This window comes from Oncorhynchus keta, chromosome 30 (genome assembly GCF_023373465.1).
Source record: "Oncorhynchus keta strain PuntledgeMale-10-30-2019 chromosome 30, Oket_V2, whole genome shotgun sequence".
NCBI lineage: Eukaryota > Metazoa > Chordata > Actinopteri > Salmoniformes > Salmonidae > Oncorhynchus > Oncorhynchus keta.
Window position 1 is genome coordinate 39,602,959 of NC_068450.1, and position 72,089 is coordinate 39,675,047.

General features: G+C 40.5%; 3 protein-coding genes across 7 annotated transcripts in view; all 3 read left to right on the forward strand.

Annotated features, from left to right (window-relative positions):
• The first annotated feature begins 8,690 nt into the window (after positions 1–8,690).
• On the forward strand, positions 8,691–26,809 carry LOC118363562 (T-cell leukemia homeobox protein 1-like). Of its 4 annotated transcripts, none has more exons than XM_035744534.2 (5): positions 8,691–9,785; positions 15,849–16,067; positions 16,566–16,800; positions 24,435–24,615; positions 24,982–26,805. In XM_035744534.2, the coding sequence occupies exons 1-5, from the start codon at positions 9,293–9,295 to the stop codon at positions 25,048–25,050; spliced, it is 1,197 nt and encodes a 398-aa protein (XP_035600427.1). In that variant the 5' UTR covers positions 8,691–9,292; the 3' UTR covers positions 25,051–26,805. The 4 variants fall into 4 exon arrangements, with proteins under 4 accessions (XP_035600427.1, XP_035600429.1, XP_035600426.1 ...); XM_035744533.2 differs by having other exon boundaries at positions 8,693–9,785; positions 16,563–16,800; positions 24,982–26,802; XM_035744535.2 differs by having other exon boundaries at positions 8,694–9,785; positions 16,563–16,800; positions 25,127–26,800.
• Positions 26,810–28,551: 1,742 nt separating this feature from the next.
• Positions 28,552–49,369, forward strand: LOC118363563 (nucleophosmin-like). The gene is made up of 11 exons (XM_035744538.2): positions 28,552–28,636; positions 28,950–29,029; positions 29,883–30,002; positions 31,068–31,161; positions 31,299–31,393; positions 32,622–32,683; positions 32,800–32,884; positions 34,560–34,658; positions 43,663–43,773; positions 47,274–47,348; positions 48,589–49,369. Exons 1-11 carry the CDS (start codon positions 28,585–28,587, stop codon positions 48,640–48,642), a joined length of 927 nt encoding a protein of 308 aa, XP_035600431.1. The 5' UTR covers positions 28,552–28,584; the 3' UTR covers positions 48,643–49,369.
• A 12,722-nt stretch (positions 49,370–62,091) lies between these two features.
• LOC118363564 (fibroblast growth factor 18-like) overlaps positions 62,092–72,089 on the forward strand; it is a 17,370-nt gene continuing 7,372 nt past the window's right edge. Inside the window, exons 1-2 of one of the 2 annotated variants that reach the window (XM_035744540.2) lie at positions 62,092–67,808; positions 67,981–68,017. In XM_035744540.2, the coding sequence (XP_035600433.1) occupies positions 67,777–67,808; positions 67,981–68,017 (69 nt within the window). In that variant the 5' untranslated portion in view covers positions 62,092–67,776. The remainder of the gene's footprint in view (positions 67,809–67,980; positions 68,018–72,089) is intronic. The other variant, XM_035744539.2, reaches the window with a different exon arrangement.

Sequence of the window (72,089 nt, forward strand, 5' to 3'; positions counted from 1 at the left end):
CGACAAAAAAACCCCTGGTTGAATCAACGTTGTTTCCACATCATTTCAACAACAAAAACTTCAATGTGAGGACATTGAATCAATGTGGAAAACTGTTTAAATTTGTAATAAGTCCTCAACGTAAGGGAATTTTGTATTTTTTTTTCACCCAACTTTTATCCTAAATCTAATGACATGGTGACCTTTCTTGTTGACGACACGTTGAATTCACGTTAGTTGACGACTCAACCAAATGTCAATCAAAACCAGACGTTGAAATGACGTCTGTGCCCTAGTGGATTAATGTCGATTTTTTTTTTTTAATGCAACCCCAGTTGCTTCAGTGGTGAAACTTAACATACTCAACAATGACATTCTGTGTGTGTTTTTTTTAATCTTCGTGAAGGGAAATACTTATGTTGAGATGTGTTAGTTGCCCACAGATGATTTGAATGAATGAGAAAAACAGTGGAGCTGTCCATAAGAGAGTTCCACTGCCTTAAAGATGTTTTTCTCCCCTCTACTGAAAGTGCAATCATTTCTTCATTAGTCCTTTATTTGTTTCCAAGTGTTCGTCTTCAGGGCTAACATCTAGTTTATTTGGATACTCTTAATTACAAATGGGAGAATGGGTTCCCCCCTTCGAAAACGAATCTCTATTGCCAACTCCTAAAGGGCAAAAATAACTTAGGGGTGGACAGCGGGCAATTGTATTTCCAAGATTGATGAAGTTAGTAAAAGACTGACCAGATCAATTTGACCCAATTTCATAGTGTTGTGATGAAGTTATTATATTGGATCTTTTTGTTGAACCACAGAAAAGGAAGATGATGAGTTAATGTTCTTCACCTGTTTGGTAGTTTTGGGATTTATTAAAGAAAGCCTGAGGTGGTAGACTGAACCACAATAAATTACATTTATGGCAGTGTCTCTCCGGATAACAACATTTGGTAGCACAGTTTCCTTAAGGATCTTTTCATTTTTCTCTGTGTTATTAAACCCAAAGATGAAACTCACAGAGGTCTGCCAAGACATTCCTTCCAACCTCAGTCTCTTGTCTGTCACTCAAGGTTCTACCAAGGGGTCAGACCTAACGACACAAGCTATAGTTATCCATCATCACCTCAAGACACAGCTTGTCTCAAGTCACAACAGAGTCACAGCATTGGGTTGGCATCAAATCACAGAGCATGGCCCTACACATCAACTCCTCCCCAATTAACTACAACCAAAGGTGACATCATGATTCATGCATTGTTTTATGTTACGTCATCACCTCAGAGACACCTGCCAAAACATCTCCCTGAAGAAACAAATGTGAATGAATGCTAAAAGGGGCAACTCATCCACAATTGATTGTAGACATGGAACACAGAGCACAGAGCACATTAATTTGACGGAGCACAGAGCACATTCATTTGGTTTAAAAGCCATTATTAAAAGAAGAAGAAAATTATGCTGGAGCTTGCAAATAGCAAACTACGACTGTCAGAGGCATGATGCAGGATGGGTTATTACATTGCCTTCATTATGATTAATAACATCGGAAGGATCCTCCACTCTTCTCGTCGAGATGGAAAACGTAATTAGCCCGACCGGTTGGCGCTAAGGAAGGGACTCGTCTTGGCTGAGCTCTCACATTAAAACACCCAGGCAGCTATAGAAGAGAACATGGAGGCAGCATCCACCGTATAAAGTGTACCGGTAATGCATTCTGTTTCCTGACAGCGAAATCCTATTTATTTCAGATTTCCTCTCCCGCCTGAGGTTTTATTAAAAGCTCTATTGAGCAAATAAATATTGTTGTGCAACAGAGGTCCTTTCGCTTTTTATGAATGACGACGGCGGAAAAAGGCCCTTTCCTGGTGACAGAGAGGGCATTGAGGTTGGGAGGTAGAGAGAGACTGAGAGAAAAGGGAGGCAGAGTGCGTTCTCATCGGTCTGTTGGTGCACCTGCGTCAGGCACCTGTGAAATGGATATTACTAATGATAAATGTCGTATAGGCAATATCCTCACAGCAGCAATGGTCACACTGAGTGACCCCTTTTTCCCCTTGTTTTCCCAGCCAAACATACTGTTATCATTGATCCAGCCTCACAGTTGAAGGTTCTTCGTGAAAAATGACCGCTCGCTGCTGTACGATCCAACTAAACTTAAAAAGGCGAGGGAGGGTCAGCCAACAGTGTTTTGGGTACACCATGTTTTGTCACAGACTCACTGTACATCAATGTTTTGACTTGATTTGGTCTACCTGGCATTCCACCTTTTAGTGACACATTTCAGGAAAAATGCTTTCGTGGGCGACATGTTATTTTTATATTTACCTTACAACACTGCTTAGGTTAGTGCTTCCTTGGTTTTCCTTCTGGTTCTGTATAGTGAAAGTACAAGAGTGAGGCTTGGGAAATGGCACCTTCAATGTAGCTTATTTTACAAGCAGTAAACATTTCATTTTCAGAAAGCATTTAGGACGAATAACCGCGCCAAATACAAAGACATTGCTCTCACCACATGACCAACATGCTTACTTATCATTAGAAGTACACAAATGACCTAAATCCAGCTATTAGCTGGTGGGTAATACTTTTAGCACTCATCAATCACTCTCCGTGCTCATCATCCCGGACAGGCTAAGGAAAACACAAACAAGCAATCAATTGTTTGACTTGAGTCTGGTTACAGACCAAACACATTTATCGAAACTCGGTGGAGGTAGCTGAGGTAATTCTTACATTTGTGAGACATTATGTTAAAAAATCATGCCTGCTACATGACTCATTCCCACAGTCGAAATTACATTCTCATCTTTCCAATTCTGTTGTTTTGGCCTGGTGGCAGTAAATACTTTTATTTTGAAGTAGGGACTTCTTTATATGGAGCCATACAACGTTTCCTTTGGTCCACAATAGCCTCTTCCTTTGCACAGAGAGAGAGAGAGAGAGAGAGAGAGAGAGAGAGAGAGAGAGAGAGAGAGAGAGAGAGAGAGAGAGAGAGAGAGAGAGAGAGAGAGAGAGAGAGAGAGAGAGAGAGGGGCCATGCAGGTTTTGTAATAATGATGTGCCCTCAGGCCTCTGTGGCTGTGCTGTCTATCACTCTGCTCCATCCCGCCCACTTCCCTTCTCCCTCCCTCCCTCTCTCTCTCTCTTTGAAACGAGAAATGCACACAGACTGTAAATTGAGGAAATTTGACCAGATTTCTGAAGGTTTTAAGCAATTGAATTTCCCAAACCACTAGCTCACCACAATGCCACAGAGGTCATTGTTGCATTCCGCCACCCCTCATCTTAAAGAGATATTCTACCTCTAACTTGGTTGAAATCCTATTACATCTTTCATGTTCTTCCGATCTGTATAGGCCTATGAACGTTGGTCCAGTATGTTCTCAAGACATGGATGAGTTCCCTCCTTTAATGGGTTTTCATACGGTTTGGGGTATTGGGTATCATTGCCAACAGTGGCTAACAGAAGGTCCCTCTCTACATCATGCCTCCAGGCCACACTACTGCGACAGAGCCCGGGGTGGCGAGCTGACAGACGGCTGGCTGGTGGCTCCTCAATGCGTCGGAGGAAATTAAATTACTGCTCGTGCTGCTCAGTTTGTAAACAACACAAAGACAATGATACGCCCAATTACACTTCAATGCAATGCATGTAAACAACCATGGAGTGTCCTGAACCCCAAAAGGCAACCACAGCCATACACACAGAAAAAGTTTGGGATAAAATTAACGAAAAAATGATATGTCAACGTGCTCTAACAACTCACGTGTTCTGACAAATGATGGGTGCCGGTATTGTGGAACTATTTTCTGATATACAACATGTTATGTTGTTGTTTTTTCTCTCACAAAACAAGGTTTAATAGCCCACTTGTTATTATATGTTATTGAGCCGCAACATACATTTTCACCACGTCCTGGTTGTAAGTGCTTGTAACAGAACGAAACCTAAAAACTATCTGCAATTCATTTATGATCTGTATTGCGTCATTATTACAAGGCCCATTTGGTTACTGTAAAGCGGATGATTCGTTTCTAATACTTTTCTGTCTTCTTATTTGTTTATGTTTAAACCAGCAGAAATGTTTGACAAACATCTTGTTCAATAATATTTTACATCGAAATCATAGAATTCTTCTTTGGGGTAATTTTATTTTAGTTGAAGTCATAACCTTAATAATTTGATCACGTCGAAATTATTTTAATTGCTTAACACCAGTCAGACAGTAAGGATTTGGGGTGGAGAATATTTACCATGTATCTGCACACTTGTTTGTAAATTACCCAGCTCCAACTTCTTTGACAATAATATATTTGACGAACACCAGAGGAGAATGATTAAATAAAAAAATGATTGATTATATCATGGGTAAATTACATTCATCAAATTGTCATGGGAACTAGAAGTAGCCGATTCTCGAGAATTCACTTTGAAACGAAAAAGTTGGGGTTGGAAGTGAAACTGATATCTAATCGATATTGGAGGACAATATTTTAGACACAATGCTGAAATGCTGAAACTGGTAATTTCATGTATTTTGTAAATTGGATAATGGTTCCAGTTTTCAGAACAAAACACTTCAATTTAAATTTCAAGTTGTCAGCGTGAAAAAGTCAGCTATATAAACCGACGTGATTGATTGAGTAGGCTACCAGCCTCTGCAATTACTTTCAGAAGACATTTATTTGATTTGACAAAGATGATTAACAACCCAACGTAAACACTTTTCAGAAACACAGTCATGGAAAATGCAAACGTGGGACATTGTTTACTTTATAATGATTAAATGTTCTGATGAGGCAGAACAGTGCAAAACAGTATTGCTGTATAGCTGTATTAGAAAACATCAGTAGCAATAATGATGATATTAATAATATCATATGAATAATAGCTTATTAACACTAATAATAGCACGTCTGATAATAACAATAATACATTGCCTCCATAATCATCTAATTATTTTTTAATTAAAGCAAGACATGTTAAAGCCAATATAATCACTATAGAGACCCTACAGCAGTCTTCGTGCAATTTGATGAGTGAATATCATTTGCACAAAAAAACTCTTACATCCCAATATTGCTATGGCGACAATAACAGAAGGGCATAATATATATTCTACAAATTAGTAAAGCAACAGTCACCTTTTCCAGTGCCTTGTCAATTTACGTTATTCAAGATGCTATTCTTGAGCGATGCTGCTTCTGTACGGTTCATCCTCCATACAAGATGACGTCTCTCAATACTCCTGAATAGCCTGCATCTCAGCGTTTTTCTTTTTTCCCCCGAGTGGTCGGTCGACTCAGTCCAGTTACAGTCGTCTGATCTGGGCAGGAGGCGCCAGGTTATCCCCGGGGAGCTGGAGAGTCAAGGACTGTAGCTCGAAATGCAGAATAATGTAATTCTATCTGGTCTGAATTCAACCTAATTACAGCAGAAAGCAAAACAGGCAGAGAGGCTAGAGACTGCAAATGGGTCGGGATGACAGGCCCATCAGCTTAATGCCCAACATCCTCGAGTGGAGAGCTTTGGAAAAGACTCACCAAAGTGCGCGAGCCTGCCTGAGTGACGGGAGTCAATGCATCTCAGAAAACACATTCTCTTTCTTGTGATTATCGAAAATAAAGGCTCCTTTCGGCCTATAAAAACACAAATAGACATAACAGCAAAATGATAATAAGAATTCGCCTACAACAACGTCATAATTATAAATACTGAGTGATAGGCTATTAGGCTGCATTATTAGTAGTATTATTGTTGTTGTTGTTTTTATGCAGTTTGTGCAGGCTGCTATTTACATATTATTATTTTCACAGAACCTTGAGAGAAACCTTTGTACTAATTATGAATTCAGTGCTGTCTGCCTTTTGATGATAGTCACGAATTCAATCAGTTAAGGTGGATAACCAACATCATCATAGAATTTCAACTGCATATACGGCATCAGTAACTGCACAGCACAGAATATAGGCCTATAGCTTAAAACGAGCCAACAGGTGCCTGTGCCCTACAATGATCACAAACAGCCTGTTTTTGTTACAATTTGACGGTTTGTTTCACATGTCACAGCCCATCGCCGTTAACTGCAGCATTGAATTGTTAATTTGACAAATTCTTTAGAGGACTGATCTTTAAATGGCTCCTAACTATTGCAGTTGTTTGCAAACCTCTTGAAGCCTTCTGCCGAAACGTTGCACTGGGGGGTGGGGGGTCACTATAATATTTCGGGGATCCAACTGTGACAAATTCCTTTTGTCTGTGCTTTGCCGCTACTTTATTACCCAGACGCGCAACACTGCCTGGAGACAACAATTCATCACCGGCTGCATGGAAGTCACCATAGACACCGCCTCCGGGCAACCAGCTAAAGGCTTTCATATTTACATTTGAGAAGGGGATTGGGGGGGGGGTTGATTTAAATTGGCTTAAATCCTAATATGGATGAAATCGTTGTCAAAGTTGGACAGAAAAATCTATGATTTTCTGATGGCAAATGTTTAATGTCAAATCCACTCCATAGTTTCACATGTATTAATGTGCCCGGTTCATAATTAACTTACGGTTTAGGCTCTATTGCTTAGGCCTATATATGTTGTCTTGGAGTTTTATTGGATTTGATGCTATTGGTGGCTTATCATATTCAATTGTGTTAAAAAAAGATATATATGGTGCATCAAAATAGTTTTTAACTGTTTGTACCTGGCTGATTAATTTCATTTCAGAATGAGGCGTTAAAAACAGGTTGTGAAATGAAACACGAGTTAGGTAGGTTCAAGTTGTCAGGTTCCATAATGAGTGATTCTTACTGTTCAAAAATAAACGAATTAAAGCTAACCTTTTGCCTCTTCTTCGAATTGGTTTTGAGTTTAGCATAAGTCTATATGTGTTGGTGAAAGTAACTCGCAGGCCTATAGGCAATGATGTATCCCATACCCATAACATATGCTTTGGTCAATTAAACTCGCTGCCAAGCGATAGGACTATATGGTATAGGCCTATACATGACTCTCATTCGGCTAATTCACAATGTGCTCCATGAGTATCTTAAATAACTCTCAACTGCGCCCACACCTTGCGTATGACCTAAGAGCGCGCGCAGATACACCGAGACATATTTTGCGCTCGAGGCTTCGTTGTGAAGAACCAAAGAGATAGCCTCTCCGATAACCATTATGTCACCAATTGGAGATGATGTGTGATACATCATGGTCGTTTTGCACATTCATAAAGCCATAATGACGCATTCATCGTCCAAACGTCCAGTGGCATAGCCTGTCATCCCCAACGTGACATCAATAGGTAGGCTAGGCAGTTTAACAGCAATTGAGTTACATTTTACGCGCTTCCCAGGATGGCTCTCCAACATATTCGTTGCCTCTTTATTTTATTCGATCATGTTTAAAAACAAACACATCTTAGGTTTACAGTACCCCCATTCTCGTCGCCTCACGTATCAACGTCCATTATTGATATAGCTTTAAATTCATACAATTGATTTTTATGCTTCCCTATAGCCAGTTTGAGCAGTTGAGAGATATCTTTATTCACACGGAAGCTGAAATAAGCCTGGCCTGAATAAGTGCGTAATAAAACGAAGATATATTAAATCCGTTTTCCCCGTGTTGCAGTTTTATTATGAGTCATTTTTCATTTTTATTAAATTTAGACCGGGAAATCCGCACTCTTGCTTCAGGCAGAGAAAGGTTAAATAATTTGTGCCAATCAACACTGTGTTTTGCATTGTCAGGGGTAAGCCATGATTCTCTTATGGACTTTATTGGCATAGTCATAGGCTGGTCTAATAATCTGTATTTATCCAAAAATAATAGTTTTAAACATATGCTGAGGCGATATAGTGTTAACAAACAAGCTTCTATTTTGTGTATAGTGTTAACAAACAAGCTTATAAAACAAGCTTATATTTTGGGTTCTGTCCCCTCGGCAGTTGAACTAAGCTCATGAGGCAATTTAAGTCATATTTTTGAAGAATCAATGGGTACATGTCATTAATTTATAAGTCAAAAAATTGATGTTGCAACCGCAGATTGCCGCTTTAATTTATTTTATGAAACCTTATTTTGTGTAGGCCTATCGGAGAGTGTGTTTATGTCTTTCTGAGTTGTTAATGCACAAGTGTTGTTGGACAAGTGCAACATTCACAGTTTGCTTTGCAACATATTTGTTGTCTTCTTGAGTGATGTTACTAATTGAAGACCATCTTGTCATAATCATGATTATAGGCAATATAGCCTGCCCTATATTCCCACTCCTCGCTAACCGCTATCTTCTTGCATATCAAATGTTATTGGTGCGTAAAAAGGACCACATAGGCTTAATTGTAAATTAGTTGAAATTATCGTGGCTCGATTGTCTAGTTAGGCTATTTGGCTGCTATCGGGCTTTACAATGAAAGGGCAATAAACAGGGATGTGTAATATGAAATAAAACCCATAGTTACATAACAATTAAACCATAGTTTCATGCATGATAGTCCATATCTATTAGCTAGTTGTTCATGTCTTATCGTTTTATAGTGGGATTAAAGTTGGTGATAGCCTATGTGCTTAAACTCAGTTCTATTCTGATATACACCGCATGTCATATTATACAGCACAATAAAACAGAGGCTGCGGGTTCTTTAAGAGAAGGGAGCAGGCTGCAAAACATTGAAATGCGTGGGCCAATGGATGACCGAATGGCAAGAGTTAGGCAGGAGGGGTGTCTCGACAGCTGCTAAAATCACTTCAGATTCACTGGAACGGAGCTATCTTTTCCAATTAATATTCATGTTTAGCACAGTCAACACTTCATTTTGTTACATATTTTGATACGATGAGGATGAGTCGGCAATGGCCTCTGCCTTTGTAGATGTTGCAATATCAATGCCAAAGAAAAGAGCCGGTATCCGCTTCACAGGAACTTCGGAACTCCTCAAATTGAAGATTTGGCTGTAAGTAGTCTGGCTAACTATTTTTACATTACCAATAGGCTACTCATCTCTTTCGATTAATGTGCAAGTAGATATGTTAAAGATCATGCTACAAGGTGATGGATATGCATTGTAAGACTCCCCCAGAACCTATCCCGATGGATTATTAACAGTGCATTTTAGTACACTCCAGTTCTATGTCTTCTGGACAGATAATGGAAACGCTTCGGACGGTGTTGGTCGCGCACTGCTCAAGGAAGTATCTTTAGGCTAAAATATCTTAACACAAACCGGGGGCATCATTTCTGCATCCGATACTGCGACAATAAGGGAAACAAATAGCATACTTTTCATCAACATATGAGACGTTTTGAGACGCTAATATGAATACAACAATGGAGCACACTGGAATTGAAGAGGTAAACCAGACACACCAGCAGCACGAGCCCATCAGCTTTGGAATAGACCAGATTCTGAACAGCACGGACCAGTCCAGCAGCTGCATGCTGCCCAACCGAACCAGCGACACGGATTACACGCTTGCCCCAAACGTTTACACCAATGGCTATAACAGCGTCTATAACCCGGCCTGCTCTATGGCAGCTGGACTCGCAGGTTCCTATAACGTGAACATGAACATGAATGTCAGCATGAACATGAACGTTAACGTGAATGGTGGGAACGCCGGTGGTGTTATCAGGGTGCCAGCTCACAGACCCATGCCACCGAATCCACATCAGCCCCCGCCTACCCATCCACCTGGCTTCGCGGGTGGCATCAACTCAGTGACTTCAATGCCAAGTATGGGAAATGCAGCAAACTTTACCTTCCCGTGGATGGAGAGCAGTCGAAGGTTCGCAAAGGACAGACTCACTGGTAAGATTCATCTAAACTTCTGAAAATGTATGTTTCTGTAGACAAAAAAAAAAACATGTCACAAAATGGGAACATTGCTTCGTGGATTTCCCCCGTAGGCCTGTCATACATTATATATCATTTTCAGTTGAAAAGAGGTTCAAACTTCAATATAATTAGTTTGAAAGTTCACATTTATTTGTTGTTTTTCAGTTTAACCCACATCCTTGCAAGCAGGGCGTATGCCTAAGCAAAACATTTTAGCATCTTGACGCTGTCAATTAAGAAGGCATGGTAGGCAATTCTGTGACAGACTCATTTATCAAATCATATGGTCGACTGGGCATATGGCCTGATGTGCGACTGGGCATATGGCATGAGGAATTCGATTTTACATCAAGGTCTGTCTATATGTATCATATTAGTTCATTTAAAAGGCAAATAAATACTTGCAGGTATTGTTAAGAATATATGTTGTGTACATTTGTATAATTATATGGTATAATGTCAGCCGTTAAGATTGGCTTTCCGTTTAATAGGAGGGAATACATGTGATAAATCACTGGCACCCTAATCAAAATGATAGCTCTCCATAGCCTACAAAATGTACGACATGATTTGAAGAGATTTCTCCCTTTCAAAATGCAATTAGAACAGATATATTTCTGAAAATAAAATTCACCGTCCAACACCATCCGAAGAATCTTAATAATAACAACATCAATATCGATATACCTATAATACAATTAATAGGTTAACGCCAATAATTCTAACAATCATAATAATATCCTAATAATAATAGAATAGAGTATTGCTGTTATTAGGCTATTATTATTGTTAGTAGTAGTAGGTATAGTAGTATTGCTTATTGTAGCAGCCTAATAATAATATGACAATTTGCTATAATAACAACAATAAAAAACAACAGTTTTCTAGCTTATTATTATCATTATCAGGCCTATGATACATTTACTTTTAGAGGCATATAGTAGCTAAGTTTTGCAGTTGTGGAAAATAGGCCTACTCTAGCTCCTTCCAATACAAAATGGGCCCTAAACTAGCGAGTCAGTTTAAGACAAGGTAGGCATTGATGATGCCCGCCTGCAGGTGTGTTACGTAAATAACTCGTACCCTGATGAAGACAGCTTGACTGTCGAAACGTTGGTAATTACATTTTTGCATCTGAGCTCCTAGAGTGTGCGGCTCTCTTTTATTTTCACGTACATAATTTGTGTCTGGGCTCTACTGGCCCATTTTGGCCTATAGTTGTGTATACAGACGACGATTAGAGAAGATAGCAACACTGTCACTATCAAATGACACACTTGTTAGGCGGTTTTCACATTTCCCTTTCCACGTTGAACGTCACGACAGTAAATACAAATAATCTATTCGTGTAGGTCTTGAATAAATGCTGTCTTATTTGAATAGAACCGTCTTCAACACACTGTTGAACAACTATCCAGTTACGTTCAAACCTAATTGAACCATTGAAATAAAATAAAAAGGGAACATAACTGTGACAAATTCGATACATACTTTGAAGCATGGCATTTAAACATGTAGCGTACGGCCCGACGTGTTTATTTCATCCATAAACCTTTGAATGTACGTTTCTCTTCACCATTGGGGTGTCAAGGTAAATGAGATGACATTGCGAACGCTTCAGGTTTCGCCAGATGTATTGGCCTATATATGTGACATTGGCAGGTGTAATGCATTATCTATCTACTATCATTCACATAAACAAATGCTTTTTGCTGTAGGCCTAAGCACAAATGTAATGGCATAATTTATCTCACTCAAGTTCAGATTTCTCTTATCTTCACGCGCTTTTAGTTTAAACTATCAGAAGACCCTATTAGTGCGTATAATAGGCCTGTACAATTCAGGCGTTTAATCTGTAGAATAATTAATAAATGAAATGATTGTGTGTGTGTTATTGTGAACAGGATTTAGGCCGTACTGTATATCAATGCCTGCAGGTCCTGAATCATTTGACCAACGCCTTTCTCGCATTTTGGGGAATTGGAAAGTGGCATTTGGTTCAAAATCATTTTTCACGTCGGCTCTAGGTGTCTGGTGTTTTCGATTAGCATAGAAAAGGGCACAACACAAAGGGTTGCATGGGCCATGATAGGCCGATAGGCCTAATGTTTCATATTTTCTAATTCGAGGAACATTTATTTTAACGATTAAAGAAAGAGAAGAACGTGGTAAATTAAATCCTAATTCGATGGCCAGCTCGTTCGCCACATATTACAATGACCATAACCTCAGCTCCCACTCGGCCGAGGTATGAGTTTTTATGGCATGACGTCACCACAATAAAGACGAAAATTAGGATCATCATGTATTAGCCCTCATTAAATATTAACAATGCTATAGCTCTGTGCTTCCCTCATTAATTATTTAAACCAGAACAGATATGTGAACTATAAAATATATGGTGTAAATATGCGTACCTATTGTATTCATAGTCACAAAGGGCCTCTCGTTTAATTTGGTTTATCTTTGGTGTTGGTTATGTAGCCTCATTATTACCCACCAACAAACCTTTATTTTAAGTGAGCACTTTTTGTTATCATTTGTGATCAACATTTGAGAAAAAGGCCTATCTTGAAAGTGCTTGAGGTATTTACGGTGTAGCCATTTGTCAACATTGTTTGAGACATTTATTTTTGAAATCACACATCGTAGGCTAATATTCGGATGTTTTTTGCCATCATTTGAGTTTAATATCATAGGGGCCTAATTGTATTTCCACCTTTAAAAATAATCACAAATAAATTCCTTTCGAGAACCCTGATAGGTCTACTAGGCTACAAATGATAGGACAATAGATTTAGTTGCTGGATGGACTTAGTTCAGCATTCAGCGCCAGTCTTTTTGGTTGACCTATCTTAACAGAATATCTCAAATCGTAATGCGTTTCTCTGGATACTTGAAATAGACCTCTCCTTTTTTAAATAAATGATTCCCTTTTATATTGAATTGCAGCGCTGCATTTCACCGCAAGCGTCAAAGCAAGTGAAACAGCGAACAGGCCTAGAATTGGAGATGCGATATTCACAACAGACCGGACAGATTGGGAGGCGCTGAAAGGGAATAACACATGTTTTTATGTTAATTGACTTGACAGTTTGCAAAGTTTGAAAAAGCAGAGAAGTGCATAAACAGATGTGTCCCATCAAAACAACAAACAAAGTTGATCTTGTGGCTTTATTGGTTCTGTGGAAATTGTAGGCCCTTGGTCTGTTGTTAGTTTCATAGCAACATATTCTTACCACCAAAATCATTTAAACTTTTACAATATCTGCTTGTATTACCACAAAAAAATATATCCATACTGTAATACACTATAGTCTTGAAGTGAGGTAACAAATAATACCAATCTATATCCCTATAATCAATGTCTTTTGATGAGATTTCAGCATTAGCTAGAGTTGATAAGTGGTTATCACTCTTTAGAGAACTATAAATACCTTAAAATAACGTGATGACATATAATTACAGAAACCACGAACAGATATAACAGTTGTAATTACTATGTAATGTGTACTGCGATTACATGATGGCCAGTGAATTTAGAGCATGCCTTATGTTAATGCATAGAGTAAATCCAATTGTATTCCTGTAGTAGTGTTCTATCTTAGTTAAAAAGAATGACCTTCCTCACAAAGATATAAATGTAATGACGGCTCCAGTAATTGGATATTAATGGGAAAAGCCGTACTGTTTTCTCTGGAAGTTGCTTCTATTCTCAGCCAGTGTGGCAGGGGCAAGTGGCTCTGTTTTGTCTCACAGTGTAATAAATAGCAATATATGTTCATGTTATATTTCAATACCCCGGTAAGAATCCTTTACGGACATATTTATTAGATTGCTATGCATGTAATATCCGTAGTGGGGAAGAGAGGCGCTCTCTCAGAAAGGTGTTATTAAGTATATTTGGCTTTATTATTTCTCCACGGTAGCATTTTATTTTTTGATATCCTTATGCTAAATCATATTACCCAGGCATCAGATTTAGTATTCTCCACCATTTCCTTAGTCATCCGTTGTAAAAAAATAAATTAAAAAAAAACATTCTCACAGAACAATTCTTGCAATGTTTTCTTGAAAACAAGATTACCCACCTTTCAAATAAAAATGAAATAAGATCATTGAAAGAAATAAAAATGTATAACATTTGACCCTTTTGACCACATTACATTTTCTCTCATTTATGAAATACATTGATCTTGGGAATTGAATGGTGATGTGGTAGTCAAGTGAAATGTCCTATAGCCTCTGTGGCCATATTTGGTCTTTCTCAGTTATGGGAAACCGTATTTTCTTCAATGAATACAATTATTGTGCTAAGTGTTTGCGTGTAAACACTCTGACAACTTCTTGCAATATGGGCTGTAATTAAAAGCAATCACATCAAATTATAAAGCCTGTCACTGTAAAGAGGCTGAGGGCTAAATTTAACTAACTGCCTCGTTCCATAAATGTCTGCAGGTTTTGATAACAGACAGGTGTGTTCTGTGCTCTTGGCACACTGCTGCATTTTGTGGAATACTACGACACACTTGGCTCTTTATTTTGGAAGCTGGTCAAAACTAGCAACATCACAGACAAAGTCAAATTAAAACCTATTTTACAACGTCTAGACCTTTTGTCTTTTGTTCTATTTCCACATTAAATTAGTCAATCATCATCAATATGAATATTGTTATGTTTCAACCGTTTATTTGGAACACCTTATGTCAGAATTAAAGTTAGGTTGAAGGGAACCTTTAGCATGTTCGACTGGATGACAGTCTGTTTGCGTGTTACTCTTGGGTTGCATATGAACGTGCTTGTACTGTATGTGCCTGGTCCATTAGCTGGTCCACAGATGGCCTGAAATAGAAGTCTAATGTGGTATTATCTGTACCCAGACCTGCATGTTGAGCCTGGAGCAGACCTGCTTGCTCCAAATGTGTGACCTATTAATCGAAACTCCTCAGGCAATGAAGGGTTGAACCATCTATAGATTATAAATATTGTTTTAAACACTTTTTCAACACTCAAAACTTTGAGTCACTGCAAATGTACCCAATTGACATTTTTTTAAGTATTGAAAAAAAATCATGTGTATTTATTTATTTATTCTGCCATTTAGGTTTATAATCAATCAGAGAGGTTGGGAGTGATTCAAAATGATTGTTGAGTGCATTATGTGGCTTATGTTTCATTTGTGTTTTACCTCATCTCCAGAGTGCCTCTGTGGAAAATACATTTTGATTGCTCACACTGAATTCCTGGTTACTAAATTCTCAACACAGTAACATTGGTCCCCCCAGGACACATATGGAGATGTTTTCATATGCATTTTGGCTCCTGGTGAGCTCTCTGACAGAACTAGACACATAAACATACCGTAAGACAACAGCTTGTGAGGAACAGGGAAGCCTGCTTCCGATCCCTTCGACAGAAACATCTGTTTTTACACAGATTCTGAAACTGCATTTTTGTCCCAATGCAATTTCTATCATTGAAAAGTGATACAAAACTCCACTTCTAAAACCAAAGTTGCGCTGCTGCCTGACGAATAGACAACATGCACAGATAATTTACCTTGGCAAAGTGCTTGAGATTGGTACTTTTCCTTTGTATCATGTTTTAATTGGTTAAAAAGTTAACAAATGTAGCGTGTACATATCGCCTAAGTTACTATGTTTGGCTGGATAGCCTAAAAAGCTAACTGTAATGATTCAGCATCAAACCAAATGTGATACTTTTGGCCTAACCAATCAGTTTAATGGTCCTGACTGGTTCAGTTGGTAAAGCATGGGATTAGCAATGCCAGGGTGTGGGTTCAATTCACAGGGCCACCCAAATGTGAAATCTATTCTCACATGACTGTAAGTTGCTTTGGATAAAGCATCTGCTAAATGGCATATATTATATATAGTTATTGTACTAAATGACAAAAAAAGACAAATGTAACAGATCCCCATCTTGACAAAATAGCAACAAGAGGTACTTCCAGAGTACCCCCACCCGACCCCCGCAGCTCCATGTGGGTCCCTGACTGTGTCTCCCTTTCTTTAGCGGAGCAGGCAGAGGACAGACAAGCAGGAGACCCCAGTGGGAGGCCAGGAGCCCCCCCGGCCCTGCCAGGCCTCTGCCCTCTCCCCAAGGGGGACATTGGCAGGGTCCCTACCTGGAGCTCTATGGAGACATTAGCCAAACACTATTACCCCGAACTCGCTCACCTGCGAGACACCGGCCCATTTGCAGACTATCCCTTTCGAAAGGGTACTTGTCCAGGTGAGTCACTTCCCTGGTCTTCTTTTACATGTGTCCTTTATCTTGCCCTGGTTTGTCTTCTCATGGTTTCCATCAGGGGTGTTAAAATACCAAAATGCATAGCTAGGTCCATAGGACAACACTGTATGTACTGAAAAACTATGCATTTGTTACGAGAAAGGACTGTTTTCACCTTGTAATCATATTACAAAGGTCAATAGCCAGAGATGAATCGTTAAATGTTGGCCAATTTCTAGTAAAAATAAATAAAAACATAGTTGATGAAATGTTGAATTGAGTTAGGGATGGACAACATAATCACAATTATAATATGAGTGATCATGCAAGCTAAATACATGGCAAAGAATGGTACATGTCAGAGAAGGTTCTCACTTGACCAAGGTTCATCTCTGGAAAAACAAACTCTGTCTCTCTCTCTCTCTCTCTCTCTCTCTCTCTCTCTCTCTCTCTCTCTCTCTCTCTCTCTCTCTCTCTCGCTCTCTTGCTCTCTCTCAGCAGCCCTTTCTCCCTTCTCGGTGACCCGGCGCATCGGCCATCCCTATCAGAACAGGACGCCACCCAAAAGAAAAAAGCCCCGCACCTCATTCAGCCGTGTGCAGATCTGCGAACTTGAGAAACGCTTTCACCGACAGAAGTATCTGGCATCGGCAGAGCGCGCCACCCTGGCCAAGGCCCTGAAGATGACAGATGCACAGGTCAAAACTTGGTTCCAGAACAGGAGGACAAAATGGCGGTAGGGGCCCATTACAGCAACGCATTACAGCAACACACTTCTAGACATTCTTTAACACTGTCTGTATCAACACTCTCAGTGTTGTTGTTTTTTATTGTTGCTTTTGGACATTTTTATTTCAAGTTTTTTCCCCAAAACTGCTTTCCATTGTTCGTGCCTTATGTTTTATGCATTTTGATACATCAGATTGATACAGGAAGTGTCACAAAGTAACAACTAGGCAGCTGTTTAAATTAGAGTATGGTATACTATGTGAATTGCTTTGCTTGAGGTGAGCAAGCGTTTGGGATGTTTTAAAGGAATATTCTATGCGCCCAAGGCATTTTGTTGTGACAGGGAAACACCTCAGCTTAGCTCCTACTTGTTTTTTGGAGGCCAATTCCCTTGACCAAGCACAATTAGCCCAGTTCTTAAAAGGTTCTCTGGAAAGATGCTGTCCAAAGCAATACTGACATGCTAGTCTGAATAATTGACTCACACGGTTGTTTATGGTCATTGTTTATGGTCATTTGAAATTAATGAGTGGACATCCAAATTATAATGCCTTACTTTTATTTAACCTTTGATGACAAACAAGGAACTAAAGGAAATGCATATACTGTGGTAGTCATTCCTGTACATCTGAGTCATCTTGAATCATAGACTCTGTGATCAGATAGTGGTCATTCACTGAGATCCAACTGATCTGGCTGACCTTCACCTGATGTGGACAAGGATGTATTGTTGTTATCCATATTGTGAACAGCACATGGGGTCCGTAGGTCATTAAATGCCGTACGAAATCCAATAGCAATAATTGGATTCGTGATGTGACTCACCTTTGACAAGCTGGCAAATTATGCATTTCAATACCAGGTGGAAAAGTAAAGCCTGGGATCTTATTTCAATAGGTATTTTATGTGCCAGGCGTCAACACAGGCCATGTTTTCTACAGAAACATGAAAAAAAGAATGGCTAAATGGCATATCATGAATAACCAGGGAATTGGCTAACTCACTTTCCTAATTTCCAAGCTAGTTTTGGTGTGATTTTTTTATATTTCCCCATAGTGTGTTGATAGGATGTGCATGAAAGATGTATTTGTGTCACAGCTACGCTAGTAACAAGCAAATGATCAAATGAACAGCAGCGCAATCAGATTACGATAATGTAGTTAACAATAACGTGTGGCTAATGGAAGGAGGATGGTGTGTATAAAACAATATTTTAGAGGTGTTTTTCTGACTGTGCTGCACATGCAGACCTAACCATCACATGGACATTATATATACAAAAGTATGTGGACACTCCTTCAAATGAGTGGAATCGTATATTTCAGCCACACTCGTTGCTGACAGGTGTATAAAATCTAGCACGCAGCCATGCAATCTCCATAGACAAACATTGGCAGTAGAATGACCTTACTGAAGAGATCAATGACTTTCCATGTGGCACCGTCATAGGATTCCAGTTTGTCAAATTTCACATTTCTGCTCTGCTAGTGCTGTCCCGGTCAATTTTAAGTGCTGGGATCATGAAGAGGAAACGTCAGCGAAGTGGTAGGCCACACAAGCTCACAGAACAGGACCGAGGTGTATAAAAATCGTCTGTCCTCGGTTGCAACACTCACTACCGAGTTCCAAACTGCCTTTGGAAGCAACGTCAGCACAATAACTGTTAGTCGGGAGCTTTATTAAATGGGTTTCCATGGCCGAGCAGCCTAAGATTACAATGTGCAATGCCAAGCTGTGGCTGGAGTGGTGTAAAGCTCGCCGCCATTGGAATCTGGAGCAACTGTAAAGTATGTTGGAGGAGGAATAATGGTCTGGGGCTGTTTTTCATGGTTCTGGCTAGGCCCCAAATCCAGTGAAGTGAAATCTTAACATTCAGCATACAATGACATTCTAGATGATTCTGTGCTTCCAACTTTGTGGCAACAGTTTGGGGGAGGCCCTTTCCTGCTTCAGCATGACAATGCCCTCAAAGCGAGGTCCATACAGAAATGGTTTGTTGAGATTGGTGTGGAAGAACTTGACTGGCCTGCACAGAGCCTGGACCTCAACCCCATCGAACATCTTTGGGATGAATTGGAACACCGACTGCGAGCCATGCCTAATCGCCCAACATCCGTGCCCGACCTCACTAATGCTCTTGTGGCTGAATGGAAGCAAGTCCCCGCAGCAGTGTTCCATCATCTAGTGGAAAGCCTTCCCAGAAGAGTGGAGGCTGTTATAGCAGCAAAGGGGAGACCAACTCCATATTAATGCCCATGATTTTGGAATGAGATGTTCGACGAGCAGGTGTCCATCCACATGCTTTTGGTCATGTAGTGTACATACAGCATAATATCCACGTAAGAATGACATACATCCAGGGCCATAACCAGAGTCTGAGTTGTAGTGAGGTCCTAAAATGATATTTAGAGAACAAGCAAAAATGACCCCAGCCATTATCACATTGGTTGCTGTAGCTTCATTCACCTCAGTCGATCTACAAACACGTAAAGCTGTGTTCGAATACTCACACTAACCACACAATTTTTTTTTTAAATGTAAGTTTTTTTTTAACCTTTATTTAACCAGGCAAGTCAGTTAAGAACACATTCTTATTTTCAATGACGGCCTGGGAACAGTGGGTTAACTGCCTGTTCAGGGGCAGAACGACAGATTTGTACCTTGTCAGCTCAGGGGTTTGAACTCGCAACTTTCCAGTTACTAGTCCAACGCTCTAACCACTAGGCTACCCTGTGATGTAAACTGAGTATGTAATATGCTTATTGTTCATAGTATGGATAGAGGTAGTATGCCATAAGTTCCCGGATGTCATACTACATTCGTAAAAATATGAAGTGTACAAGCAGTGGACACTATTTCCGTGATTTTCGGGCCCGTAATGCAATTTTTCAGAAAATGGGCTTGGCATCACATTGTTTTCAGGTTTGAAGAAAATGGCGGAAACTATGCAGCCGAAGTCCGACGAGAACGGATACAAATTCATTGCTTTAACTAATTATGAAAAATCTTAAGAAAATGTTGAGCAATGTAATAAAGTAATGACTTTTCTAATAAGTTACGCTACACGTTATGTTGGCTGACAATTTGTTGGTTACACTATCCTTTTGAATTGCAGGGCATATCATTACAGCATTAGCTACCGGTATGTTAGCTAGCTACCTAACGTTAGTTGGCTACTAATACATTGAATTTGCCAGTATATTAACTATATGCTATCTAACCAACTACCCAACGTTTATTGACTTGATTATTTGTGTCATTCTTAGCTAGGTGGTATAGTCGTTGTGTGTTCTCAATGGACATGAGTTCACTCTGGCTATTTACTACGATTTCAGAGCACTCTCCCAAAGTGCAGAATAACTGATGAATTTCCGAATGCTCAACACCTGTTGAATATGGCCGGTGTCAGTAACCAGTTAGCAAGAGGGGACGTAGCAACATCATCAACTTCCGATAGGCAGGCGTAGCGCTAGTATGTACAACTGAAAGGATACCGTTCATTTACAGTATACTAAAATTAACTAATTGTATATAGTATGTAGTATATACTCATTAAGTATGTAGTATGCAGTAGGTTAGTATGGATATTCGAACACAGCTATAGCCTATTAGCTATACAATTAGCCGCTACATATTAACTGACAAAAATTCAGCACCGGGATTAAAAAGTATAATTTAATATGTACAGATGGATCTGTTAACAGAAAAATTATTTAATAATAACAAAAAGTAAACAAATGAGTTTGTTTTACAGATTTTTTGTTGTTGTTGCAATTTAAAGCTATTTTCCTGCAATCCTATTCATTTTGCCATTCCTTCAGGAAGTATTCATACGCCTTGACTTGTTCCAAATTTAGTTGTGTTACAGCCTGAATTAAAAATGGATTCAAAAAAGACAATTCCACTTATCTACACACAATACCTCATAATGACAAAGTGAAAACATGTTTTGAGAAATTTCATTTACATAAGTATTTACACCCCTGAGTCAATACTTTGTAGAAGCACCTTTGGCAGCAATTATAGCTGTGAGTCTTTCTGGGAAAGTTTCCAACATTTGTCCATTATTATTTTCAAAATTCTTCAAGCTCTGTCAAATTGGTTGTTGATCGTTGATAGGTTATAGTCCTGCTGAAAGGTGAATTAATCTTCCAGTGTTTGATGGAAAGCAGACTGAACCAGGTTTTCCTCCAACATTTTTCCTTTGCTTAGCTCCATTCCATACATTTTTTTTATCTTGAAAAACTTCCCAGTCCTTAACGACTACAAATATATCCATAACATGATGCAGCCATCTATATCCTTGAAAATATGGAGAGTGGTACTCAGTAATGTGTTGTATTGGATTTGCCCCAAATGTAACACTTTGTATTCAGGACAAAACTGCTTTGACACATTTACTAGTTTAGTGCCTTTTTGCAAATAGGATGCATGTTTTGGAACATTTTTAATTTTGTACAGGCTTCCTTCTTTTCACTCTATCAATTAGGTTAGTATTGTGGGGTAACCACAATGTTGTTGATCCATCCTCAGTTCTCTCCTATTACAGGTATTAATATCTGTAACTGATTGAAAGTCACCATTGGCCTCATGGTGAAATCCCTGAGCGGGTTCCTTCCTCTCTGACAACTGAGTTAGGAAGGACGCCTGCATCTTTGTAGTGACTGGGTGTATTGATACACCATCCAAGTGTAATTAATAGCTTCACCATGCTCAAAGAGATATTCAATGTCGGTTATTTGTTTTACCAGTAGGTGCAACCTGGTCTCAGAGCATTTCGTATTATTCTGTATGTAAATCCGCGAAACTCCTTTAGTCTTATATGTAATGTTTCGAATGGAATGTATTAATTTACCCCATAATGACAAAGCAAAAACATGTTTTAGGAATTTGATGATGATCACATTTACATAAGTATTCACATTTACATAAGTATTCAGACCCTTTACTCAGTACCTTGAACCACATTTGGCAGTGATTACAGAATTGAGTACACCTGGATTTGGGGAGTTTATCCCATTCTTTTCTGCACATCCTCTCAAATTCTGTCAGGTTTGATAGGGAGCATTGCTGCACAACTATTTTCAGGTCTCTCCAGAGATGTTCAATAGGGTTCAAATCCAGGTTCTGGCTAGGCCACTCCAGGACATTGAGAGACTTGTCCTGAAGCCACTCCTGCGGTGTCTTGATTGTGTGCTTAGGGTCATTGTCCTGTTGGAAGGTAAACCTTTTTCCCAGTCTGAGGTCCTGAACGCTCTGGAGCAGATTTTCATCAAGGACCTCTGTAATTTTCTCTGTTCATCTTTCCCCGATTCTGACTAGTCTCCGAGTCCCTGACGCTGAAAAACATCCCCACAGCATAATGCTGCCACCTCCCTTCACTGTAGGGATGGTGCCAGGTTTCCTCCAGACATGAAGCTTGGCATTCAGACCAAAAAGTTCAATCTTGGTTTCATCAGACTCAAGAATCTTGTTTCTCATGGTCTGAAAGTCTTTAGGTGCCTTTTCGCCAACTCCAAGCGGGCTGTCACGTGCCTTTTACTGAGGAGTGGCTTCTGTCTGGCCACTTCACCATAAAGGCCCGATTGGTTGATGGTTGTCCTTCTGGAAGGTTCTCCCATCTCCACAGAGGAACTCTGGAGCTCTGTCAGAGTGACCATTGGATTCTTGGTCACCTCCCTGACCAAGGCCCTTCTTCCCCGATTTTGCTCAGTTTGGCCAGGCAGCCAGCCCTACGAAGAATTTTGGTAGTTCCAAACGTCTTCCACTTAGGAATAATGGAGACCACTGTATTTTTGGGGACCTTAAAGGCTGCATACATTTTTGGTATCTTCCACAGATCTGTTGCCTCAACACATTCCTGTCTCGGGGCTCTACGGACAATTCCTTCGACCTCATGGCTTGGTTTTTGCTCTGACATGCACTGTCAACTGTGGGACATTAGAGAGACAGGTGTGTGCCTTTGAAAATCATATCCAATCAATTGAATTTACAAATCAGGTGGACTCCAATCAAGTTGTAGAAACATGTCAAGGATGATCAATGGAAACAGGATGCACATGAACTCAGTTTTGAGTCTCATAGCAAAAGGTCTGAATACTTATGTAAATAAGGTATTTATGTTTTTTATGTTTAATACATTTGCTAAAATTTCAAAAACCTGTTTTCATTTTTGTCATCATAGTGTATTGTGTGTAGATCGATGGGGGAAAATTGTAATTTAATACATTTTAGAATAAGGCTGTAATGTAACAAAATGTGGAAAAAGTCAAGATTACTTTCCGAATGCACTGTATGTTAAAAATTCTAACTAGGTGGCTAACGTTAGCTAGGCTAGGTGTTAGGGGTTAGGGTTAAGTTTAGGAGTTATGTTAAAGGTTTAAGTTTAGGGTTAGGGGAAGCGTTAGCTAGACACATTAAGGTTAGGGCTTGGGGAAGGGTTACCTGAAAGGGTTAAGATTAGGTTTAGGATTAGGCTGAAGGGTTAAGTAGTTGCAAAGTAGTTAAAAAGTAGTACGTAGTTGTATAGTTACTAATTAGCTAAAATGCTAAAGTTGTCAGTGATGAGATTCAAACTGACAACCTAAGTAGTTGCAAAGTAGCTAAAAAGTAGTTAAAAAGTTGCTAATGAGTTAAAATGCTAAAGTTGTCCGTGATGAGATGCGAACTCGCAACCTTTAGGTTGCTAGAGGTTCACATTATCTGTATTATGTAGCCATACCAAACTTAACATATCATACTAATTTGAGTGTCCCAGGTTTTCTTTTACTATGTTACGTCTAATCTATGAGACCAGGCTTATAGGTGCCCTTCTTGGTGTGTCATTGGAACACCTCCCTGATTTTGTGGTTGAATCTGTGTTTGAAATGCATTGCTCGATTGAGGGACCTTACAGATAATTGTATGAGTGGGGTACGGAGATGAGATAGTCATTCAAAAATCATGTAGTCCATGCAACTCATTATGTAACTTGTGAAGCAAATGTTTACTCCGGAACTTATTTAGGCTTGCCATAACAAAGGGGTTGAATACTTATTGACTCAAAACATTTCAGCTTACATTTTTAATGAATTTACAAAAATCAATTGGGGCCCCCTGGAGGTCAGGGCCCCTGGGCATGTGCCCTGCATGCCCGGTTGGTAATTCAGCCATGATTATTATCTTAGACCGCTGGCTAGACTAACTAGATAAATGTACCAATTTTATTTTATTTTATTGACATGGGCTAAATCAGTGACTGTCAGTGAGTGACATATAACAAGAGGAAAACTGCTGATGCACAACAAAGTTTTGAAATAGCACCTTGTGTATTCTAACTTTTAACAGTAAGTTGAGACCCCAACTGAGTCCCCTTGGTGCCCTCATATGTAGTGACGACATACATCAATTGTAAAATCATAATTAATTAATGGTAATCTAAAATAATTAAGGGTTCAAATTAAATGATTAAGTAATATAATCATGTTTATATATAGTAGTTATTATAAAGTAGTTATTTTGATCAATGTCACTTTTTGAGGGCATTTAACACATATTTCTGGCTTTTTGCTTTTGAAAGTAGGATTTATGATGACATGAATATGAATATTTAGGCACTGTTTTGACAAAAAAAAAAAAATCTTCTTCCCACTGTGGAACCAGGAGACAGACAGCCGAGGAGCGCGAAGCAGAGAGACAGCAGGCCAACCGTCTGATGCTGCAGCTCCAACAGGAGGCCTTTCAGAAGACCCTGAGCCAGCCCCTGCAGCAGGACCCATTGTGCCTGCACAACTCCTCCTTGTATGCCCTACAGAACCTACAGCCCTGGGCGGAGGACAACAAGGTGACCTCCGTCACCTCCCTGGCATCTGTGGTCTGACTGACCGTGTGTGCGTGCGTGCATGTGTGTGTGTGTGTCGGGGGGAATGGTGTGTATGCATATGTGTAATTCATAATAAGAATATAATAGTAATGTTGAGGATTTTTCTAAATGTGGGTGGTCCATTTGTTGGGGAGGGACCACATATCTACAGTAGACATATGCACATAAAATAGCATTTTATGCAGACTTTTGCATTGTGGAATTGTACAGTAATATGTTTTGTTATTTAACGTGCATAACAACTGACAATAAGGACAAGGAGGAAACCTATAGTATATGAAGTTTTCTCTATGTATTTCTTTATAAACCACATATTCTCTTTTATAGATCATATGTGGACTTCTTGGCGTGGACAGACATACATTTAGTTCCACTGAAATGGACAATGATCAATGAGTCTTCTAAGTTTTTTCAGACCTGATTCTGTCAAGTAATTTTCCTACCTTACACTAGATTTTCACTCTTCCTTCAGCTGTCGGTCTAAACAGAGGACGGAGCTAAATCCTACCTGAAATCTAACGGATACATCAGTAGATGCCTACCATCAAGACTGTCCTGTTGCCAACAGGGAAGCACTGACTCTCAGCCATATGGCAACAAAACTGGATCTGATTCCTTTAACTGGAATGGATTCCTCTAACTGGATCTGATTCCTTTAACTGGAATGGATTTCTCTAACTGGATCTGATTCCTTTGCGTTTGGCTTTGTACAATGTAGTAATGCATGTTTCCGATATTTCTGTGTGCACTTGGAATTGCCGTTGAAGTCACCAGCTTTCCAGGTGGATCCCTTCCCTGACTGCAGTTTGCAAGTGGTATTGTGGAATATCTCTTCGAGAATTCCTCATAACTTACTACATTTAAAGGTGTTTTATATTAAATGATATTGTGACTTTTTGAAAAGATTATCAAAATTGAAAGCCTCTTTTGTTGTTGTGTCTTGTGGTTTCTTTCACCAGAAAAGACAACTGCATAATTTCACAAAATCACACCTCCTAAACTAAGAGTGTCCTTTACTCTAACAACCTAATGTTGTTGATTATTACACACTTATTTGCATCTTTCAGTGTTACTCTTTCATTTCAATATTTCATCCTTTATGACAACTTCCTCTCCATAGCCAAACCAGCAGGGTATGTTTCATATAACACCAGAAAAGGCTGTATAAAGTTTTAAACAGCATGCTTTTATCAGTAAAGTGAGTGTTACTACAGTATATACAATTTAGTGCAACAATGGTTTTTGTGAGATTTCTTGGATGCTATCGATGTAATGATTAGCCTAACTCAACACATTTTCTGGGAAATGAGGCCCAGGTGGGAGGTTTTCTGAACAGTTTGTTCTAAAACGCTAGACCTTGTGGGTAGAACAGTGTTGGTGATGTCTGTGAACCATGTCCACCCATAAACTGAACAGTCGTCAACATCCAATATCATCCATGTCAAGTCAAAACAAAAAGGTCCTATCTGAAGGCACAAAACACTGCTAATCTAGATAGATATCTAGGGTGGGGCATATATAACTGCATTTCTCTTGTAAAGGAGCTTCACTCTCTTTACTTCACATAGATCACAGATGGTTGCCCAAACCAGGAAGTAGTACTTTTCCATTGTTCAGTGTTCCCATGTTGTACTGTTTACAAAAAGTCCATACAACGCATCAGTCATTGATATCAAGATAATCTGGAGAACCTTCCTAGTTGAAAACAACTGTCAGCCACCCTTACTGCGCAGAGATGGCATGTTTTTTCAGCTTCGAGGGCGTCTCACCTGGTTGAGATCCTGTCAACTGCAGGCAGTTGTCCAGGTGACGCCTACTCAACCCCCATTTCCTCTGCCCAGACCTTGGGCCTCTTTCATCCTGATGTCTCCAATGCCATGAAGACGTGACTTGGCCCATTTTACAAAAATTCCTCAGCCTTACTGTTTTCTAAACCATGCACTGTGTTTTGCTACAGGTGCTTAAAGAGCCTGAGTGTTTTTTTTGTTTTTTTTACCTCTCCGCCAAATATAGCCTTATCAGTTTCCAATAAAATGTCTCCACACAAAAACACGTTTTGGAACAGGGCACCAAAATATACATCACATGTTATTAGTTTCACTCTACCATTTTATATTCATTCATTTTCCAGTTTCGTAAAGTGTATTGAAAGCAAAAAACGACATGGTCAGTTGTGATTTTGGATCCATTTACAGAATAAAAGGCCTATATAAAAAAACTTGTTTTGGATACCATACCAGCATTCACCCAACCTCTTTAGCTGCCTTTGTGTAAATGAAACCTGTTAATAGACAAACACATAAACAAGTGGTTCACACTGAGAGAAGTATCGAAGACCTCGTTTCATTTTTGAATTTGTTCCAACACTCAATCTGCTGAGCGTGTGACGAAACCCCAAACCTTATGTTACGGTTAAGTTTCTTTGTCCTCTGCCTCAACCCTCAATGGGATCCGGCGTCTTTAGTAGAATGTATGAATTGAAAATACTTATGAATGACTCACAAATGTTTTGCATTGAAGATTTGCTTCGGTGGGAAGAAGTCAACACACATCAAAGATAAACCAATCCGTAGGTCTCACAGGAGATTGGGATCTTTATTGTTTTCTTTTCAACAGATATCATTTGTGAAAAATGTTTTAGGCTTTTACTTTGTCCCGAACTAAAGTATTAAGAATAGGATCACAATAATATTAAATCCAAATGGATTTATGTTTATCAAACTAAATGGATTTATTCAAGTATTACAAGTTGGGGCTCTCCTGAAGGTATATGTAGCTATCTACTAAGGGCATGTGTACAGTGAGCATGTTGTCACCAACCCAGAGAAATAAGTAGCATTGGCTTTCAGTGTTTTTTTTAAACACACAAAGACAAGCTAGCCTACTGTATCATGATATTTTACGTAAAATGGAATCTGACATGTGGGAAGGAGGAGTCACCTTGAGGTAGTGACAGTAGTTTTTGTGGCATCAGTCCAGAGTTACCTGATCGTGCTGACACAAGTACTCTTATGATTCAGAGGGCGCCTGGAAGAAAAACTGTTGATTGAGTGCAGGGGCCATGTATCACCTGTATAAAGGGCTCTTGAGACAAGCCAGAGCAGACTTTGCTGCACAAACACGACTTCAAACCACATGCATGAAAAGCCGCCATTCCTTGATACGGGTCAGTCACCTTAATGACTGCTCTGTTCGTATGTAGTCTTAACAAAATACTTGAACCGGCATAAGGTTGCAACACTAATTATCACCATCACCATCACTTTTCAAAGAGAAGGACAGGTGACAAACCAACAATAATATTTAATTGATGTAGAATAAACAAAAATGTCAAATCCTTAATAGGAATGAAGAATACATTAATGTGAACCCTTAAAAGTGGTCCTGTTCTTTTGACCCACAGCAACACATTACATTAAGTCTTGTACCTAGTAGTGACATTGTTATTTTTACACAACAACACTGAATCAACATGTTGAAGATAGTATTTTTTATTTTTTTTGCTTAGCAATGGCGTTGAGTGATTTCTGTAATTAGAGAAATATGCACAGGTCCTTATTGCAAACACGACTTCATTACTGTGCAATAACAGAAGTAGTAATGCTATTGTAGTAGATAGTGTTACAACACAAGTATAAACGCAATTGTATGTCATGTAAAGTGTTACACACCATTACAAAACAGCAGCATCATACTACAGTAATGTTCCAATCTCTGCAAGTATCACACATACAGACTTATTTTTTAAAGTTATTTGCAATGTCTCCATCTAGCGGACGTAAACCAAAGTGTATGTTTCCCCCTTTTTGTCCCACCCCAGTCTTTGATTCGATTGGACGTTTGATTTCCACTACTACCTTTTCAGCTATCCCATTGGCTTACTGAATGTCACTTGCTTTTACGGAACAGAACAATAACATCCAGGGGAAAATGGCTGACGATAGCGTTCCAGATATAACCAGATTTCAAATGTATTTATTTGGTGAGCACGTCTGCACTGCCAAGTTTAATTTTAGTGAACTGTTAGTAATAACAGACATGAGTCTTTCGTTGTGTAGCTAGCTATAGCTGTCCCAAACACACCATATGTATCTAGCTAGTTCAATTTAAGCTAGGTAACAGTAATGTGCTTCTCGCGCCAATTAAACAAACCACTCTTGGTTTGCGTTTTAGCAAGCTAACAGGCTAACTAGATGAATTTGTTGTCAATGATAATGTTATATTTCCGTTTTCAATTGTAGTACGCCAACAGCTATTTGCTTTGAGTTTGCTAACCCATGTGTTGTCAACTTAAGGTTGTACACTCAAATCGGACAGAAAGGAGTTCAAAGTTGAGGAGGAGGATGATGCGGATCATCAGCTGTCACTCAAAGCAGTAAGATCATCACTATGCCAATTTTGAGCCCGAACTTGTTAGACGAGAGCAGCATTTCCCAAACTCGGTGCACGTTTTTGCCCTAGCACTACACAGCTGATTCAAATGATCAATGCTTAATGGTTAGTTGATTATTTGAATCAGCTGTGTAGTGCTAGGACAAAAAAAAGACGAGTTTGAGGAACCCTGGACTAGAGAATATCATAACGCTGTACTTGGCCAAAGGTTAATTATTTAGTTTTTAAAAAAATAATAAAATGTCCTGACAAACGATACATGCATTAAAAAGGTCCATCGGGATTAGGTCTTGACAACTGACACGTTTCAATTAAACTACACTGTGAGAGTTTCTGTAATTGGAATGTTTTTATATATTCTTCATCGATTCCTTTTATTTGTACACTTTCTGCAGTATATTTATCTTTGCACCTGTGCAAAAATGTGCAACTGTTAGAGAAGAATGTAAGACATACATTGCTTATGCATACATTGCATGTACCAAGTTCACCTTTGTCAATATTATAAATGTCATAAAACGTGACTAATAATACAATGAATACAATATCTAGTCATAGTTCTTTGATGTGTATTTAAAGGAATAACATTTTAATCAACAATGTGTTTTCTTATACTTAGCTAACCTTTTCCTACCATTGCAAATGACTCAGTCCCTGTCCTCAAAATGGATATCATCATAGTAATGTTCTTTCAGTCACTCTCCCTTTTTGCCACCAAGCAGAGGTGATAGCTGACAGAGAAATGTGGGAGACTGTAGGTTGCTGGCGTGTTCCAACGTGGTCGAAACATACAGTATCATATCTGTGAAACAGCTGTGTGTGTGTTGGTGTTGCAGGTGTGCCTGGGTGCTGAGGCAGAGGATAAGTTTCACACGGTGGAGATCGAGGGCGTCACATACGACGGAAAGACCACCAAAATTCCACTGGCTGTGCTGAAGCCGTCTGTGCTGCCCTCTGTGAGTGTTTTAGAATGATGAATCGCCATAGTTCTGTGCTGTTACTTACCTGAAGCTTCTTTTAGCCCTGTCCGTTATTCCACTTTTATAATAGTGAAAAGCACTCAACTCCATTACCATGCAATTACTAAGCAATTACTAAAATAACGTGTTGTTACTGTAGTAATTACAGTGTTACTACGACATAGGTCTACAAAGATGCTACAGGTATGTTTGGCCATGATACAAGCCACAACACTGCTGGATGCAATGAACCACACAACCCATTTCCAAGGTTTTCACATGATTTTGCACACACTACATTGGTGGCTCTAGAGACAGCTACTTACGCTTGTTAATGACTCTGAAGCAGACCATGAGCGGCTATGTCTCCATTATGTCAGGCTTGTTGCTCCTAAAGTAATCCAGTTTCCACCTATTAAATGGAAAATATGACTGCTGCCCTGATCCAGAGAACACTGTCACCATTGCTTGATCTTTGGGGATTTAGGCTGGGTATCAGTATAAGCAATTTTGTGACAACTGCTGATGTAAAAAGGGCTTTATAAAATACATTTGATTGATTGTCTCTGTTTATGACCTCCATTGTTTAAACATGCTTGGCTTGTTGCCTTCTGCATAGCTCGGGCCAATGTTACAAGCTAGTGTGTATTTTGGTTCTGGTTCAGGGCTTGAAAAACACTAGCTGTGAGAGGATAATTATGTTATTTATGGAAGTTATAACTACCTGACCACTTTTACAGTAGTTATTCACATACATCTGTGTTTTGTTTGGTTGCTATCGCAACCAGAACAATGGCCTGGCAGTTTGGAATTCACATTCACAACTGTCTGGCAGCACCCACTTCTTTAATGTTTAGCAAGCAGATACATCTGAATAGATGTTTTGATAAGATAATGTAGTAATAGATCATTTGATAAGACACCTTTGCTTGCAGGTGTGTGGGATCCTCCCTCCCTTCCTCAAGTTGAATGTACATTCTGTAATAAATGTAGTTTGTGACGTTGAACATCTATGGATTTTTTGTTGAATCGACTTCCTTATTTTATTCCTAATTTTGGCAGATGAGTTTAGGAGGGTTTGGGATCACCCCTCCAGTAACCTTCCGCCTCCAGTCTGGCTGTGGACCAGTGTACATCAGTGGACAGCATTTTATCAGTGAGTGACTTAATTTGCACTCTGCTGATTTAGTTGTTTCTATACTCTCTTTGGGCTAGATATAAGGTGACATTTTTGACAGTACAAGACAGCAGCAGCAGCATTGAGATTAGGTGTAAGATAATCTCAATTTGTAGATGTGAAGGACTCTGATGACGAAGAAGAGGAAAACAGCTCGTCACCTGTGAAGAAGAGGCCATCAAGCTTGACCTCAGGGAAGCGTCCAGCTCCGGTATGTTCCTCCTGATGTTTACTTAGCTCATTATTGGATGGGATTCAACTGCATGCATTTAGGTCCAAAATGATTGGCACCCTTGATAAAGCCAAAACAGACTCAAAAATAAATAATACAAATACTGAGCTATACAAATACTGTATTCTTAAAAATAACAATGGTAAATTATGTTATTTTATTCTAATTCTCTGAGAAAGACAACAAATAATAATAGATAAATAAAATTATAGGGGTCAAAATTATTGGCACCCTTATTTTCAATACCTTTCACTACTTCACATTGCGAGGATAATGTCACTGAGGCTTTTTGTCAAATGTTTTATGAGATAATGGAGAACATATTGGGAAAAACCGTAGAGCATTCCTCCACACAGAATCTTTCCAGATCCTTGATCAAGTTCATGATGCCGTTAACCTTAACAAGGGCCCCAGGACCATTGGAAGCAAAATAGCCCCATAACATCAAAGATCCACCACCATATTTTACAGTAGGTATGGGGTTCTTTTCTGCATATGCATCGTTCTTTCAATGCCAAATCCACCAATGATCTGTTGTCATGTTGTCTGACCATAGCACTGGTTCTAATCCAAGTGTCAATGCCATTTAGCAAACTCCAGACATTTACATCAAATCAATAAACTTTTTCGCATACACATGTTTAGCAGATGTTATTGTGGGTGTCGCAAAATGCTTGTGTTCCTATCTAACGATACACAACAATACACACAAATCTAAAAGTAAAACAATGGAATTAAGACATTAAAAAAAATATTAGGACGAGCAATGTCTGAGTCCTGAGTATAAATATATACAGTATATATGTGATGGGATGTATAGACTTTATGGACAGTGTGGATACGATATATAGTATATCAGTGTTCCATGATTAAAGTGACCAGTGCAGTTATCCTTGCAAGGTGAGGTATTGAAAGATATAGAAAACAGGGGTGCCGATCATTTTGAATACTATCTTTTTGAGAGAAAAAATATTACTTTTTGAACCAAATCTCTTTCACTGAGCAATTGTATAAAAAATATATAATTTCCCAATTTTTTTGGAGCGTACAATAATAGCTCAGTATTTGTATTCTTTATTTTGTAGTCTTTTTTTGCTAATCTTTATCAAGGGTGCCAATAATTTTTGTCCTGAATACATACTGTACCATATTCCTCAGCAGGTCTTTTTTATTACCAAAAGTTAGAAAATATTGTATCCCTTTGCAGAAGAAACTGAAAATGGAGTCAAATGATGATGATGATAGCGATGAAGATGACGACGATGATGAGTATGAATCTTCTTTTTTGTATTTTAGGTTTGTTGGTGTGTGTCTTGCGTCATGTATCTTTGTTGGACTACCATTAGATAAGGTGACATACATTTTCGTGTTCTATTCTTTTGTAGTGACGATGACAACGACGATGATAGTGATGAAGATGAGAGTGACGTGAAAGTACAGAAGGTCCCAGTCAAACCAACCATAAAGAAAGTAAGCCCTTTTATTCTGTTCTACTAAAAACATGACACTGGGCATAGATGATGTATCTTATGTGTCCACTAGGTGTCATGCTAGACAAGGACTTGTCCATGTAGCAGAGCATGCCAATAGACCACGTTCACATAGGCAGCCCATTTCTGATATTCTTCCCACTAAATTGGTCTTAAACCAATCACATCAGGTCTTTTCATATCAGATCTTTTTCAGGGCTAATCCGATTGGTCAAAAGACAAATTAGTGTGTGTGTGGGGGGGGGGGCTGAATTGGGCTGCCTGTCTAAACACAGCCTTAGATCCAAAAAGTACTGTTATGTTGATATTTTGCAGACGAGAGCATACATTTTTTTGCTGGTCCCCCATGGGAATCGAACCCACAACCCTGGTGTTGTAAGCGCCATGCTCTACCAGCTGAGCCACACGGGACCTTCTTAGAAAGTTAGGATTGTGACATATTGTAGGCATATTATATTTGATATATTTTTTGTTGTTTAACATCATGTCTTATTTGTGTAGTGCATATTGGTGTCAAATACAATTTTGTAAATGTTTCATAGTTATTGCATGTTCTGTAAACTAGACATGTTTTTAGCTCTTTCATTTCTGCACCCGTTGACCTGCGGCCATTTTGCTCGAGACGGAGCGGAGGAAACTTTTTCATCTTGTTCCCTCTTGTACCCATCTGTTTTTTCGAGACTAAAGCACAGGGTCCGCCGGGTATAATGATGGGATTTCTCCTCTGTAATCTACCTGAGCACTCTACCAGCACTGTGCAGAGTGAGACACATACTATCGCAGTAAAGACAACTCGACAAACACAGCCTACAAGTCTAGGCATTGGGAGTTCCTATTTCCCCCACCCCGCCCCCCCCACCCCCTCTCCTCGATAAGGCACCCAGAACTCCATGTCCTGTCCCTCAGTCCTCCCACCTTTCTCTTTCGTTGCTCTGTTTATCCTCTCTTTCTCTGATACCCCCTTCTCTTGTTCAACAGTCCGTCATTGCACCTGGCCTTTGTCTTTGAACAGTGTGCGTGTTCGCGTGTGCCTGTGTGTGTGTGTGTGTGTGTATCATTGTGTGGGTGTGTCTGTTTGTGATTTTAAAGGCAGCGTCCAAGTCTTAACTGTGCCAGACCGCGAGAGATCAAAGCAGGGCAGATGCACATACCTGCGACATGAGCACTGATTCTAGCCCCAGAGCCAGACGACAGCTGAGCATTTCGGTCACCTGTTGATTTATTCTGCTACACACACAGCTCCTCTCGTTCATTAATTATTTATTTGTCTTTTCTTCTACTTCCTCTTCTTTTCTTTGCTCTCTGTCTCTTTGTCATGCTCATACTGTATTATAATGATGAGCAGTGGCAGCATGGATATTAATATGCTTCCTGGGTTGAAACACAGAGGACAGAGAGCATACTAATTGCCCTCCTTTACTCCCCAACGACCTCCTTTACTGATCTGACTGAAGTAGTGTACAGACAGACGGACAGTGAGATAAATGCTGTTCAAACTGAAAAGTATTAAAAGTGCTATGGTCTATTCTGACAAAAGCAACACTTTTTTTTGCAGTGTCAACATGTCCTCCCAAATGAAACGATTACTGTAATTGGATTTTCGATTGTGTATAGTGCTTCCCGCATCTCTCCCAACTAATGCTGTTGTCTCTCAGAGCCCGGAGCCTTTGGGGCAGAAGCCTAAAAGTGTGACATTGGCGCAGAATGGCTCATCAGGGAATCAAGGGGGACCATTGGCTAAACCTCAAACCAAGGTAGGTAGACTTTTATACCTGTTTAGGCCTCTTTAGGCCATGATGCCAGAGTAATTACGCACATCCAAATGAAGCACTGTTGGCTGCTCCCAAAAGTGGTATTTTCATTTGCCAGATAAATTGTAGAGTTTTCAATCTATGGGAAAAGGTAATGTGATTCCAAAACAGTCCTAGAGCTGAGGAGGCAATGAGAGTTTCCAAGGAGTTGTTTGTGGTTAGGCAATCCCAAAGCAGACAGTTTAAGGGGGCATTTGTGGTCTGGGCTTCAAAACAAACTCCTGGAAAACACATGTTCTCTGCCAGCTAGTTTAGAAAGAAGATTCTTAAGGTCGGCATTATGCTGCTGAACATGAAAAATTGTAGACATCTTTCGCCATATAGGAGTTGTGATGTGTAGCGAACAGACGCATCAGCTGTTTCCTTCCATGAAATTGTTCATGCGGAACAATATAGAAAATCCTGCGGGCTCTAGAGACATTTCTGTTGCCAGTCTTGTCACAAGAGACGAGATTAAATTTTTAAATGTAAATAAAAAAAATGAAAACCTGTACATTTTCATAGTAGTTACATTTGAATGTTCATGTCAAGACAAATATTTATAAGACTTGTCTGCTTATAAGACCACTGTCCCAGAGGTACTTGCCAGACTCTCAGCAAGCTGCATGGAATCAAAGCACAGCAAAGAATGTGATGAATCCAAGTAGCAATTAGCTCTAGACTGGTACTTCATTTCTCAGGTGGAATGTCTTGGACGACAGCCTTACAAACCCAAGGATTGAACTCTCTCTGTGTTAAACAAACACATCTGACCCCTGAACACGTTTCCCAGGACGGGGTTTAAGACCACGACCCCTCGGCCTGACCTACCGTTTTGGGTTGAAGACCACTTTGATGCTAAAATGTCCCTCCCCCCACCTCCCACCTTTGCAACCTTCTCATTTTCCACCCGTCCTTAAGAATGCCCTAATCAGCCCCCACCCCCGTAGCCCCCCAAATGACTCCAGCTTGATTTTAAACATTACCAGTGACCTGTCATTTCTCTCTTGTATTGACATAACATATGCTAGACTTTGATGAGCATTAATCAAGATAGAAATTAACCATGTGAGAATCTCTTATTTCGTTTTTTCAAAACTTGATAGCAGTGTCTCAAAAAGTCAAAATGTCCTTTTCTCTCAAACAATATGTAAGGTAAAACGCATAAAACACTTCCTGTCATGACAAGAAATGATCAAAATCCTCCTAGAACATTGTTTCGGACAGAAAACTGTACCCTTTGTCTGTGATGTCAGACGCTAATGCACAATAAGGTGAGACTTGCTATGCTAATCACCCGGGGCATTGCGTAGCCCTCAGGGAAGCGTGCAGTGTGTGGTAGAGCGCGCTGACTAATCTATTTAATTCTGTAATGGCCGCTGTTCAGCACGTTACGACAGCCGTTGTTAAAGTGCTAGCGTGGATTAACCAGCAGGCTAACCTCTGAAACCTGCCAGTTTAACTCCCCAGTCCCACCCTACCTAATCCTAACCCCGACCCCCCCAGCCCTCAGCCACCCCTCCCTCCCTCTCTCCCTCTCAAACAGCCTCCTAACACCCCTCGCTTCCTGTACACACCTTCTCCCAATTGCTCTCATTACGGGTGTTTGATGCCTGGGGCAGCAGGCAGGTTGCTCCCAGATGCCCCTGAGGTTGGAGGAAGCAGGCGTTTTCTTTGTGCAGGTGACTGGTCATTAGGGTGGCTCGTCAGATCCTTTGCCAGTGCCTCTCACCATACTTCTAAACTCTTTGCCTCGTCATCTACTGTTTTTGGTGGAGCGAAGTGGGTCGATATGACTGCCGTTCAAGTTTGTCGGTCTGAATTTTATAGTCGGTAGTGTCTTAGTACTTTTTGATTGATGGAAGTGGAAGCAGGCTGCCTGTTCTGTGGTGATGCCTCCGAGCATGCGCCACGGTCGTAAAGCTGTAAGATGCTCTGCCTGGGATCTTCCTTGGAAGACATAAATCTTCACTATTGGCAAATGTTTTATTTTATGTTTTCACAAAAACAATTATCACAGTGCAGTTAGCACAAAACCTATAATATTATGTGTTATAGCCTAACTAGACAATAGGCTATAAAGGCCTGGGGAAAGTTGTGTAAAGTTAGCCGGCAAGTGAGGCTGAACATCTCCGCTGTTTTGGTGCCCTGGCTACCACTCTGAACAGCATGAAGCGAACCCATGCACATGCACCCATACTGTGTGTGACTGTGTGAGAGTCTCAAGTGTTGCATCTCACTCATCTCATAAGTATCCTATCCTATTCATTGATAGTAGGCCCTGCTTTACTGAAATTGTGAGACATTACAAGCCAAGAAATTGCGAGATATACAGTTGAATTCGGAAGTTTACATACATTTAGGTTGGAGTCATTAAAAGTTGTTTTTCAACCACTCCACAAATTTCTTGTAAACAAACTATAGTTTTGGCAAGTCGGTTAGGACTTCTACTTTGTGCATATCACAAGTAATTGTTACAACAATTGTTTGGAGACAGATTATTTAACTTATAATTCACTCTATCACAGTTCCAGTGGGTCAGAAGTTTACATACACTAATTTGACTGTGCCTTTAAACAGCTTGGAAAATTCCAGAAAATGATGTCATGGCTTTAGAAGCTTCTGATAGGCTAATTGACATAATTTGAGTCATTTTGAGGTGTACCTGTGGATGTATTTCAAGGCCTACCTTCAAGCTCAGTGCCTCTTTGCTTGACATCATGGGAAAATCAAAAGAAATCAGCCAAGACCTCAGAAAAAAATTGTAGACCTCCACAAGTCTGGTTCATCCTTGGGAACAATTTCCAAATGCCTGAAGGTACCATGTTCATCTGTACAAACAATAGTACGCAAGTATAAACACCATGAGACCACGCAGCTGTCATACCGCTCAGGAAGGAGATGCGTTCTGTCTCCTGGAAATGAACGTACTTTGGTGCGAAAAGTGTAAATGTCCTCAGAAATGTCCTCTGGTCTGATGAAACAAAAATAGAACTGTTTGGCCATAATGACCATCGTTATGTTTGGAGGAAAAAAAGGGACGCTTGCAAGCCGAAGAACACCATCCCAACCGTGAAGCACGGGGGTGGCAGCATCATGTTTTGGGGGGTGCTTTACTGCAGGAGGGACTGGTGCACTTCACAAAATCCGTCAGGAAGCTGAAGCTTGGTCGCAAGTGGGTTTCTTAATTGACAATGACCCAAAGTGTATTCCCAAAGTTGTGGAGGCCTACAAACCTGACTTAGTTACACCAGCTCTGTCAGGAGGAACGGGCCAAAATTCATTGTGGGAAGCTTGTGGAAGGCTACCCGAAATGTTTGAACATTTTACTAGGATTTAATGTCAGGAATTGTGAAAAACCGAGTTTAAATGTATTTGGCTAAAGTGTATGTAAACTTCTGACTTCAACTGTAGCATTCCATTGCGAGATACATCTTTTGATTGCCTATAAACTGTTACAGACCTATATCCATCCTGCCCTGCCTTTCTAAAATCTTCGAAAGCCAAGTTAACAAACAGATCACCGACCATTTTGAATCCCACCGTACCTTTTCCACTATGCAATCTGGTTTCCGAGTTGGTCATGGGTGCACCTCAGCCACACTCAAGGTCCTAAACGATATCATAACCGCCATCGTTAAAGACAGTACTGTGCAGCTGTCTTCATCAACCTGGCCAAGGCTTTCGACTGTCAATCACCACATTCTTATCGGCAGACTCAATAGCCTTGGGTTCTCAAATGACTGCCTCGCCTGGTTCACCAGCTACTTCTCAGATAGAGTTCAGTGTGTCAAATCGGAGGGCCTGTTGTCCGGACATCTGGCAGTCTCTATGTAGCCTCCAACTGCTTTTAAATGCTAGTAAAACTAAATGCATGCTCTTCAACCGATTGTTGCCCGCACCCGCCCGACTAGCATCACTACTCTGGACGGTTCTGACTTAGAATATGTGGACAACTACAAATACCTAGGTGTCTGGTTAGTCTGTAAACTCTCCTTTTAGAATAGTTATTATATTTTCATGATTACTACACCAAAGTGTGTTGCTCTAAATTGCAATTGCAACATTTGTAGGAAAGGCAGAAACGTATGAGTCAGAACCGTGCACTAGGCCTATCTTTTTTTATTTAGTTTTATTTCATTTGTATTTCACATTTATTTCACCAGGTAGGCCAGTTGAGAACAAGTTCTCATTTACAAGAGGGTGCCTTGTCCTGTTTCTGAAATCGACTTTCATCCCAGTCACCAGCAGCAGAGCATTTGCGTTGGTGCATGTCTGACATCAATGTGTGCGCAATTACAATGATAATTTAATGTGTAATGGTGTAATGGAATGTTTTGCCTTGTGGTAGGTTTTGTGGGTTTTGACACTCTTATGTAGGTGTCATAACCAGCCATAAAAGAACTACCATGGTAGGTTTTGTGGGTTTTTACACTCCTATGGAGGTATCATAACCAGCTATAAAATGATGTCACAACAGGTCTAAATATATGTGTCATGACAGTGTTATGACCATATGATAACAGGTTATGACAAGTTATGTTTGTTGTTATGACATATAATGACATGATTATGATTGTGTCATAGCGTGTTATGACACTGGGTGTCAACAAAAGTGTTACCAAGTAAACAATAAAAATGGACGTTACACACGGCATATCACATTTAACAAACTAAACATTGAAATGCAGTCGAGGAATCAATTATTTTTGAGTCGACTCTCAATCACTACTTCATTGTCGTTAACAGTTGGGAAAATGGCAGGGAAAGGCAAGCAACCGCAGTGAAGTCCTGTATGACAATACTTTGAGAAGGAAATGCTAACTTTGTGAGGGGGAATTGAGGTACAGTAATGGTAGTACAGGTGCAATGTTTAACAATCTGAAAGGGACGCACCATGAGACCCAAACCGTTGCTGGCAGCAGCATTGTGAATTCACATGGAATTTTAAGATAAAAAAAAAATGTTTTTACTGAAAATCAAAGAAAAAAAATGTGTTGTTTGAACATTGTCCATTTCACACATCCCTAATGTGCACCTGTGTCTTACCCACCTGATCACGATTGTTTTTATCCCATCGCAAATTTGCCCAATTTTTCAATGGTTCTGCATTGTTCTATTTTAATTAAGTTGAGCTCTATTGTTTTATCAATAAAAACAGGACTTTTTTTGTCCTGGTCTTGAGAGTGGAAGTTTCTCAGCGAAATGTCTTTTGTCTCCTTACCTGGCCCCAAAGCCCTCCTACAAGACACCAAAGGAACAATTACTACCTCAGACAGTCTGACTTAGCCGGCAGAAGTGTCATCATGACCATGTATTTGTAGCGAAGACGAGCGAATCGGAGACAAGCGATTACATCAAATGATAGTGTGCAAGTGATTAAGTCACATGACCCGTGGCATCTGTAATAAGTGTCTGGCGCAGATTAAACAGCTTGCTCTGCTCTGTCTGTTTATCAGCTGTTTCAGTTCCACAGCTGTCCTTTGGAAGTAGAGAGCCGCCCCCCAAATAATAAATACGCCGGCCATTTCTTGGCCAGGAGCCAGTGGCATGTGGGTTTTTTCAAGTCGAAGGTGTGAGGGTGTGTGTGCATGTGTGTGTGCGTTTTTGCCCTCATATTTGATACCTTTCATCTGTGCGATGGAGGCCAAAAAAAGAGGTTCCTTTGTCCATCCCACAATCAAGATATGTGGTCTGTTAATATTTTGGGTAATGATCAGTTTACACAACTTTTAATATGTTCCAAATACAATGGAACACATCTACTTTCAATATGTTTCAAATGCAATGGTTTGAATTAGCGACATGCCTATTATATTCTCACTGTCCGGGTCCACACGCTTGTTGTGGAAGCACACCGCCTGATGTTTCCGTGGTGATTCTGAGTGACATGCCATTTGAATGTGCCAACTTTGAATATACTATCCTCATTTGCTCCCATCACCTCTTTAGCGTAGATTCTGCTATCTTTAAATCAGTTATTGTATGCTGAAATTTAACATTCAAAATAGCAAAGATTGTCTAAAAACCTTTTGACGTCACGTCAAAACACTAATACGCACAATCGGAGAGTCAATATGATACTTTTCACAAATGTTGCACAGAAGTATTTTTGACAGGTGCTGGTACGGGTAAAAAAAAATAAGGCAAGTGTCAAGTGTTCGCTAGGAGCAAAAATATCACTCCTTGGTCATAAAAAACAGAATGCTTTCTTATTGTTAGTTCCTCAGTCGCATGACAGAAAGTCTCTCCAAGAAGGTCCCTCTCCCCTAGTTTTAACACAGCTCCGTCCATCAATGAAACCCTGCAATCACAGTGGATTCCAGCCGGGCCTGCATGTAGCAACAGGCTCCCTGCTTGTATAACGCGAAGCCACGGTGTATGGCGTGTCAAATTGTATCACACTCACACACTCCTAATTGATGACTTCTGGGGCCTTGTCCGCCCAGCTCTGGACACACCTGTAGCCCTGTTAACGCCATGTTCACAGAGGACTCTCTGAGGCTCACACACACTGTATGCATGCCTGCATGCACACACATACACGCACAGACAAACAAACAAAGGGCCTCTTTGTGTTGTAAAGGAAAACAATGACGATGGAACTCAAAACGTTGTCAGTTTACATAACTGCTATGAGGGGGGAAAGTCTCTCACCACTTTATAGAGCCTCTGGGTTCATAATATTACTCAATATTACTTCTCAAAGTGTTCGTTGGTAGCTTTTCACTCTTAGCTGTAGCGCAAAACGTTTAGGGAAATGTGAGCAAGCGGCCGCTGCGTTTCCCATTGTAGAATGACCCCTTTCACAGTGTCAGTCTAGGGGAGTTAACTAATATTTTAGTTTTTCTCTGTTGCTCAACGCTAAAGTTTGGGTTTGCCCTCTTCTGCTTGGAAGCAATAAAAGGATCATTTTTACCCCCCATATTTGTCAAAAGGTGCTGTAATTAGGGTAGAATTTTGTGTCCGTTTGCTTTAATCCCCTTCCAGCTGGCTGCTCAAGCTGTCCCTAATGGAGGAACCTCTCTCAGTTACACTAAATCGGTCAGGATAGGGGCTGTAGCCAGCATACTAAGCACAGGCTGGTCTTGGGCTCACAAGGCCAGTTCACTAGCTACCACCAATCGCATTGTTATGGGACAGTTGAAAATGGGCGAATGGCATAGATGCCCCTCATAGATACATTGATTGGATGTACATGAAGTGTTTTGGCCAGTAGAGAATGATTTTCTTATGTTGTCATGGTGGGAAGAGGAACACACTAAAGACCTACAGTACCAGTCAAAAGTTTGAACACACCTACTCATTCAAGGATTTTTCTTTATTTTATATATTTTCTACATTGTAGAATAATGAAAGACATCAAAACAATGTCATAATATATATGGAATCATGTAGTAACCAAAAAAGTCTAAATATATTTTATATTCTTCAAATAGCCACCCTTTGCCTTGATGACAGCTTTGCACACTCTTGGCATTCTCTCAACCATCATCACCTGTAATGCTTTTCCAACAGTCTTGAAGGAGTTCCCACTGCACATGTTGGCTGCTTTTCCTTCACTCTGCGGTCCAACTCATCCCAAACCATCTCAATTGGGTTGAGGTCAAGTGATCGTTGATGCCAGGTAATCTGATGCAACAGTCCATCACACTCCTTCTTGGTCAAATAGCCCTTTCACATCCTGGTGGTGTGTTGGGTCATTGTCCTTTTGAAAAACAAATGATAGTCCCACTAAGCGCAAACCAGATGGGATAGCATAGCGCTGAAAAATGCTGTGGTAGCCATGCTGGTAAGTGTGCCTTGAATGCAAAATAAATCACATACCGTGTCACCAGCAAAGCACCCACACACCATCACACCTCCTCCGCCATGCTTTACGTTGGGAACTACTCATGCGGAGATCATCCGTTCCCCTACTCTGCATCTCACAAAGACACGGCTATTGGAACCAAAATGTTCCAATTTGGACTCATCAGACCAAAGGACAGATTTACACCGGTCTAATGTCCATGGCTCGTGTTTCTTGGCCCAAGCAAGTCTCTTCTTATTATTGGTGTCCTTTAGTCGTGGTTTCTTTGCAGCAAATCGACCATGAAGGCCTGATTCACGCAGTCTCCTCTGAACAGTTGATGTTGAGATGTGTCTATTACTTGAACTCTGTGAAGCATTTATTTGGGCTGTAATTTCTGAGTCTGGTAACTCTAATGAACTTATCCTCTGCAGTAGATGTAACTCTGGGTCTTCCTTTCCTGTGGCGGTCGTCATGATAGCCAGTTTCATCATAGTGCTTGATGGTTTTTGCGACTGCACTTGAAGAAACTTTCACAGTTCTTGAGATTTTCCAGATTGATTGACCTTGTCTTAAAGTAATGATGGACTGTCGTTTCTCTGCTTATTTGAGCTGTTCTTGCCATAATATGGACTTGGTATTTTACGAAATAGCGCTATCTTCTGTATACCACCCCTACCTTTTCACAACACAACTGATTGGCTCAAACGCATTAAGGAAGAAATTCCACAAATTAACAAGCCACACCTGTTAATTGAAATGCATTCCAGGTGACTACCTCATGAAGCTGGTTGAGAGAATGCCAAGAATATGCAAAGCTGTCATCAAGGGAAAGGGTGGCTGCTTTGAAGAATTTAAAATATATTTTGATTTGTTTAAAACTTTTTGGCTTACTACATGATTCCATGTGTTATTTCATAGTTTTGATGTCTTCACCATTATACAACCATTATACAATCCATACAATGGAGAAAATAGTAAAAATACAGAAAAATCCTTTAATGAGTAGGTGTGTTCAAACTTTTGACTGGTACTGTATGTAGCCTACGTAGAAACAAGTGAATATTGACACCAATCTAAGCCTAAGTTTCAACTTTTCAGTTAGGCTAGTTAGTTACTGGAACAAGCACACCACTGAATGATACTTTGAATGATGTTGATCTTGATGACTTGCAGACACCAGTGGGAGGAAAAGACAAGAGTCAGAAGGAAAAGTCTGGAGCTGGCCCATCCAATGTTCTCACCGTGCCTGAAATCAAGAGCAAGCTAGCGTCGTTAGCCAAAGAGGTAACACGTTCATTTTAGGGTTATGCGGTATAATGTATTTTACTATAGACCGGTATTGATGCACGGAACTGTTTTTTTTTTTACCTTACCTTCTATAACTGTATTTCAATGTTTGGTTTGTTAAATGTAAAACATCACTCTGTTTGTATAGTTTATTCCTCTACTTGAATGGTCTTTCTCTCTCTCTCTCTCTCTCTCTCTCTCTCTCTCAACAACCCCCCCCCCCCTCCCCAAGTGACCTCGACCACAAGGTCACTTGGCGACCGTTCACTCTTCAGTGTGCATGGTCAATGCAACAATATGTTGATGACCACAATGTTGCTTTCTACTTTGTTTCTTAACCCTATCAGTCCCCGAGACCCCAGGAAACATCTGCTTTTCATTTTTCTGACATTCATTTATCTACATGTCCAGCCCTTATATTTAGCCTCACAATGAAGTGTTTTACCATTTTCTTTTCAGGACAACCAGGGCTACAGGTAGAACACAAAACAATTTGACATAAATGTCAATAAAAATATAAGGTCAGCCAAAGCATAAACCCGATAAAAAGGAATGTATATGAATGCTGTAAGTACAGAATAGTATTTATTTTTTATTACTTTTTTTGCCCACTGGGAAATTAATATCCAACGAGTCAGTGACAACTGTGTGGAGTTTGTGAAAGGAACTATGTGAGCTTATTACAGTATTATAGACCCTGGCCTTCTAATGACTCTTGTGTGTCTTGTGAGCGAAACAGAGCAAAACATTTGTGGGTTCGTGACAGTCTCAGCTTTTCATAAATAGTAATAATAATTCTTTAATAGTTTGTAGCTCAAACCATTCGGACTCTACAGACGTTTTTGTACAAAAGACCCAGCCCAGGCCCCTTCGGGGTCCACCCTTGTCTCACAAACACCACTCTAGCTCAGCCCCCGTTAATCACACAGACAAATTGTTAGTATCTATGGATGCAAAAGAAATCGTCGAATACAATGGTACAACTCGGAAGTCTTTAGCTCAAACACACTATGTTTAAAAGGGGTTAGAAGTCCAAAACGTGCCAGCCATACGGTGGGCCTCATTGAGTTAATATAAATCTGTTTTATATAAAGAGTTGTATATATTTACACTATTAGTTTGTGTATCTTACTGTCTACAAACCGCCAGTTTGTCTTTTCTGAGCAGGTTGTGGCTAAAATAAATTGTGTCAGCTGCTAATGCTAATCGCTAGTTAGCTGGCTAGCTAGCTAATTAATAAATGTACTCAGAGCAAACGTAGCTCGCTAATGCAGCCTAATACCAGTGCTGGAGTAGGCGTAAATTAGCATGTTGTTTGTGCATCAGTATCTTCTAAAATCAGAGAACTATGTTAGCTATGAAGTAAGAGAAAACATGTAATGTAGCCAAAGACTATAGGGTCCCACTCTCCTGGGAAACACTGACCAACACTTTTGTTCCTACCCTGTCACAATAACGCCTCCATAGAGATCCTATTACTATTCTAATTCCTAATTCTATGAACACCTCCCTGGCTTTTTCATTCGTTGTCATGTCAAACACTGTATTCAAAGTGCCCACATTACATTCTAACAATAGAATTAGAATAATCATTCTATTTTCAAGAGTTTACACAAGTGTTTAGATCTGAATCGCAAGTCAAATCGCAATAGCAATTTCTGGAGAAAAAAATATATATATTTTGCCCATATTGTGCAGCCAAAAGTAGCAGTGTGGAAATTATCTCAAATGAGAGCAACTTTTGGTTGAAGTTTGATTGAACAGTATAAAACATACAGAATGGAAAAAGCCCCATTGAAATCAGTTAGAATGTATGTGTTGACATCCTAGGGTCATGCACAACTCATAAAGTCAATTTAGAACGTATTATTGAAAAACAAAAATGTGAAAAATACGGTGGCTTGTGAAAGTATTCACCCCCCTTGGTATTTTTCCTATTTTCACCCCCCTTGGTATTTTTCCTATTTTCACCCCCCTTGGCATTTTTCCTATTTTCACCCCCCTTGGCATTTTTCCTATTTTCACCCCCCTTGGCATTACAACCTGGAATGAAAATAGATTTTGGGGGGTTTATCATTTGATTTACACAACATGCCTACCACTTTGAAAATGCTAAATATTTTTTATTGTGAAACAAACAAGAAATATGACAAACATACGTGGGATGTTCAAAGTTTTGGATATTTTTTTAGAACCCAACCCTGATCTGTACTTCTCCACAACTTTGTCCCTGACCTGTTTGGAGAGCTCCTTGGTCTTCATGGTGCCGCTTGCTTGGTGGTGCCCCTTTGCTTAGTGGTGTTGCAGACTCTGGGGCCTTTCAGGACAGGTGTATATTTACTGAGATCATGTGACAGATCATGTGACACTTATATTGCACACAGGTGGACTTTATTGAACTAATTATGAGACTTCTGAAGGTATTAGGTTGCAACAGATCTTATTTAGGAGCTTCATAGCAAAGGTGCATGCACCACTTTTCAGTTTTTTTGTTTTACATTTACATTTAAGTCATTTAGCAGACGCTCTTATCCAGAGCGACTTACAAATTGGTGCATTCACCTTATGACATCCAGTGGAACAGCCACTTTACAATAGTGCATCTAAATCTTTTAAGGGGGGGTGAGAAGGATTACTTTATCCTATCCTAGGTATTCCTTAAAGAGGTGGGGTTTCAGGTGTCTCCGGAAGGTGGTGATTGACTCATTTCATGAGTTTTATGAAACAAGTCATTTTTTAAATTTCACTTCACCAATTTGGACTATTTTGTGTATTTCCATGACAGGAAATCCAAATAAAAATCAATTTAAATGACAGGTTGTAATGCAACAAAATAGGAAAAATGCCAAGGGGGATGAATACTTTTGCAAGGCACTGTATTGTGATATCATATGTTGGTCTTATCGACCAGCCATAAGTAATTTTCATGCTTCACAGTTAAAGCTTAGAGCGCCAAGTCTTTAGCAAAAGTCCACAGGTTATCTTGTGGTGTTCTCTCCCTCTGCATGCTTCCATACATAACATGCCATAAACGCCAATGTCTGCTTGGCATCAAAGGTGTTCTCTGAAGATAATTCACATTGATGTCTTGTTTTTCCCACTGATTCCGTTCAAAAAGGGCTGCAGCAAAGCCTCAGTGGAACACATGAAACACATCCTCCATAGTTGTGTGGGAATAACCTCTGACCTCGCCAATTGTCACCAGGCCTGAGGTGGTGGGTGACTGACCACTGGCGCACACACAGCCATGTCATCATAGAGAGGGATTAGCTTCTCTCTTCCTCTTCCTCTCTTACAGTAACCTCTTCCAACTGTATTGGCAGAATCGGCTGTACAAGGCCCACCTCATATTTGCCTTGTGAATAAAACAGAATTGTAGGTTATACATGTTATTACACTGTAATAATGTTGTTTTTCCCTCTAGTGTGATTAAACATTAGTTTGATTAAATGTCTCACCCAGATTAAAAACATATTTACTGGCTCTTTTCCAATCAGGGAAAACCTCTTCCGAAGACCGAGGCAAAGTTTGAAAATTTTGCCAAAAGTTCTTTAAGGATGTCAGATAAAAAAGTAAGTATTCTTGTTGCCTTGATAGTGAAAGCATCTGCTGTAGCATCAGCATCGTATGTAGTTATAATAGACTGTTGACATGAATTGCTGAATAAAAAATCTGAAACATTGAAATGTATAACACACAACTTAGAAACTGTCCCAGTTATTTCAGATAGTTTTGTTGCAAAGTGTGTGTAGTGAAATATGTTCATCTTGGGTCTGCGCTCTCTTTTTGGGATGGAATGGGAGTAGACCTGCCAAGGCAAAGTCTTCCCCATTGATTTAATGTCGTAGTTCTCTCACAAGTGTGTCTTTTGTAGCCCTAATTAAGGGACTTGAGGTTTGTGAATGGTACCAGACTCTGTCATGTTCAAGGTCTTTGACCAACTGAAGGAATATTCCTCTAGATGAATCTAGGGCTACTGTACGTAATGCAGTAATGCAGGGACTTTATGTACACTGAAGATTGTTTTTACTCATGTCGATGCAGCACCCTAGCAGTATTTTACTTGGAGTATGTAAGTAGAGTCCTTTTATCTTGACCACATGGGGTCAAGATGGTGATGACACTGCATTCACTAATCACCATTTTATTCCAGTTTAGTTTCTGGGAAACTATTACAACTGGAATTGGAATGTTTTTGTCAAACAAGAACAAGCCCTCTTAAATGGTTGGGTGTGTGCTTGACTTGAGAGTGGGTGTGCGTGCACGCATGCTTTTGCGGTTGTATTTGCAAATGTGAACATTCAAATGTGTGTGTGTGCGTGTGTGTGTGCGTGTGCAAGATTGTGTGTGTGCACTAGGATGGGTCAGGTCACAGACCAGGCTGTCTTTTTATTGATGAGGAATCCTTTGAGATGAATCCAACAGCCTGACATATTAAGGCCTCCATTAAGAACATGCTGTCATCATCAGCAGTTGTTGTGCAGGTGAAAAGTCTTCAGACTGCAAGGTGCGGTCAGGGGAGGCTTGATCCCAATGTGTAGAAAACATCTGTGGAAGTGATTTGGTTCCGAAGCCAAAGACTCTGGGATGTGTCAGACTCGAGCACCTAGTCATTCTTTCTCCTATGTACTATAGCCCCCCACCTAACCCCTTGTACCCCTACATGCTGTCTCAATTCATTGTTCCCCAGGCATGGCATGGCAAGGCGCACAAAATACATTCTTTAGTAAAAAATCATAGCTCTCTGCTATGCAGCATGTAATTTGCATGCATTATAATTAGTTTCTCTCTATCTCTCTCTGTCTCATACAGGTGGTTAAAGACCTCTGGAACTTTGTACAAACATTGAAAACAGAGAAGAAATAAGTCATTGCATTTCTTACAGTTATGTATGATTTGTTTTGTTATCTCCTCTATGCTTTCCCCAAGAACATTGAAGCTCTAATGTTTTAACCCATTACTAAGAGCATCAGGGAATACATGTGTAACAATGCCCCCCTCTAAAGAAATGGTGTTAGCCTACTGTTGGTGTCCATCGGGGAGCCATAGGCCTTTGCACCATGTGGATGTTTTGCAAACTGTTTCATATGTTCAATCAAGTCCCTGCTTATTAAAGGAATAGTTCATACATGATTTTCTAATTACTAACTGTTGTTATTATTTAGTCATTTTCACCAGCATCTGGTTAGCTCAGAATGTTAGTATTCTTAGCATGTCCATTGGCAACGTTCCAAAATTACCATATCACTTCAGAGATTATCATTAGTAATTAAGGGAATGATTTCATTACCGTCGCTTTGTAATAATAACTGGGTTGCTCGACGAAAGCCTAGGTAATTGGGAAATGATGTTTTTTTTATCATGTACTTTGTTAACTGTACCTTTAATGAGGGAAGCAGGGTAGCCCAGTGGTTAGAGCGTTGGACTAGTAACCGGAAGGTTGCAAGTTCGAACCCCTGAGCTGACAAGGTACAAATCTGTTGTTCTGCCCCTGAACAGGCAGTTAACCCACTGTTCCTAGGCCGTCATTGAAATTAAGAATTTGTTCTTAACTGACTTGCCTGGTAAAATTAAACAAAATTTAAAAAACTGATGACATTGTTATTTGTAAATAGTAATTTAATGCGCTGTTATGGCAGCTTCAAAATACTGTAGATCGGTTATCGAAACAAACTCCTCTAGTTCTGGCTTGTGTATTTTTGTTTCTAATGTTCGGTTTAACATTGCTCTCTAATTTTGCATTGAGTTTTGTTTTCTTTACACTTTTGTATACTGTAACACATATACTGTAACACATTATGGAGGAGAATGGCAAATGTTTATTGAAGAGATTGCATCACTCATTGAGCTAAACTATCAATGAACCACACTCCATTGACCACAATTGGATTTAGGGTCTTAGCCAATTGAAGCTTACATTACAGTTAAAGAAGGATTTTTAAGCTTTGAGACAATTGAGACATGGATTGGGTATGCGTGCCATTCAGAGCATGGATGTAGCAGGTGACAAGAGCTCCAATTGGCTAAGATATACAGTTGAAGTCGGAAGTTTACATACACCTTAGCCAAATACATTTAAACTCAGTTTTTCACAATTCCTGACATTTAATCCAAGTAGAAATTCCCTGTCTTAGGTCAGTTAGGATCACCACTTCATTTTAAGAATGTGAAATGTCAGAATAATAGTAGAGAGAATGATTAATTTCAGCTTTTATTTCTTTCATCACATTCCCAGTGGGGCAGAAGTTTACATACACTCAATTAGTATTTGGTAGCATTGCCTTTAAATTGTTTAACATGGGTCAAACATTTCAGGTAGCCTCACAAGCTTCCCACAATAAATTGGGGGAATTTTGGCCTATTCCTCCTGACAGAGCTGGTGTTACTGAGTCAGGTTTGTAGGCCTCCTTGCTCGCACACGCTTTTTCAGGTCTGCCCACAAATTTTCTTTAGGATTGAGGTCAGGGCTTTGTGGTGGCCACTCCAGTACCTTGATTTTGTTGTCCTTAAGCCATTTTGCCACAACTTTGGAAGTATGCTTGGGGTCATTGTCCATTTGGAAGACCCATTTGCGACCAAGCTTTAACTGATGTCTTGAGATGTTGCTTCAATATATCCACATAACTTTCCGTCCTCATGATGCCATCTATTTTGTGCAGTGCACCAGTCCGTCTTGCAGCAAAGCACCCCCACAACATGATGCTGCCACCGATTTGCTTCATGGTTGGAATGGTGTTCTTCGGCTTGCAAGCCCCCCCCCCTTTTCCCTCCAAACCTAACGATGGTCATTATGGCCAAACAGTTCTATTTTTGTTTCATCAGACCAGAGGACATTTCTTTAAAAAGTATGATCTTTGTTCCCATGTGCAGTTTCAGACCGTAGTCTGGATTTTCTATGGCAGTTTTGAAGCAGTGGCTTCTTCCTTGCTGAGCAGCCTTTCAGGTTATGTCAGAATAGGACTCGTTTTACTGTGGATATTGATACTTTTGTGTTCTGGGATTGATTTATACTTTTCGCACCAAAGTACGTTCATCTCTAGGAGACAGAACGCGTCTCCTTCCTGAACGAAAGGATGGCTGTGTGGTCCCATGGTGTTTATACTTGCGCACTATTGTTTGTACAGATGAACGTAGTACATTCAGGCGTTTGGAAATTGCTCCCAAGGATGAACCAGACTTGTGGAGGTCTACAATTTTTTTTCTTAGGTCTTGGCTGATTTCTTTTGATTTTCCCATGATGTCAAGCAAAGAGGCACTGAGTTTGAAGGTAGGCCTTGAAATACATCCACAGGTACACCTCCAATTGACTCAAATGATGTCAATTAGCCTGTCAGAAGCTTCTAAAGCCATGACATAATTTTCTGGAATTTTCCAAGCTGTCTAAAAGCACAGCCAACTTAGTGTATGTAAACTTATGACCCACTGGAATTGCGAATTATAAGTGAAATTGTAAACAATTGTTGAAAAAATGACTTGTGTCATGCACAAAGTAGATGACCTAACCGACTTGCTAAAACTATAGTTTGTTAACAAGAAATGTTTGGAGTGGTTGAAAAACAAGTTTTAATGACTCCAACCTAAGTGTATGTAAACTTCCCAACTTCAACTGCCTCTATACGCCTATGTAGATATTCCATACAAAATCTGCCGTTTCCGGCTACAATAGTCATTTACAACATTAACAATGTCTACACTGTATTTCTGATCAATTTTATGTTATTTTAATGGACATGAAAATAGTTGTTCTTCCAAAAACAAGGACACACACTACCGTTCACTTGGGATCACTTAGAAATGTCCTTGTTTTTGAAAGAAAAAAAAGTCCATTAAAATAACATCAAATTGATCAGAAATACAGTGTAGACATTGTTACTGTTGTAAATGACTATTGTAGCTGGAAACGGCAGATTTTATATGTTATATCTACATAGGCGTACAGAGGCCCATTATCAGAAACCATCAATCCTGTGTTCTAATGGCACGTTGTGTTAGCAAGAGGACCAGTACATTAGAGTGTCTAGTTTGAGAAACAGACACCTCACTGGCAGCTTCATTAAATAGTACCCGCAAAATTCCAGTCTCAACGTCAACAGTGAAGGGGCGACTCCGGGATGCTGGCCTTCTAGGCAGAGTTGCAAAGAAAAAGCCATATCTCAGACTGGCCAATAAAAGGAAAAGATTAAGATTGGCAAAAGAACATAGACACTGGACAGAGGAACTCTGCCTAGAAGGCCAGCATCCCGGAGTCGCCTCTTCACTGTTGACGTTGAGACTGGTGTTTTGCGGGTACTTTTTAATGAAGCTGCCAGTTGAGGACTTGTGAGGTGCCTGTTTCTCAAACTAGACACTCTAATGTACTTGTCCTCTTGCTCAGTTGTGCAACGGGGCCTCCCACTCCTCTTTCTATTCTGGTTAGGGCCAGTTTGCACTGTTCTGTGAAGGGAGTAGTACACCTTGTTGTATGAGATCTTCAGTTTCTTGGCAATTTCTCACATGGAATATCCTTAATTTCTCAGAACAAGAATCGACTGATGAATTTCGGAAGAAAGTTATTTTTTTCTGTCCATTTTGAGCCTGTAATCAAACCCACAAATGCTGATACTCAACTAGCCCAAAGAAGGCCAGTTCTTTAAAAAAATATATTTTACCTTTATTTAACTAGGCAAGTCAGTTAAGAACAAATTCTTATTTTCAATGACGGCCCAGGAACAGTGGGTTAACTGCCTTGTTCAGGGGCAGAACAACAGATTTGTACCATGTCAGCTCAGGGGTTTGAACTTGCAACCTTCCGGTTACTAGTCCAACGCTCTAACCACTGGGCTACCCTGCTCAACAGTTTTCAGCTGTGCTAACATATTAGCAAAAGGGTTTTCTAAAGATCAATTAGCCTTTTAAAATGATAAACCTGGATTAGCTAACACAAGTGCCATTGGAACACAGGAGTGATGGTTGCTGATAATGGGCCTCTGTACGCCTGTGTAGATATTCCATAAAAAATCTGCCGTTTCCAGCTACAATAGTCATTTACAACATTAACAATGTCTACACTATATTTCTGATCAATTTTATGTTATTGTACAAATGTTATTTTATTGTACAAAACATTAAGAACACCTTCCTAATAGAACAGCCTCAATTTGTCGGGGCATGGTGTCGAAGGTGTCGAAAGCGTTCCACTGGGATGCTGGCCTATGTTGACTCCAATGCTTCCCACATTTGTGTGAAGTTGGCTGGATGTCCTTTGGCAGGGGGACAATTTGTGATACACACGGGAAACTATTGAGTGAAAAACCCAGCAGCGTTGCAGTTCTTGGCACATGGTCAGTCTCTGTCATGGAAAGAGCAGGTGTTCTTCATGTTTTGTACACCCGTTTTACAGTTGCATGGCGGGAATGTCGACTGGAGGAAGGAAGGCAGGCATTGGGCATGTTCAAAAGACTACTTGTAATTTCATCTGATATTTCAAATATTCTTGATACGTATGACGCATGACGGTTCATAGTGAGTGGTTGTTTATTTATGGCTTGTTGAGATCAACATATCCGTTCATTTATTTGTCTGTTCTTTCCCCCTTTTATCAGAATAAACGAAACCTAGCCCTGAGGCATTTGTAAAACAGCTTCACTTTTAGTAGTGTAATCAGATAGCCGTCAACACCTGGCTCTCACACTGGTTCCTTTCACTAAATAAATGCTGTAGTCTAGTAGTTTAATGACTTATGTTAGGTGACATTATGATGGATCCTAATTTAAGGGTGGATTGCTTTCTAATTGCTGTAAGTTGCATAACTGAATGCACACTACATTGCATCATTCAAGTAAAGCTAATACATCATGCTTCATGTTTGACTACTTCACATTACATAGAATATATTACCCGTTTAGCCATGGGTTATGTATAATGCTGGGATCACACCAACTCTGGCAACAGTGGGAAGCACAGTCCTTTCAAAAGGAGAAGTCTGGCTCTGCAGGGACAAGGTTACATTGCCGTTGCCTCATCAGAAGATGATTTAAAAATGGCATTGTTTACACAGAAATATGACATTTATGGCCCACTTATCTAGATTAGAGAACAAACTCAAAAAGTGCGCTCACCTGACCTGAGACATGATCTTACCCGTTCTTACCATCCATATATATGACGCACATTAGTTATGAATTATGATTCCAATTAATCACTTAGGACCAGTCACCACTTGGTGGCAGTAATGTCCATGGCTTACTTCAAAGCATGCTTCACCTAAGTATGAATTGATTGTCCCCCAACTGTGATATATTTCAGACCTTCCATCCGTGAGCTATGAGAATCGTTCCCCCAAGTCAGTGAGTTTTCCCTGTAGCTCGTAGGAAGTGAGACACGCTAGAGGATGTAAGCAGCACGATGACACATCACTTTATGGTCCTTGGAGACAACTGGCAGGCAGGTGGAAAGCCCCCTGCTGTGCTTGACTTGAATTCCAGGCCAGGGTTTGACTTAAATGCAGCCTAGAGGTACGGGAGATAGACGATGGGAGGAAAAGATTGAGCGGAAGGCTAGGAGATGTGCGTCAGGTCCGAGGTTTATCGGCCCATGCCAGTGAGACTTGACAACGCATAGGGAAATGTCGCCCTTTACGCTCACTCTCTCCCTGCTCGTTGTGGAGCGTGACATTACTGGCCACATTCGTGACAACCTATGAAGGGTTATCATGGGCATCTGAACAGCACTGAACATCACTGTTCACATCTGAGATATGTTATTTGTGCAGTTGGTCAGTGTGTTCTCCTACACTACTGGATGGACTGGTTGTGGTAGAGTATGGATACAGAGGATGTGTAGATTCTGCATAATTGTACAGTCCTGAGTGGACCTCAGCCACCTGTCCTTAGACTGATCTCAGATCTCATTGTTTTACCAATGTTTTTACATCTGGATCCTTTGGACCTACAACCCAGTTCCAGCCTTGTACTAATCCTCCTTCAGTCAGTCAAGGGGCTTTTTTTGATCATTAGATGAGTTTAATTGTGTGTTAGTACAAATGGTTACACCTCGTTAAACTGTAATAGAAATGGAATCAAATTGACCTCACCTCTGGCAAACTACAGAGAGGCGTACTGCAGCCACCTCTGGCTGACTACAGAGACATGTACGACAGCCGAGGGCCCTATGAATAGCTGAGGTCGACTGGTGTCTTGACCGTGTCAACCCCCCCCCCCCGAGATCTCTTTTAGAAGTATTGTTATTTCCGTACTTAGCAGACAACTGTACCCGGACCGACCGACATAGCTTACATTTCAGTCCTTACCAATTCGTAATGGCTGCGTATATTCTACTCAGGCTGACTCGCTCTCAGAGACATTCTAGCAGTAACCTTCAGCCTCTCACAGCTGATATCGAATTGGACATAACTATAATCACAACGCTCTGACAACGTCACTTCAAACATGTCCAGTGCTGCAACAACATTAGTGTAGCGTTAGGGGTGCATAGAGTCTTATAGCTCTGGCGTAAAGGCATACAGCCAAGGTGTAGATGTTGTTGACCATAGATCTTTCCTCACGTTAGGGGCATATCAATGGGCTGAGTGTGGGGTCTACCTCCCTCCCACCCCCTTTCAAATGTTGTGACCTTTCTTTTGAGGAAACACTGATCTATATGCCAGTAAGTGACAGGCTGACACCACCTAGATACAGCCAATTAAATGAACAAGAAGAAAATAAAGAGGGAACATTTTAAGCATTCATGGAGAGCTTTCAAAATGGAACTGGAACAATGAGTTGGCCTCGGGGGGAAAAGTGATCATGCTGGTATGTTTATATTAGACAGAAAGGAAGCCGTCATTGTAAGGGATTTATTTTCACAGGAACCACTTTGACAGTCTACTGTCTCTTGACAACAATTCCTTGGATATACTTCTTACTTCCACACATATGTACATCTTTATAGGCAGAAAGCAGGCAGCGTTTCTTTTTCAGCTCTTCTTTTAGACGGTTACTTCTAGGCCAATTACATTGCAAGGAGGTTTTGGGGAGTATGGGTTATCCAAGGATGGGGGACTTTGCTAGAACAACTTCCCAAAACACACATTAGGAAGAGATCATCTGGAGGAGGAGGGTGGGATAGAGGATGTGAGGGGGTTCATCATCTATTCCCATAAGTGTCCCGGACCAGTAAAATACAGTGTTGGGTACAGCAATAGGCCGCGGTTATTAATAAGAGGGGAGGTGTGCTTTGCTCGACAAGCGCCAACACGCGGGAGCATTACCTCCACGGCTGGCTATGGCAAAGATGTGAGCTGCATTCCTCTGCCCACAAACCCAGGCTTTTTTTCTAACCAACAGAGCAGAGGCAGTAACAGTAGTTGGGAGATGTCTCCCTTTAGCAAGATAGTGATGTGGACTTGTTCAGTAGTGTCTGTGTTGCAAGTTTGTGTTTCACCTCTTTGGAGCTTGGATAGAAGTGCATGTGTGTGATGGACACGTTAACCTTTAGCATGCAGTCTTTCATCAGCTTTTGCTCCAGCCCTGCTGCTCTAACACACCTCATTCTGCTCATAGAGGTCCTGAATCAGGTGTGTTAGAGTAGGGCTGGAACAAAAGCCTGCACACCCAGCAGGGTTACAGGAGGAGACTTGGCCACCATTGTATTAAAAGCCCAGTGCAGTCAATATTCTGTTTTTCCTGTGTTTAATATATTGTACAACTGCTGATGAAATTTAAACTGTGTGAAAAACATTAGCTCAGTGTTATTTCCTAATAATTGCTGGTTGAAAATACAAGATACACAGGACCTTCTAATCAGCAGGTTTGCATGGGCGGGAGTTTCAGCTTTCCACGGTGACATCACCATGTGGTAAATTGGTTAAAGTATCAGGAATCAAAGTAAGACCCAGATGCAGACTGTCGAAGTAACAATATTTAATGTTCCAACAGGGACAAGCAGAAAACAGGTCAAGGCAGGCAGAGGTACAGGGCAGCGGGCACAGAGTCCAGAAAACAGGCAAGGGTCAAAACCAGGAGAACTAGCAAAGAGAAATAGACAACAGGAGCAAGGGGGGGGAACACACTGGTAGACTTGAAAACATACAGGACAAACTGGCACAGAGAGACAGAAAACACCGGGATAAATACACTGGGGAAAACAAGCGACACCTGGAGGGGTTGGAGACAATAACGAGACAAGTGAAACAGATCAGGGTGTGACATAAAGGTACAGTGCAGCCATTTTCATCTCAATATCAAATCATTTTCTGGGTAACAATTAAGTACTTAACTGTGATTGTTTTCAATTATAATTCTTAGCAAAGATCAATTTCTCAAGCAAGGAATTTGAAATAGTTTTTCGCTAAAAAGCTATTTTTGCCTATTTTTATTTACAGTAAGGTACTTAATTGTTACCTACAAATGCTTTGATATTGATATAAAAATAGATGCATTGGGCTTTTAAACAATCAATTAGTGTTGCGATTCACCATAAGTAGTGACACATAACCCACCATGCCTGCCTCTGTAGACTTTGGCCCTTGAATGAGTGACCCTTCGATTGGTAATGTTGTGCCTGTGAATTCATGCAAATTGTTTGAGTTGGACAACAAAAGCTATTATTGATCCCATAATAAGTAACATCATGTTGTGAGTGTTCAGAAGTACCCTACAACAGCCCATTTGAGGACATTTTATTGTAACCGCTCTCGTCATGTGGTTATTTGGAGTGTCACTGCAAAGGTGAGATATGCTAAGTCGAAAATACTTCCAATTGAGAGCCCTCGTTTTGTATATGTATATATGTATATGTATATGTATATATATATATATGTATATATGCCATTTAGCAGACGCTTTTATCCAAAGCGACTTACAATCATGTGTGCATACATTCTACGTATGGGTGGTCCCGGGAATCGAACCCACTACCCTGGCGTTACAAGCGCCATGCTCTACCAACTGAGCTACAGAAGGACCACCATTTTCCTCATAAAGGTCCCCTGTTGCTTCCCTCCATTTGAGTCCAACCCCAGCACAAGCCTCGGGCTGTAGGTTATTTAAGCAGACATTTGGCTAACATGTCTCACTCACAACAGTGGAGTTGAATAAAGCAATTTGTCAGTCCCCAAACACTTCCAAGAATATGATTGTATCTGTGATGAGTGTAGCCCCCGAGGTGTGAGGGTATTTAGTACTCTCACTTAACCGTAATGGGGGAACCTTCAGTATTCAAAGAATGATGGTAGCTTTTTTTTTCTTCAGCTAAAGCGTATCTGCTCTGGAAGCTCTTATCAAGATGAGTTGAACCCATTTACAGCTAAATGGTGTGTGACAAGCGCTATGATTTGCTGCCTCACTCTGTGCCAATGTGATCAGTTCTGCATATGTTGTCTAACGTACATATGTCGGTCAACGCATAACCTATGTAGTTTACAGTGGTGGAAAAAGTACACAATTGTCATACTTGAGTAAAAGTAAAGATACCTTAATAGGAAATGACTCAAGTAAAAGTGAAATTCAACCAGGAAAATACTACTTGAATTAATGTCTAAATATACTTGAAAACCTTTCAAATTCGTTATATTAAGCAAATCAGACGGCACAATTTTTGTTTTATTTTATGGCTAGCCAGGGGCACAATCCAACACAATTTACACACAAAGCATTAGTGTTTGGTGCCTTTGCCAGATCAGAGGCAGTAAATATTACCAGGGATGTTCTCTTGATACAGCAAGTACGTGAATTGGACCGTTTTCTTGTCCTGCTAAGCATTCAAAATGTAAAAAGTACTTTTGTGAGTCGGGGAAAATATGTGGGAGTAAAAAGTACATATTTTCTTTAGAAATATAGTGGAATAAAAGTAAAAGTTGTCAAAAATATAAATAGTATTTTTACTACCCCCACAAAAAATAAGTAGTACTTCAAAGTATTTTTACTTAGTTACTTTACACCATATCATATTTCAAGTTAGCAGAATAACATGAACTTGTTGGGCTGATAATTTATGTATAATATAGTGCTTTTAAAAGTATTCTTCTGATATCTATTTTGGGAAAAACATTTTATCTAAATTGCTACATAGTCATAGTATTATGTATTGTTTTGCATGTTAAACAACATATTGTATATTGTTGTAGACACACAGTTTACACTCGTCCATGAGCTTAATTGTCAACATGCACTTCATTAGAACTGATTTAATATCTATTTCTTTTGCACTGAAGACACACACCTGGCTTCAAATGCGATTTTTGCACAGAACATTGTTCTGTGCAAATTGTAGCGCACGTGTAGCATTGAACACTGAACACTCATAAAACAATGTTCCCAGACAACTCATCTAGTGGAAGGATCAGTTGCTGTTTGGCCCCACTTAACGTCCGCCCCTGCACATTCTGCTAAGGTTGGAGAATATACAGGTCTTCTTGCAAAGAAAATGTACCATTTTACTCAAGGGGTGTGTGCGGTGGTGGATTGATTTATAACTGACAATGCAAAACACCCAGGTGTTATTCAACTCAGCCTATTTGAGCAAAGAGAATTGGTCATTTTCTGCAACACCGTTGTGCATGATTCTAGACACTCCTCGCAGTTAATATCATGATGTTAATAACTAGTGTTTAGTGAGTTATCATAAAGGAAATCCGTTGTTGCAGATTTCACAGCAAAAATGTAGTCTATAACATTGTGTTTCCCCTCCTCAAAAATGAAGACACTCAAGCAACAACAGAAACTCGAAGGGTGTTGACTAATTCCGTATTTTGCAGTGGGTGGAGGTATCAGTCTGCTCGCCTTTTTAATCTTCAAATCTACATCTGGAAAAGCACATTTTTTTTCCTTCTGCAAATAACATCTGCAGCTAAAAGCCCAGACAGGTAGTTAGAGCTGATTGGTCATGGATGGATTCCCCCTCTCTCCTTCTCGTTTTCTCTCTCTTCTTCTCTCTTTTTTTCCTCTCTACAAAGCCCAGAGGCTAGTATTTCACTGATTACAGAGTCCCCCATTTGAATGGCCGTTTGTGTATTGTCAGAACAAAGGGGCGAGGAGGCTCTAAAGAGGTGCTAGACAGGGGAATGGATTGGGCTCAACCATTAGGCTGAGTGGAGTTGCAGGTTGAGGCTAGCTGCAGGGGCACCCTCCTGCGCTGAGGGGACTCCTCCTACCTACTGCAGTTGCTGCTATCGCTAAGAAGCTACATGGCTTACTGGTGGTCCATCAGGGGCATTGTATCAAATCAAATAAAACTGTATTAGTCACATGTGCTGAATTACTTACGAGCCCCTAACCAACAATGCAGTTTAAAAGAAAATATGAATAAGAAGTAAAAGTAACAAGTAATTAAAGACCAGCAGTAACATAACGAGACTATATACAGGGGGGTACCGGTACAGAGTCAATGTGCGGGGGCACCGTTTAGTTGAGGTAATATGTACATGTAGGTAGAGTTATTAAAGTGACTGCAGAAATTATAACAACAGAGAGTAGCAGCGGTGTAAAAGGGAGGGGAAATGCAAATATTCTGGGTGGCCATTTGATTAGATGTTCAGGAGTCTTATGGGTTGGGGGTAGAAGCTGTTTAGAAGCCTCTTGGACTTGGCGCTCCAGTACCGCTTGCCGTGTGGTAGCAGAGAAAACAGTCTATGACTAAGGTAACCGGAGTCTTTGAAAATGTTTAGGGCCTTCCTCTGACACAGCCTGGTATAGAGGTCCTGGATAGCAGGAAGCTTGGTCCCAGTGATGTACTGGGCCATACACACTACCCTCTGTAGTGCCTTGCGGTCAGAGGTGGAGCAGTTTCCATACCAGGCAGTGATGCAACCAGTTAGGATGCTCTCGATGGTGCAGCTGTAGAACCTTTTGAGGATCTGAGGACCAATGTCAAATCTTTTCAGTCTCCTGAGAGGGAATAGGTTTTGTTGTGCCCTCTTTACGACTGTCTTGGCTTGCTTGGACCATGTTAGTTTGTTGGCGATGTGGACACCAAGGACACTTGAAGCTTTCAACCTGCTCCACTACAGCCCTGTCGATGAGAATGGGGGCATGCCTGGTCCTCTTTTTCCTGTAGTCCACAATCATCTCCTTTGTCTTGGTCATGTTGAGGGAGAGGTTGTTGTCCTGGCCTACCACTGTTGTGTCATCTGCAAACTTAATGATGGTGTTGGTGTCCTGCCTGACCATGCAGTCATGAGTGAACAGAGAGAACAAGAGGGGACTGAGCATGCACCCCTGAGGGGCCCCTGTGTTGAGGATCAGCGTGGCGGATGTGTTGTTACCTACCAACGCTGAGCTGTAGTCAATGAATAACATTTTCACATAGGTGTTCATTTTGTCCAGGTGGGAAAGGGCAGTGTGGAGTGCAATAGAGATTGCATTATTTGTGATCTGTTAGGGCGGTATGCAAATTGGAGTGGGTCTAGGGTTTCTGGGATAATGGTGTTGATGTGAGCCATGACCAGCCTTTCAAAGCACTTGAGTGCTACGGGTCGGTAGTCATTTAAGCAGGTTACATTAGTTCTTGGGCACAAGGACTATGGTGATCTACTTAAAACATGTTGGCATTACAGACTCGGACAGGGAAAATTTTGAAAATGTCAACGAAGACACTTGCCAGTTGGTCAGTGCATGCTTGCAGTACACATCCTGGTAATCCGTCTGGCCCTGCAGCCTTGTGAATGTTGACCTGTTTAAAGGTCTTACTTACATCGGCTGCAGAGTGCGGGATCACACAGTCTTCCAGGACAGCTGGTGCTCTCATGCATGTTTCAGTGTTATTTGCCTCGAAGCGAGCATAGTAGTAGTTTAGCTCGTCTGGTAGGCTCGTGTCACTAGGCAGCTCTCGGCTGTGCAGCTCTCGGCTGTGCTTCCCTTTTTAGTCTGTAATAGCTTGCAAGCCCTGCCACATCCGATGAGTGTCAGAGCCAGTATAGTATGATTCGATCTTAGTCCTGTATTGACACGTTGCCTGTTTGATGGTTCGTCGGAGGGCATAGCGGGATTTCTTATAAGCTTCCAGGTTAGAGTCCCACTCCTCGAAAGCAGCAGCTCCAACATTTAGCTCAGTGCGGATGTTGCCTGTAATCCATGGCTTCTGGTTGGGGTATGTACATACGGTCACTGTGGGGACGACGTCATCGATGCACTTGATGAAGCCAATAACTGATGTGGTGTACTCCTCAATGCCATTGGAGGAATCCCAGAACATATTCCAGTCTGTGCTAGCAACAGTCCTGTAGCTTAGCATCTGCTTCATCTGACCACTTTTTTATTGATCGATTCACTGGTGCTTCCTGCTTAATTTTTGCTTGTAAGCAGTAATCAGGAGGATAGAATTGCGGTCAGATTTGCCAAATGGAGGGCGAGGGAGAGCTTTGTATGCATCTCTGTGTGTGGAGTAAAGGTGGCCAGAGTTTTTTCCCTCTGGTTGCATATTTAACATGCTGATAGAAATTTGGTAAGACGGATTTAAGTTTCCCTAAATTAAAGTCCCTGGCTACTAGGAGCGCCGCCTCTGGGTGAGTGTTTTCCTGTTTGCTTATGGCGGAATAAAGCTCATTCAGTGCAGTCTTAGTGGCAACATCAGTCTGTGGGGGTATGTAGACAGCTACGAAAAATACAGATGAAAACGCTCTAGGTAGATAGATGTTGTATATAGCTTATCATGACATACTCTACCTCAGGCGAGCAAAACCTTGAGACTTCCTTAGATATCGTGCACCAGCTGTTATTTACAAAAATGCATAGTCCGCCGCCCCTTCTCTTACCAGACACCGCTGTTCTATCCTGCCAATACAGCGTATAACAGGCCAGCTGTATGTTGATAATGTCGTCGTTCAGCCCCGACTCCGTGAAGCATAAGATATTACAGTTTTGAATGTCCCGTTGGTAGTTTAATCTTCCACGTAGGTCATCGATTTAATTTTCCAATGATTGCACGTTTGCTGGCAGAATGGAAAGAAGTGGGGGTTTATTTGATCGCCTACAAATTCTCAGAAGACAGCCCGCCCTCTGGCCCCTTTTTCTCCGCCTTCTCTTCACGCAAATGACGGGGATGACGGGCCTGTTCCCGGGAAAGCAGTATATCATTCCGTCAGACACGTTAAAGGGAAAAAGGATTCTGACAGTCCGTGGTGAGTAATCGTAGTTCTGATGTCCAGAAGTTATTTTCGGTCATAAGAGACAGTAGCAGCAACATTATGCACAAAATAAGTTTAAAAAACAAGTTACGCAAAGAAAAAAGAAAAAAACACAATTGGTTAGGAATACGTAAAATGTCAGCCTTGGTCTCCGGCGCCATGTTATTCCGATCCTAACCATACAGCTGACCTCTGGGAGTGAAATGGGACTACATTCTCAAAGCCCACCTCTACCTGAAGAAGTATACTCGCCCACCCCACAGTTTAATAGCAATTAGATGGGTTGATCCATTCTGTTAACAGTTTTTGACCTTTAAACACTCACTAAATACTTCTCGCCCACTGACTTGAAGGTAATGACTTCAAATCAAAGTGTTTACCGCCTGAGGTGGACTGACTAGGTCATGAGGTTGGAGGGCTGTGGCATGGTGTCGACACGGGTATAACCTCATGGAAGCCTCTTTTTGGAGGTGTTTTTAGTTTGTTGTCGAAGTTACAAAATGGTTACACATTTAGACCCAGACACTTCTTTCAAATATATGGTTGTGTATGTACAGTTGTATAGCTTTTTGACACTTTCCAGTCTTCAAAACTGAAAGCTGACAGTATGGATTGAGTCAACCATTCTGACCAGGTTCTCCAAGTCTTGCAGCAATTTTGTGCCACATTACCAATAACCAGCACCTTAAATCGGTAATTACAGCAATCCAACAAACATTTAGGGGGTCATTTCGATGCAGAAAAACTTCAAGAGCTGACAACAAATTACTGACGTCATTTTGCTCCCTGAAACTTCTTTCACCAGTCCACCCAATTCTTAGCAGTTATTATGTCGTTAGCGCATAACTCATAGAATTCAACATGGGCTTGAAAGGTTAAATGAGCCCCCAACATTAGCCTCTGCTATCCAAGTGAATCTTCATATTGTGCCAAAGATACAAAATGGACCAGAAAAGTAGAGGTATGTGGCTCATTGATCAGTGTTATGAAACCATTTTTTTTTTACTACATCATGACAGTTTTTGGCAGTAGCCTTTTTTCACCATCCATTAAGCTGGAGCCTGAGAGTAATTGTAAGAGGAGTTTAGTGGGGCGTGCAAATACATCATGAAAATGATATATGTTCGCAACTAGTGGCGAGGGATCCATACTGTGTGTTTGTTTTTTATGTGTATATGTGAGACCTCTGTTGAACTGAGGGAGAAATATCATCATTAGTGTCATGCTGGGTACTGAAGCTAATGGATTTGTCAATAGGTTCTGCATGTATCACGGTACTCTTGAGATTTTTTTGTCAAGGAGCAATAGTTTAATTTTGACCCCACACTCACATGGTCTCTTTCTCTCCCTCTCTCACACTCATACTGTGGCCCCCAACTTCAAGGCACACACCCACACACACTGTCGCCCCACACTTCAAGGCAAAGATGCCCTAAATGACTCCAAGCAAATGTGATGGGGGACAAATGACAAAATACAAAATGCTTCCCGGCTTTTCTTCAAGGCTCGCCTCTCTCTCAGCGACACTCTTCTGGGCACTCTCTCCGTCACCCTATTGCACACAGAGGTGTCACGACCCCGCAGTGACCTGCTCCTGACTAGCCCACCTTACGCCACGGGACTCCGGGGGCCCAGGGCCAAAGAGCTAAGCCAACAGTGTGAAAGGGGCCGCCAATATACTAATGGGGTTGGGTTGATTCCTGGGAGATGAGAGGAAGAGGCTATCACCCGCCTCCTCACACGCTCGTTGGGCTGTGACTTGGAGTGAAAAGGGTCTGGACGGCTTATACGAGCCACTAGGTCCTTCTCGGCCGTCCCCTCACCTTGAGAATTCAATAGGATGCAGATGCCCCCCCAAAAAACCACCCGACCCCCCCACCCCAGTCGATATGTTCGTGTCGGAGATGAAAGTGGGAAGTGAGGGGAGGAAAGGGGGTGGCAGGGGGGTCCTGACACTAATATAGTACATTGGAATTCACTTACAGAACTTCCAAGTTCTTTTGTCAAGCTTAAAGGCCCGCTAGGCTCTTTGAACCCCTGGCTGACCGCCCTCGGATAGCTTTTTTTTCACCCTGCCTTTTTTTCTAGCGTCAATGAGATATTCTCCACATTCCTGATGACCGTCACGACACAGTCTGAGACATCTACCGGTAGCGATGATGGTGCAAAGCCACGGTGCATTTTGTAACAAACTCTCTTTTGCGGCTGTGGGGTTTATCCCAAGACCATTAGCTTACTTGCTTGTTCTTTTCTTCACTCAGTCGCTGTGGGTAACCTAATCCTAACTCTTGGGTTGCTGGCTTGCCTGCCCACCTCCCCCTCCTCTCCTCAGAAGGACTGAGACAGCTCCCCATTCATAAACCTCGACTCTAGTCATTGTCAACCAGTAGGCTCAACTTTCCACCCAAGAAAATTCTCAATTGTTGATCACAATTCTGACTAACCTTCATAGCCACTTAGCCTAAATTCTAAATGTAAATGGTTCTAAGAACAAATCTGACATACGCCGTAGTTCGTGTCGCTTAATGTGACTGATTAGAGCCCAGAGTCAATGCAATGTATCCTCCATCCTAGAATAAACTATGGAATGGAACAGTTTCTCCATGTGTCATACCTGCTGTAACGTGGTTCTACCAGAGGGGTAGATACCATAGAAGTGCCACAAAACAGTGAACAATGACTTTTTATTTTCATGAGTCTTCATCATTTTTTTCAAGATTGCCACCAAGCTTTTTCAACATCTGACCGAGGCAGTAGAAAAAAACGTTGATTTAAAAAAATAAATAAAAAAAAGTGAAAATGTGCAGGTAAGCAGTACGCAGGAGCTTCTTCTTTTGAAGCTTGCCACAAGTGTCACACAGTTGAGCAGCACATCAAAAGACACAGCTCTGTTCACTCTGTACCACAGCTCCTGGTTTATACTTTCAAGGCATTGGCACAAGCCTGTGCTTTGGAGGCGATGAGTAACTCAATGCTGGCTCCTTTTGTGCAGTATCATAATTATAGTTTATTATGCCTGTGGTTTTAATCACTTTTCATAAAGCTTCATTTTGGACTGCCAGCCAATGCTTTCAACATATTGTCTTTTGTTGATTGTAAGTATTTTGGATGTACACCAAATGAAAGCCCCAGGTCAATCTAATCATCAGACATTCACACATTGTGTTTATTCCGCTGTTCCTATCATAAATTATTATATTTTGTGTAATTAGGATTTTTTAATATTTTGGAAATGGAGGACCTAGGAGTTTCACAATTCTGGGGATAATATTTTGGCATTATATTGGTTCACACAGCCACCCTCATTCTTGTCGGATATTCAAAGTGCCATCAACTATAGTTTAAATAGGTACCACTAACCCAATGGGAAAATTATGAATTTTTATTTTAAACGCATTGAGGATGGAATGCTGTAATTCCCGTTGTAATAGGACAATAAAGGGGAATCACACACTGGTCCTAAGTGGCGGGAGGGATGATCGATCATTCCACTGCGAGTTCAGAGGGCCTCGTAAACACATTCACACCTCTCTTTCATTTAAATGCGGGATAAGTTATAGCATATTATTGAAAAATCGAGTTCCACAACAACCTGCATTTCAATGCTGTCTGGGAGAGTAAAGCCCAATCCACAAACGAAGTGGCCTCCAACATAACTTGAAACCAAGAGAAGCCGAGAAAGAGTAGTCTTGACTGTTGCCTAACCAACTCGGCACACAATTTTGTAATATTGTGTTCTGAAAATACATGACACAATGTTTATCATTACAAAGGTAATACAACAAAAACTGCGGCAATAATAAACTAATATTAATTCGATATTAATAATACTAACACTGAATAACAAATATATATATATATAAAAAACAGATAGGCATTTATGAAAAATACAAAATATGATTTAAGCTTAAAATGAGAATCCACTATTCGCCCAAGTAAGCTATTTTAAACTTGAAATAGGCTTCCACCTGCTTTTAAGGTAATATCGAATTGCTCCAAATAAAATGTAGCCTATATACAAGTCTCTAAAAAAAAGGTTAAAAAAACAAGTCAATCAATTCGTGTGTTCCTCCTTGTACCAACTCCCTCCCAATCACTATCATTTCTGACTCGAGGAAAACATTCTCCAAACTGATGGCCTCTCAAAGATTACCCTATCAGGTGCAAACCGCTGACACGTTTCCACCCACCACCAACAGAAAAACCTCACTGTGCCCAAATCCTTAGCCGCAGATACTCCACTGACAGGCATTACACCATCGCCCCTGCTACGAAGATCTGCCGCTGCGTTAGATTCAGGTTTCATATTTATAGCTACCCTCTGGATAACACCAACGTTTTATCAGAACGCGAGGTATTCCACGTAAAAAATATATATATATATATATATGATCATATTCGATTTTACGCACTTGTCCCCTTTTGCCATTTTCCCACTGTGGAGTCGGAAGATTTAAAATGATCCTTGCAATGTGTAGATATCCCCCGCAGGTACGGACGGAACTGAAGTACCTCTGATCTTTGGAGTAGCACCTTTGGGAGGAAAGAGGGTGCGCGCAATGGATTTTTAAACAAGGGGAAATCTACTCAGCAATGGTTGCAAGTTGAATATTTCCACGCCTGGCAAGACACCGCTGTCTAAACGGACAGTGAGAGCGGAGATAGGAGATTTGGAGGCGGACAAGAAACAATACGTTACCTTTTCCCTCTGGATCATTTTCTTACAACAAGGAAGCACCTAATGTTGCATGCAGTGACATTTTTGCACTCCAGTTATTTATCATTACACTGGGATTCAAAGGCACCTCCGGGATTGTGTGCGTAAGGACGCTGGCGGGTCTATCCTCAACTTCTCCCGGGGCTTTAAAACTGTGGAAACAGGTGTATTTCAGCAAGTCAAGATGTCTGTTGTGCCTTCGAGGTTCATATACCTGTAAGGATTCCATCTTTCTATTACTTTCGTTTCTCAAAACACGTACATTCTTACCAATAGAAGTCGCTAAAAGCTACATAGTTGCTACCGTTTACATTCAGGTATGGATATAGCCGTTTATATTTAATGTAATTGCTTGTGATTAACCCCCTCCTCCCTTTTCTCTCTCCAGGTGTTTACATTTTCTGGTCCTCTATTTCCAGCTCCAGGTAGGTTGATTTGATTGTTCTTGTTTTGAACACTGCGTGTGTGTGTGTGTGTGTGTGTGTGTGTGTGTGTGTGTGTGTGTGTGTGTGTGTGTGTGTGTGTGTGTGTGTGTGTGTGTGTGTGTGTGTGTGTGTGTGTGTGATTTTTCTGGACCCATTCTGGATTTATTATGAACAAATACTCATACAATTGGATACAGTAACTATACACTATTTTAGCTTGTGGGTACTTGTGGGTACTTTGCAACCTTGAACATACCTTGGTTAGACGCGCGTTCTTTTTCTCAGATTTCAGTTACTTTTTAGTGTTACCTTAATTAGATAAGATGAACACAATTCCCTAATTAAAGATCGATGTTTGTTTTTCATCAAACACAAATACAAGCAAAGTAACTCTACCCTTGTTAAAATATAGTACATTTTATTGTAAGGAAATAGGTTTGGAATGTCGAGGAAACTATCCTTTTGCATCTCGCTAATGAACGAGGCATCCCCGAGTGCACCAGATAAACCCACCGCGCTCAATTGAGCCAGGCAACCAGCATTGAAACAGAGAAAAACTGAGATGAAAATACATTTCAAGGACGTTTAGATAATGATAATTTGCTGTTTTGGTCAATTTCAGACCCGTGGATCTATTTTGTAATAATAGTATAAACCGCACTAACTCCGCATCTTTTACGCATGCGATTTATTTATGAACTTGGTTGTCTATAGCAAACGTCAGTAAAAACCCACATTCTTTATTATGGAGTGTAACATGCTGCATGGAGTTAGATTTAACTGTTGCCTAATATTTAAAAAAATGAATGCGTTTGGGCATGAATGTGTTGGTTATTTTTAGTTCCGTTTATTTGTCATGATGTATTTGGTGTAAATGAATAGCAGATACAAAGGGTAGTTTGGAAACCAGCATGTTATATTGTTGGATACAGTGAGAGGCAGCGGTTAGCCCACATCCTGAAATGCTTCCATGCCTCTGTTTTTGGGGTTAGTTTTGTAGTCTAGTCAGTATCATATACCAGGGTTGATGCCAATCAAATCTCTCAGGGATTACAGAGAATTACTCGATTTCTTTCCCCTGTCTCCAATGTAATGCTTATTAAAAGTCAGAGGCTATTTATACAGGGATAAGTAATTACATACAATGTGCCCAATCCCTTACCCTTGATTGAGGTGATAAGATATCACCTAGTTTAAAATCTTAACATTTCCAGAGTTGCTTCAACAAGTAATCCTTTGCATTGAAGATGAGGATTAAGATTGTCAACAAACCACTCATGCCAAACAAATTATTAAAGGAGAAGCCCAATCCATCCAATGATGCTGCAATAGACGAAGACATAGAGTACAATCCCTCATTCTACCTCTTGGACATCACATCTCTGTCGGAGATGTTCTAAACAAATGGGTCAAGGGATTATGATTATAAAAACCTGGCATTACCCTTTCATAATAGAGGGGACATCTTACAAAGACACCCCTCAGCAAGGAAAAAAGCTGGTGGTTTAAAAAATAAATAAAAAACAAAGAGGAGACAACTGGGTTATGTTCTTGTTCCAAAGGAATTGGCAAAAACAACACTTGTGTCAACTGTCTGATATCTTCCCCAACCTAGACAGTAATCACAATACTATAGTTTTAATTGCTTCCCATATCTGTGGTGATATATATATACATCGATATATGCTCCATGCTTTGCACGACTAATTGCTTCTGCAAAAAGAGGTAGGGCAGAAGGAAGTCTCATAGAGGCTTTCTTGAAGGAAATGCACTTTCGATAGACCAATACAATTGCACAGCACAACCTTGATGGCATGTATAGTGTTTTGTAAACCTATGTGTGGGGTTCGCAGGTGGTAAGGTGTATCTGAGATGCAAGGGGGCGAAGCTTCCCAGCAAAGATGGTGCCAGACTTTTGAAGTTTCAACCATACCCATTTTCATCCCGCCTTTAAAGAGGGAGACGACCCGATCATTTCTTTTTGTCGGTTGCGTTTACTTTTGGCCCTCTGCAGAGGCTTGCCTTTGTTTCCTCCGTGTGAAATGCAATTGTCTACAAAACACACCTTTTGTGTTTGTTTAGAGATGGAGAGATTTGATACAAATCCCAAAGCAGTAGTTATCCTAAAAGTCTTGTTAGTGAGTGCTGTCTTGGTGGTGAACTTTGTGGGTTAGTATAATAGACAGACCATTTCATTCTAGGGTTGTGGTGAGTTTTGGAAGCTCTATTAAAGATGCTCTATTAGATTTGGATGCTCTATGACAGTTTTGAATGCTCTTTTTAGAGTTGTGGAAGCTTTAGTGGAGATGTTGATGCTCTATGATAGTTTTGAATGCTCTTTTTAGAGTTGTGGAAGCTTTAGTGGAGATGTTGATGCTCTATTAGATTTGGATGCTCTATGATAGTTTTGAATACTCTTTTTAGAGTTGTGGAAGCTTAATGGAGATGTTGATGCTCTATTAGATTTGGATGCTCTATGATAGTTTTGAATGCTCTTTTTAGAGTTGTGGAAGCTTTAGTGGAGATGTTGATGCTCTATTAGATTTGGATGCTCTATGATAGTTTTGAATGCTCTTTTTAGAGTTGTGGAAGCTTAATGGAGATGTTGATGCTCTATTAGATTTGGATGCTCTATGATAGTTTTGAATGCTCTTTTAGAGTTGTGGAAGCTTTAATGGAGTTCTGGATTCTCTATTGGATGCACTGTTTCTTAGGTACGGAAGTATGAGGTGTGTCATAATAACTTCCTTAATGTTGACTAAATTCAAAGGAAGTTTGACATAGCGATTTCAATAAAATTGCTTATTGATTAAGATGCATCTTTGTTTTAGGCAAACAATTTAATTTTAGCGTTGTACCATGGCATTGTTGAATACATGTTTCTGATTGGCTTGACGGGGACTATAGAGCGTGTATTATTTCCCTATAACGCACAGTATATTTGCACGGTAGAATTCAATGGCTATAGTTCATTGTAGCATGTTCTATGTTTGAGCTGCTTTTGAATGCAAAAGTCGAATTGAAAACAGCATTGGCATTGTTGAATTCAAATGTCATAATAGCAAGCTACGACTGATGGTTTGGTTAGCTAAACCAGCAAGTCTGTTTGTTTGGTTACCACGTCAACTACTGTTGCTATCTAGTGAACTTGCAAGATACTTCAGTGGATGTTGAGCACATTTATACCGGCAAAGGAACACATTTTCAGCAGCAAATGTGTTAAATTAGACCCATGGTATGAAGGGATAGTCAGCTTGGGGCTCTATGTGTTCTCTGGAAAGCAATGTACCTCCGCTAGCGTGTCGTGGAGCACAACTACCACGTCAGTCGCATAGCCTCTTGTTGATTATCCCTTACATTAAACATGATGTACAATTGTTTCATATTTTCAATTCATCCATTTGCAGTTGTTTCAAGACCATCCAAAAGTGACTATGCTTCTTAGTTGCTTCAATTTTCGCTGACACCTTGCTGACACTACTGGGATTTGTATTCAGATCAGTGGTTTGTTTTCCCCCCTGTGTTAAAGATTTGTTCTACCATGAGCATATTTCCCCTCTCATTCACTAAATGCCATTAATTTTCTGAGGTTAAAACAACAAGGAGTTGGTGTATGTAATGTGTATATAATTAGCCACCTGAGAGAAGCCACATAAAAAGGCAGTTACTATGTAATTACCACATGATACAGCTGGGGAATGGGATCTTGGCGCACATCGAGATTCCAGGGGTTTCGAAAGTATACGTTATCCTTCCCATCCACATATGGGTTAGGGTGACAGGGCACACAGGCTGTGTTCATTTTGACGTGTTGTCGAAGTCAGCAATTTTTTTTCTGTTTTTTTTGGAGGGGGGCTGACTTGTAAGTGCAGAACAGACCTTTGCATTCAGGCTAACAGTGTGAAATATTTGAATGGCGAATTTATGTTACAAGAGGCTCCCCTCCGAGTGTGTTTCTGTGGTACAAGCTGTCTCTCGCCATCACATCCACATCTCCACTGTGATTTATGGGCCTTACTGGGCCCTCAGGCAGATATTTGTTTGATGATAGCGTAACAGGGATGGATGCTTC

Bases quoted from the DNA above. Each gene is read 5' to 3' on its own strand.
- LOC118363562 (XM_035744533.2), top strand. From the start codon at position 9,293: ATGAATACAACAATGGAGCACACTGGAATTGAAGAGGTAAACCAGACA. The intron at 9,786-15,848 runs GTAAGATTCATC...CCCTTTCTTTAG, and splicing joins CGCAAAGGACAGACTCACTG to CGGAGCAGGCAGAGGACAGA. The intron at 16,068-16,562 runs GTGAGTCACTTC...GCTCTCTCTCAG, and splicing joins TCGAAAGGGTACTTGTCCAG to CAGCCCTTTCTCCCTTCTCG.
- LOC118363563 (XM_035744538.2), top strand. From the start codon at position 28,585: ATGGCTGACGATAGCGTTCCAGATATAACCAGATTTCAAATGTATTTA. The intron at 30,003-31,067 runs GTGAGTGTTTTA...TAATTTTGGCAG, and splicing joins AGCCGTCTGTGCTGCCCTCT to ATGAGTTTAGGAGGGTTTGG. The intron at 32,684-32,799 runs GTATGAATCTTC...ATTCTTTTGTAG, and splicing joins GAAGATGACGACGATGATGA to TGACGATGACAACGACGATG.